This window comes from Mizuhopecten yessoensis, unplaced genomic scaffold, assembly GCF_002113885.1.
Source record: "Mizuhopecten yessoensis strain PY_sf001 unplaced genomic scaffold, ASM211388v2 scaffold10823, whole genome shotgun sequence".
In the NCBI taxonomy this organism is placed as follows: Eukaryota; Metazoa; Mollusca; class Bivalvia; order Pectinida; family Pectinidae; genus Mizuhopecten; species Mizuhopecten yessoensis.
In genome coordinates, this window is record NW_018408739.1 from 47,515 (window position 1) to 106,558 (window position 59,044).

The following is a 59,044-nucleotide window of genomic DNA, read 5'->3' on the forward strand; positions in this document are numbered from 1 at the left end:
ACCTGGTACCTGTCAAAGTATCAGAAGGGTTTGTTTATAACTGTGTTGAACCTGGTACCTGTCAAAGTGTCAGAAGGTTTTTTGTTTATGACTGTGTCATACCTGGTACCCGTCAAAGTATCAGAAGGGTTTGTTTATAACTGTGTTGAACCTGGTACCTGTCAAAGTATCAGAAGGGTTTGTTTATGACTGTGTCATACCTGGTACCTGTCAAAGTATCAGAAGGGTTTGTTTATGACTGTGTTGTATCTGGTACCTGTCAAAGTGTCAGAAGGGTTTGTTTATAACTGTGTTGTATCTGGTACCTGTCAAAGTATCAGAAGGGGTTTGTTTATAACTGTGTTGTATCTGGTACCTGTCAAAGTATCAGAAGGGTTTGTTTATAACTGTGTCATACCTGGTACCTGTCAAAGTGTCAGAAGGGTTTGTTTATAACAGTGCAATACATGTTTCTTGTCCTCGTCGTACTGTCTACACTAGATTCCATGAAATAAGTAGGTCACGAACGATCTAACGGGTAATTAGCAAGTCATTTAGTATTATTTGCCGTTAACCCTTTGGTTTATCGATTTTACGCTCTGTTGTTAATACAAACATGAAAGCAACTAAGCATTGCATGGCGTCTGAAAGAACAGTGTCTATCTGTTGTTCATTTAACCCAGGCTTCTTACCTACCTGGATCACGCCACTGTTCTCAACATACTCACACGCGCATGCTTACGATTCTGGCATGTAATATTTTGACTCTTTTGCTCTGCCTTGTTTTAATTGACGATGCAGCATGAGACGCGCTTAACATTTTTTAACATTCTCGCAAATTAAAAAACAAACATCATCCTTTTGGTTAAAGTTTGTTCGAGTTTTATCGATTTCGAGAGATCAAATTACATTTATATATTTTTTTTTTTTTTTTAAAGCATCAACCTTTATTCCTTTCTATTTGTCAAATTTAGATGAGACAATGGATCATTATGTAAAATCATAGATTGCAGTTCGTTCTTCAAGATATGAATACTATTAATAATAATTCAAGGTACCGGTTTATCACAACCTAGTTCGTAGGTCGTCTCAAAGAGGTTCACAAATTATTATCCATGGTTATAGGGCTTTGTCAACCAGCTTATACTGCTCAACTCCATAGGAAGCATATACAGCTGGTGCTGCCATTTCGGCGCTCACAACTAGCATTCAACCATTCTAGCACTGCCCAACCAAGTACTCATGTACAGCTTAGTCGACTTGAACAAGAGGAGTAAAGTTTATTGTTCAAATATACAAAACAGTGCCGTGCCGTGACTCGAAATCACAACCCTTCGGTCACGAGCACGGCGTCCTACCACGTCACTTACCGTGCCCCTGACTGGACGTACCTGACTTGATTAACATTGCAAATTTCTACAATCTCGGGGGATTAAGCACATAAATTGTATTCAAATCTGTTTACACAAGATATTGTCATATTTATTCTGTAAGCGTATATACTTTAGCGCACTCATATTTCAGCGCATCGTTGATTGGAGTAGAGCCGGAGTTCCCGGAGAAAAACCGACCTACGGCCAGTTCATGATGACTGCCCCACGTAGGCCTCGAACCCGCGACCCAGTGGTGGAGGGCTAGTGGTAGCAGAATGCCGGACGCCTTAATCACTTGGCCACCGCGGATCCTCTTTTTATGTTTACCCATTCAAATTTCGAACAATAATAATTTTGAAAATGCATCGGAAAATGTTATTTTCATGAAATATTTTTTTTTGAAATGACTTAACAGATGCATCATTATAGTGTCAAATATGTTTTAAACAAAACAAAAGCAAATTGTATTGTTTAACGTTATGGCTTTTGATTTTTGTTTTTGTTTTGTTTTAAACATAGTTTATTGTTATTTATGTACAATGGAGGTTGGGCACAAGTTTCAGTTTAACAACTGGTATTAAGTCCTTTCCCTACAATATGTTGATACAAATTTCCAAGATGGAAGTAACTTATATATTTACATCGACTTTAATTGAAAGAGATAGTTCCCTTTACTATGGTTATATAGATAGTCTTGCTTTTATGGTTTTAGCAAAGAGATATATGGTATATTTGTAATGTTCGGATTGAGTTAACTCCAAAGGAAGTTTCGTATTTTGTTGTCATGTTAATACCTCCAAAGGAAGATTTGTATTTTCCTCCGAAAAAAGGCTGTCACTCGTAGAAAAATCAATAAATTAAAAGCATTAAAATATTAACATTATCGTCTTTCAAATAACACTTAGAATATGTTAAACAGCAAAATAAAGGTTTTTTTTTATATTTTTTATTTGCTTTTTATTTTTTTCTAGCGCATCGATGAATACACTGCCAATGGAAGTTCTGTGTTTAATATCACGTTACGACATTTATTAGACAGACCGATCGATATTGATCTTGCAAGGGGTTTTCCATGATATATCGCGTGTCAGAGTTGCGAAAAATCATACAGGTATAAATTGGACTTTCATCAAGACAAATAGACTTCCGTTAAATCACTTGATTTAATAAAAAAAAAAATTTTTTAAATCGTTAAGAAAAAAACACATTTATTATACACGTGTTTCCGATTCAAGGGGCTACTTGGAGACAAAGGAGTTACACCATAATCAGGCAATAAAGGTCAACGAGAGGTCATAGCGGGGGTTGAATAAGGTGATATTACACATAGAGATGCTACAAACAGGTGATATAGTTCTCATAGGGGGGATTTACAAAGTGTTATAACACTTCGAGGATATTACAAACAGGTGATGTAGAGCTCATAGTGGGGATTTACAAAGTGTTATAACACTTCGAGGATATTACAAACAGGTGATGTAGAGCTCATAGCGGGGGTCGAATAAGGTGTTTTAAGATGTTACATATTAAGGAATATCTTTTTAGTGTTACAGCCAGTTATCAGGTCATGCAATTCTAGCTTCAGTCGTTAATATTATCACAGCATAGGATGGATAACACTATATTCAGAACTCCCTTCAGGCTAGGACTCGTTGTCTTGATTAACAGCTGATGAAATCGACAAATTTTAACAAAAGTTGGGTTTCATTTTTTTCCGGGCATGGAGACGTCGACCTGAACGTCGTTATCCCGTCCTCGACACGACGCCGTCTTTCTTTCGACGATTATTGTTGCTTCTCTAAATAAAATGAACGACTTACGGAATGAAAATGATAAACGTGAATAACACATTCATTGGTATAATTTGAACAAGTGGACATATACAAAACGATGTACGACACGTATGTGTTTGTTTTATGTCAAAGATAGCTCATTTGTTTTGCGCTAACAAGTACCACATTTCCACGAATGCGCGTAGCGCACTCGGGAATAGAATTTCCCAGACCAAAAATGCGAAAGTTATGACGTCATATGAATGAAATGGCTTAACTTTTGCATTTTTGCCAGTGGGTTATTGAATTTTATCAATTTATTATAACTGATTTATTTCACAATGTGACAGCTAAAAAAAGAAATATTTGTGAAAGTGTGATTTATGTCAGAATTTTGCTCCTGTAAAGTGGGTTTTACCGACATTTTCATCCGTGCTTCAAACTCGTGAAAAATATCAGTATTCCGTGAGACATGACTGGTTTGGTTTGGTTTTGGTTTGCTTGTGTTTTACGTCCTATTAACAGCTATGGTCACGTGCCAGGTTTTGATGGCGGAGGGAAGCCGGAGTTCCCAGAGTAAAACCACCGACCTACGGCCAGTAACTGGCGATCGCCCCAGGTAGGCCTCGAACCCGCGACCCAGTGGTGGAGGGCTAGTAGTAGCAGAATATAAGACGTAACCACTTGGCCACCGCGCCCCCCCCCNTGTGAAACCATAACCTATCCACTATCTATTGCACTAATGTTACAAGATGTGATAGTCCAGAAACTATACACCGGGTGATAGACGGCTTGTCCAAGCTTTTTTGGTGAGGTCTGAATACGCACATATAATATTTTCGCCGCGTTTCTGTGTTGACCATTGAATGACCTTACCTACATATATATAAAGTCGAGTAATTACCGTAATTACATATTCCCGGGTGTTATCTCACGCCATCTGGTGCATGACATTGACAGGTGTGGCGCATTTCACTCTGCAATCACCGCATAGAGAAAGCATTGGAATTAGGTGTATTTAGTATGGTATCAATTTCGTCCACTCGCATGGTAACCGAATGACATGTAATTACATATAATTCTACTGAAATAACCATCTGGTTCTCGCTATTTAATCAATATGTTGTCTATAGATGATTTTAATCCAACCACGTCCACTACCAAGGATCAACTGTCACAGGATAATTAGCTTAACCACTGTTTAACGACATTTCCCAACCTCTAATAATCTAATCATATACATAGTTAAAACAAGTAATGATGCATGCGGGTTTTACTGTACGAAAATATTTGCTATCTGGGAAGTTTTAACACAATAAATATTTGTAGTTTAAAGGTTAACATAAATCGATACATGTGCTAACCATTGATTAAAATGCCCTTTTGAAGAACTGGGTACAGGTGTTTTGGACTCGCTAAGTAGGTCATTTGGCATCTTCTACCAGGCGAGTCTCGATCCTAATGGGAAGGATCACAGCAGGGCATCAACACTTAAGTTTGTATAGGGTTTACCGTCCTCGCATACTCTATAAGGTCATATGATGACAGGGTCTCAGGGTTTACCGTCCTCGCATACTCTATAAGGTCATATGATGCTGGGTCTCAGGGTTTTAGATCAGTTTTGACTTTCGTGACCACAAACACGGTAGAGCTTCCATTCAAAGCTCGTTAACGTTCCTAAGGGTCAAATTTGTCTCGCAAGGTTTTATGTACGTTGAGTATCCCGTAGTATTTGAAACTGTTTTATCCAGCATGACTACAACTCTGATAAATCATTTCTGAAAAAATACTTTGCGTGACTTTTATGAGAAATAATTATGATGAAAAAAACACATCATAATCAACAATAATGTTTAGAGTGCTAGACCGGGATTCGTACCCTGAACTTCAGATTAAAATACCATAGCTCTAACTGATTTAACTATCGATCAACTAGTCTTGTTCAAACAGACGATTGATCATTTGTTATTGCGCAGACAACAAGAGTCTTGTTGAAAGAGTCTAGCGGTCAACGGAAGTGCACATACCCAACCGAGCTAACTTATATCCAAACGGAAGTTAAGGGGAGGTTACTGTATATAGAAAAAACACAATGCACGCGGACGGAGTCCTTATATACAAAAGTTGAGCTTTCACCAATTCATTAATTTCTTTACGATAAGTTGTAGCCATAATTGAATAATTTGTAAGATTACACAATTCTTTAGCATTATAAGTGGTTCATCATATCGTAGACATAACACCCATGATCATTACAATACTGATGACAAAATCGCCTGAAATACTTAAAATCTTTGTAACATAAATAATTAAAGATGCATTCGAATTCGGATATCTCTAAGCATTTTCTTCAGATTGCTGAGTGTAGATTTATTTTTCTGATTAATGTGACAGAGTATATATTGCAGAAGTCATTAAAACATCACACAATTCAATGGTTGTGATATATGAACCTATTTGCAAAAGATAATGTCCTCCTCAACATCAACATCGGTACTGGTATGCTGTAATTATGTCATTTCATTTTATAACAATGTAATCATTATTGTCAATGTAAGATATTGATATTAATGTAATAATATAACATATAACATTGATATACTGTCCTAAAACAATGTACAAAGTTACTATAATGCGTTTTACAACACATGAATAATAGTATTTCTACGATGTAAGGTATTGATATTGATGTAATGATATAACATATAACATTGACATACTGTCCTAAAACAATGTAAAAATTACTATAATGCGTTTTACAACACATGAATAATAGTATTTCTACGTTGTAAGATATTGATATTAATGTAATAATATAATATACAACATTGTTATACTGTCCTATAAAATGTACAAAATTATTTTTACTATAATGCGTTTTACAACACATGAATAATAGTATTTCTACGATGTAAGAGATTAATCTTTATGTTATAATATAATATACAATATTGATATACTGTCTTTTAAAATGTACAAAATTACTATAATGCGTTTTACAACACATGAATAATAGTATTTCTACGATGTAAGATATTGTTATTAATGTAGTAATGATAAACAACATTTATATATTGTCCTTTATGATTTCAAAAACAAACATTACTCTAAGGCGATTTATATAGCAGGTAACATTTAAATAATTGCCATGACACTTGTTTTTGTTTCCTTTTTTGTTCTATAAAATGGACAATATGTATGTTATGTGGTGTAATGCAACCTAATTTGGAATGAAATAAAGTTTATATTAATTTGGATTTCGATGTATTGTCATAAATTTGAATAATATAGTTTAAACCAATATAGTACAATGAAGATAAAAAAGGCACACATACAAATTAGCATTCTACATAAGGTACCAAATCAGGTACATATTGGTAGACCACTGTAGTTCTACTCTTTATCAATGTCACACAGCTTTGTAATAAGACCACCACTGTAGTTCTACTCTTTATCAATGTCACACAGCTTTGTAATAAGACCACCTCTGTAGTTCTACTCTTTATCAATGTCACAGAGTTTGTAATAAGACCCCCACTGTAGTTCTACTCTTTACCAATGTCACAGAGTTTGTAATAAGACCACCACTGTAGTTCTACTTTTTACCAATGTCACAGATTTTGTAATAAGACCACCACTGTAGTTCTACTCTTTATCAATGTCACAGAGTTTGTAATAAGACCTCCACTGTAGTTCTACTTTTTACCAATGTCACAGATTTTGTAATAAGACCACCACTGTAGTTCAACTCTTTATCAATGTCACAGAGCTTTGTAATAAGACCACCACTGTAGTTCTACTCTATATCAATGTCACAGAGCTTTGTAATAAGACCACCACTGTAGTTCAACTCTTTATCAATGTCACAGAGTTTGTAATAAGACCACCACTGTAGTTCTACTCTTTACCAATGTCACAGAGTTTGTAATAAGACCACCACTGTAGTTCTACTCTTTATCAATGTCACAGAGCTTTGTAATAAGACCACCACTGTTACCAACGTGTAGCAAATGTCAAAGTTTGTTAGGTAGGTGACCATGTTTGTCAAACTGTTAATAATATCAGGAGTTTGATCGTTTTGAAGACAGGAGTTGATTACATAAATTGAATATTTGTAACCAACGTCCGGTCAGATTAGAAATGCATTCCCGTTTTGGGTAATGTAATGCATTGTCTATATTTATGTTATCACACAAAGATTACTTTTCCTCGTCCAATCTTCCTAAAACCTGCATAAAGTGATTGTGTCCAAGTACGTACAATACATTCGAACACCTCAGACAGAGATATCCCACGCCATACCCCATTCTATATTTTTTATATCTCGTTCAATCTGTATGGAACCTTTTTATTACATTTCGCGGAATTTTTACTCTGTAATGTATTCATCCGCGCGTTAATGGCTTGGAATTGGCAATCTGCATTATAAATGCTCTGTTTTGCCGTTATGTGTATAGTTTTGATGTTGTAAGACATATGATGTTGTAGACAAAATATAATCTACACTTAATAATACGTTGTCTTCTTTGTAAGGACGGACTATATTTTACCCGGAGGCATTCAAATGCAACTTTAGTGGTGTAGAGTCCATGTTTAATTTGAGGCCCCAGACGGGATACTTGTACTCTTTAGCAATATCAATTTCTTTTTCCGAACTAAAAGGTGTGAGAAAAAAATGTTTTACCTGTAACTGAGCGAGATCGGGTTATCTCAATCTCGGGCTAAGATTCTGTAACATCCCAACCTCGGCTTACGCCTCGGTTTTGTTTATGTTACAGAATCTTAGCCCTCGACCGAGATAACCCGATCTCGCTCAGTTACAGGTAATATATTTTCAGTGTCAACACGAAAACAATATGACACCAATTCATTCATTCCTCAAGAAACCCAAATGTACACTGAAGTCAACACAAGACGTACAAATAAATTCTAACTAAACGAAGCTTTAGTCGCTTTCACTTTTGTGTTTTGTTCCCTTTCAATGGTTTCTGCATCCTCGATAATACAGGGGTCCTGGAAAATGTCATAGCAACAATGAAGGTCTAAGGTAAAAAAAAATCCTGACCAATCACTAGGCTGATACATATCCTTCGAAAGTAACAGAGGAGCGACATCCGACTTCAGCGTCAGTCATTTTTACCGTTTAGCGGCCGATAGATTCTTTTGATGTTCATCAACGGATCACACTAGTCTTCTTGACTCATCCACAATGTGGCTTACACTGGACTCGACATTGCTATGACATCTTCCAGGGGTGCAGAGAGCAAATATGAGCGTAGCCCCTTGAGCACGAGGATGTTGTTTTTGTTACATAAAAGAGGTCACATTACCGCTAAACACAAATTTTGTGTGAACGTGTTTGTGTAGAGGAGAAGCCTTAACACACACGTGATTGCAAGCGCATGCGCAGAAAAAATATAATAAAATATTACAACAAAACTTCAACCTATTCAGAAAAAAAATATAAAAAGAGAAAAAAATCTATTAAACTTACCCATGTGTCCACACCAAGCTTCCATGGCGTAAAATGCGCCGCGGTTATAAAACAGCCCCAAGTCCTTCCGTCCTCCGCCATTAGAATATAAACGCTGACAGTGAAACCGCACCAAATCAGTGAGGGATCCAACCTTACGCCATGCTTTAGAACCGGAAGTGATGTCATCTTCTGATGATATGTCCGGCACAGACACATGGACTTCTTGAAGGTCATCATACCCTCCAGATCGACCGCCAAATGTCTGACGTCGCTGCGGTATCGGATGACCTACGTGGATGATGTCTGTGTCGGATGCATGACAGGAATTTTGTGATCTGAACTGATTTCGTGTTTGGCATGGTTCCGTTATTCGCCGATATCTCAATGGCTCCGTTACATGACGAGTTACTGGAGACTCGGGGATGTCGCTTAATCCTACTGGCTCTGTTATTTGTATCGGAGAGTCAGACATATTGATTACAAATGATTTTTAAATTACTTGATAAAATATTCAAACACGTTTGTTTTTCTTTTCACTCAGAGTAAAGATGAGCACGTCTGATGGTAAATGGTCAGGAAGCAGAAAATCACTCCAGCTTGGACTGCGTGTACATATATCTTGATTTGTTAATTCCAGATGTCACAGAAGTTTACTGACGATTTACGACGCTGTGAGAGGAGGATGTGTATTAAAGACGCGATCTCATTTTGGTATTTCAAAGACACCTCCGTCTTGTTGGTAGTCATCAATTAGCATTCCACGAACAATAATCACACAGCGCCAATTTATGTCTTGGCAGATAAAGAGTCTATTTCGTATATTAGGTCATACGCTGAAATTGTTCGCTTGTTCCAATCTTCAGTTTTTTATATCTTTATTTCTATCTACTGGAGGGTGGATTTTCTTCTTTCCTGTTTCGAGACCTGACAACAAACAAAAATAAACATATTCAGTACAACAATACGACGCTACAGTAACTATCCGATCCGCTATTCTAGCTCAAACAGGACTGCAGTAACGTTATCCTTGATAACCTCGATACTCTAGGGGTCACGCTCAGAGTCGCTCTCTGCACTACTGTAACATGTCATAGGAAAATTGAAGGCCCGCGATTAGCTATTTTATTGGTCTCAGGTAAAAACAAACTCTGACCAATCATCGTTAGGCTGATACCTGTGCCTTTGCTGATTACAGAGGAGCGACACACGACTTCAAAGCAAGTCAATTTTACCGTTTCGCGGCCAAGATATTATTTTGGTGTACATCAAAATATCAAACTAGTTCTCTCGTCTCATCCACAAGATGACCCACGCTGAGCCTTCGATTTTGCTAGGACACATTCCAGGGGTGTAGAGAACAACAGTGAGGGTGAGCCCTGGAGTATTGAGGATGGACAATAGGGTGACACAGTCTCTATTTACTCCGTTAACGGGTAACTTTGAGTTAATTGTGTTTACCGTCATGAAAGTAGATAACATTAAACATTTCTGAAAAGAAACCATACTATGTAGAATTTAACAAAAGACTTTATACAATAAGGTAAGCTATACATAGGCTAATTTTATGAAGTTTTGATACATTTTAAGCCCCTACTTCAAAGTGCCCCATTTGCATGGTGCCCCATTTATATCCCTAGGCCACACTTGTATAAAACATCTCAACTCTTCAGATTTCCCTCAAGTCTGAGATTTCTTATAGACAATACATTGCTTGAGATTTCAGCAAGTCTAAGATTTCCAATAGACAATACATTGCTTGAGATTTCCTCAAGTCTAAGATTTCGCAAAGACAATACATTGAGATTTTCCTCAGCTTAGAAATGTTTTAAACAAGCGGTCCCTGGACATTGCTTTAATGCACTCAAGGATCGCTGCACTATTACCAAAAAGTGTAGCTTTGAATTGGAAACTGTTTTACCGTCATTAATGATAAATGATATCTGTCGAGAAAGCGATAATTTGTGGACTTTTTCCGAAATACAAGTTCTATCGGACACGGATTTAATGAGAGAAATATTTGTACGAGGGTCATTCACTAAATTTTGTCTCTAGTATCAGGAATCACATGTATTATGTATATAGTTTGATCTTTCTATTACATTCCTACAAAGTAAACCCCTCTAGCAGAAACGCACTTTTGCAATCGCGCTATCCATGACGTAAACGCTGTGTGGTAGTCTCCCCTTGGTGAACTAACAAGATACTGAGGCATACCGTTTCCCAGGGAACATTTTCTGTATTAAAAGAAAAAGGAAGAAGTCTTAGGGACCTAGATCTGGTGAAAGGGGTGGGTGGTCATTGCTGTAATAGCTTGTCTTGCTTCAAAAACGCCTGCACAATATTGCTTTTGTAGTATTAAGCATTGTCGTGAACAAGCCAGATGCCATTAAGCCCTTTCCTTGGACAATTTTTCATAGAATCTTTTGACAGGCCTCAGTGCTTTGTCTCTGCAATACTTTGCAGTAATAGTTTACCTTTCTTTGCGTGGTATCTGAACCGCAGGCCCTCTAGGATTGAAAAAAAGGCATTCAAAACTGTCCTGGTGATTTTCATACGTCTTGCAATCATGACCTCTGTTGATTTCTCGACAACCATTATTTGATTTTGATGCACCTCTAGAGGTCAAAGTAATCGACGCAGGTCTCATCCCCTCTTAAGTAACTCGTAGCAATAACCAAACCTTGTCAATATATCTTCAGCACATTTCAAATGTTCAGACATGAGCAAATAGGGGATCCATCGGTCACAAACCTTCTTTAATTTCAAGCACGTGGTCAGAATGTGATGTGAACTGCCTTCTGAAATGGCAGCCATATTAGATGTCTTAGAAACAGCATAACGACCATCATCATTTATTGTTGATTTCATAGCAGCAATGTACTTCTTTGATGCTACAACAACTGGCCAGCCTAGCCGTGTGTCCACTTTGATGCTACAACAACTGGCCTGCCTGGCCGTGTGTCCACTTAGATGCCACAACAACTGTCCTGCCTGGCCGTGTGTCCACTTAGATGCTACAACAACTGGCCTGCCTAGCCTTGTGTCCACTTAGATGCTACAACAACTGGCCTGCCTGGTCGTGTGTACCCTCTGTTGCTACAACAACTGGCCAGCCTGGCCGTGTGTCCACTTAGATGCTACAACAACTGGCCTGCCTGGCCGTGTGTCTACTTTGATGTTACAACAACTGGCCTGCCTGGCCGTGTGTCCACTTAGATGCTACAAAAACTGGCCTGTCTGGCCGTGTGTCCACTTTGATGCTACAACAACTGGCCTGCCTGGTCGTGTGTACCCTCTGTTGCTACAACAACTGGCCAGCCTGGCCGTGTGTCCACTTAGATGCTACAACAACTGGCCTGCCTGGCCGTGTGTCTACTTTGATGTTACAACAACTGGCCTGCCTGGCCGTGTGTCCACTTAGATGCTACAAAAACTGGCCTGTCTGGCCGTGTGTCCACTTTGATGCTACAACAACTGGCCTGCCTGGCCGTGTGTCCACTTTGATGCTACAACAACTGGCCTGCCTGGCCGTGTGTCCACTTAGATGCTACAACAACTGGCCTGCCTGGCCGTGTGTCCACTTTGATGCTACAACAACTGGCCAGCCTGGCCGTGTGTCCACTTAGATGCTACAACAACTGGCCTGCCTGGCCGTGTGTCTACTTAGATGCTACAACAACTGGCCTGCCTGGCCGTGTGTCCACTTTGATGCTACAACAACTGGCCTGCCTGGCCGTGTGTCCACTTAGATGCTACAACAACTGGCCTGCCTGGCCGTGTGTCCACTTTGATGCTACAACAACTGGCCTGCCTGGCCGTGTGTCCACTTAGATGCTACAACAACTGGCCTGCCTGGCCGTGTGTCCACTTTGATGCTACAACAACTGGCCTGCCTGGCCGTGTGTCCACTTAGATGCTACAACAACTGGCCTGCCTGGCCGTGTGTCCACTTTGATGCTACAACAACTGGCCTGCCTGGCCGTGTGTCCACTTAGATGCTACAACAACTGGCCTGCCTGGCCGTGTGTCCACTTTGATGCTACAACAACTGGCCTGCCTGGCCGTGTGTCCACTTAGATGCTACAACAACTGGCCTGCCTGGCCGTGTGTCCACTTTGATGCTACAACAACTGGCCTGCCTGGCCGTGTGTCCACTCTGATGCTACAACAACTGGCCAGCCTGGCCGTGTGTCCACTCTGATGCTACAACAACTGGCCAGCCTGGCCGTGTGTCCACTTAGATGCTACAACAACTGGCCTGCCTGGCCGTGTGTCTACTTTGATGCTACAACAACTGGCCTGCCTGGCCGTGTGTCCACTTTGATGCTACAACAACTGGCCTGCCTGGCCGTGTGTCCACTTTGATGCTACAACAACTGGCCTGCCTGGCCGTGTGTCCACTTTGATGCTACAACAACTGGCCTGCCTGGCCGTGTGTCCACTTTGATGCTACAACAACTGGCCTGCCTGGCCGTGTGTCCACTTTGATGCTACAACAACTGGCCTGCCTGGCCGTGTGTCCACTTTGATGCTACAACAACTGGCCTGCCTGGCCGTGTGTCCACTTTGATGCTACAACAACTGGCCTGCCTGGCCGTGTGTCCACTTTGATGCTACAACAACTGGCCTGCCTGGCCGTGTGTCCACTTTGATGCTACAACAACTGGCCTGCCTAGCCGTGTGTCCACTCTGATGCTACAACAACTGGCCTGCCTAGCCGTGTGTCCACTCTGATGCTACAACAACTGGCCAGCCTGGCCGTGTGTCCCCTCTGATGCTACAACAACTGGCCAGCCTGGCCGTGTGTCCACTTAGATGCTACAACAACTGGCCTGCCTGGCCGTGTGTCTACTTTGATGCTACAACAACTGGCCTGCCTAGCCGTGTGTCCACTCTGATGCTACAACAACTGGCCAGCCTGGCCGTGTGTCCACTCTGATGCTACAACAACTGGCCAGCCTGGCCGTGTGTCCAGTTAGATGCTACAACAACTGGCCTGCCTAGCCGTGTGTCCACTTAGATGCTACAACAACTGGCCAGCCACGCCGTGTGTCCACTAAGATGCTACAACAACTGGCCTACCTAGCCCTGTGGCCACTTAGATGCTACAACAACTGGCCTGCCTGGCCGTGTGTCCACTTAGATGCAACAACAACTGGCCAGCCTGGCCGTGTGTCTACTTAGATGCTACAACAACTGCCCTGCCTGGCCGTGTGTCAACTCTGATGCTCCACTTAGATGCTACAACAACCGGCCTGCCTAGCCGTGTGTCCACTCTGATGCTACAACAACTGGCCTGCCTAGCCGTGTGTCAACTCTGATGCTACAACAACTAGCCAGCCTGGCCGTGTGTCCACTCTGATGCTACAACAACTGGCCAGCCTGGCCGTGTGTCTACTTTGATGCTACAACAACTGGCCTGCGTGGCCGTGTGTCCACTTTGATGCTACAACACCTGGCCTGCCTAGCCGTGTGTCAACTCTGATTCTACAACAACTAGCCAGCCTGGCCGTGTGTCCACTTTGATGCTACAACAACTGGCCAGCCTGGCCGTGTGTCTACTTAGATGCTACAACAACTGTCCTGCCTGGCCGTTTGTCCACTTAGATGCTACAACAACTGGCCAGCCTGGCCGTGTGTCCACTTAGATGCTACAAAAACTGGCCTGTCTGGCCGTGTGTCCACTTTGATGCTACAACAACTGGCCAGCCTGGCCGGGTGTCCACTTAGATGCTACAACAACTGGCCTACCTAGCCCTGTGGCCACTTAGATGCTACAACAACTGGCCTGCCTAGCCGTGTGTCCACTGAGATGCTACAACAACTGGCCAGCCTGGCCGTGTGTCCACTTTGATGCTACAACACCTGGCCTGCCTAGCCGTGTGTCAACTCTGATGCTACAACAACTGGCCTGCCTGGCCGTGTGTCCACTTAGATGCTACAACAACTGGCCTGCCTTGTCGTGTGTCTACTTTGATGCTACAACAACTGGCCTGCCTGGCCGTGTGGCCACTTTGATGCTACAACAACTGGCCTGCCTTGCCGTGTGTCCACTTTGATGCTACAACAACTAGCCTGCCTGGCCGTGTGTCTGTACCTGCTTAGCCTGGCCGTGTGTCTACTTTGATGCTACAACAACTGGCCTTACTTAGATGCTACAACAACTGGCCTGCCTGGCCGGGTGTCCACTTTGATGCTACAACAACTGGCCTGCCTGGCCGTGTGTCTGTACCTGCTTTATGCTGTATGTGTTCTTATGTCTATGTCTATTCTATGCTTGTACCACTGTTTGTTACTGTGTTTGGAGAGGGCTTAAATAGGCTATGCCTGCTGCCCGATCCGTTTGTGTTTTGACAGTAAAATTAATTGGAACTAAATAGAATGCCGAGGTGTCAACGAGACCGTTTTTCGGACTAAAAATCGAGGGTAAGCGACGTCTGATTCGTCGACGGCATCCGCCATGTCAATCTAAGTCGAATCCAATTAATTGCACGTCTCCAAATCGAGAACTCGGGTATTGAAAACAAAACCACGAGGCTTACTAATGAGCCTATTCAAAAGCATCGACCCTCATATCATACAAAGACACGGCATACTTCCCTATGAGAGTATGATGGCAATAATAACACTTGTCCATATTTCTCATTAACCTGCATCTTTGGAAACCTGTACGTTTTACAAACGGTACGGAGAGTGTAACCAATAAGGTTAATTGGTTTCTTCTTACATTTGCCGCTTTTATATTTTTGGCCAAATTTACTAGTTATTTTTTTGTTATTTGCATTAAATAATTCTATCAATTTAAACATACTAACCTTTTCATATAGTATTTTTTTCAAATCTTAACACGCTAATCACAATAACATGGACATAAAAAGAAACTCATCTTAAACATCATTAAAAAATTAAAACAAACTTTGACTACATTTAATATTTTGATATTTGCCTTTTTTCTATATTCAATATATGAGCAGATATGTACATGTAAAAACCTGTGTTGCTTCTTAGTGAGGTTTATCATCTCTTACAATCCCCCCTTGTTCTAAAACAGGGCTTATGAATAGACAAGCCTTTGGGATTGATATATCTCGCCTGTGTCCCGATTAGACCACCAATGCAATCCATCGTGCAAGTTTGGTTGATGCAATCTATCGTGCAAGTTAGAAACTAACTTAAACGCATGGAGATGCTGACAAAATCAATGGACCATAAAAGGTAGGCCGCATCCAGCATGTAGGGTTAAGATAGACTACCTAAGATGCATATATAGTCCAAGTTTGGTTGGTGTAGCACTTGTACTTTTAAGTGAAACTAAGTTAAACACAAAAACTTGCCGTTGCCGGAAAAGCAACACCGGGGTACCTTAGTCTCGTCGCGGCGAGACAAAAATGAAACGGGATTTGGCGATTCATGTGAAGATTTGACGTAATTTAAGTCACGCAATCAAATCAATGTAGTCATCCCGCCAACATTTCTATTTCTTTTAATACCCATCCGAGTGGAAACACTCCCCAGGATGGGCGTTTTTAAGCTACATAAAAACATGCTAAGATTAGTTTTGATTAAGACATATAATTGAATGCCATTAAATTAGCAATAAATATCGATCTGTACAATACTTACTGGCTATATATATATATATTATCAAAAGCAGAAAAAATTTCCTTACGGACGAATACATATTATAAAAAGAAAAATTCTCAACAACGAGTTTCAAGTACTTTCATCTCTTCTAGGAAATTCTTCAGACTGTTTATTTGAACTATATGTTGTGGCGTCATAAATTATGACGTCACAATTATGACGTCATATATAGTTCTTTTTAGTATATTATATTTTGTCGTATTTTGGAATTTTGTGTATGTCGTTATTAATTTCTTTTCCTGTGAAGTAGGATTGTAAGATTTCACCCTGGTGAAACTCAATAATAAAAACATACGCCGCAGGTTCGTGTCATCTCTCCAGAGAATATGTTTTCTCTTCCACTTAATTTTATTCCATTGTAATCTCCATAAAATTGGAGTGTTGACACAGAAAGAGAGAGAGAGAGAGAGAGAGAGAGAGAGAGAGAGAGAGAGAGAGACAGAGACAGAGAGAGAGACAGAGAGACAGACACTTACCTTTTTCTAACTTGAACACAACCAAGCGTAGTTGCTCTGCTTATAACGTATCGGCTCGGTTCTCTATATTATTTTAAATATCTCCGCACTACTAATTGTCCTTATCTACACAGACTGTTGTGTTGAGATACAGGGATATGCGATTCCGGATAACCCGTCCGTCAAAATTATCATTATGTTCACTAAAATAATCGGCATATCAATGTCAAAAGCATATGTATAGTTAGATATACATCTGTCGACATATAAAGTACACTTCTTGCACTATCTTGATGACAAATCTGGTCGATACATCCAATATCGTCTGTTCATAGTCAAAGACAATTTCGAACGATATAAGATCGATTTCCCAGGCGAAAATTAGCTTGTAAACATCCTCCCTGTCTCGTCAGACACACGACAAGTTTTCTTCAGCCACCAACTCACACCTGTAGGCATGGTAACCAGTCAATGTAGGATATTTATGTACATATTGTGCTGACGGTGAATTCCGTTTCCATGACAACGGTAAACGGGTGCTGGCACATTTACATGCGTCGCGATACACTGTATATATGCTTGAATCAATATCGAAGATAATAGTGAGAGCGTCGTCGTTTAGGTTGCGTAGATCGTTGTTGTTACGACATTGAAATAAATTTTAATTGACTGATTGCAAACCGTGATAATGGTTCCGTTTTTATTATGCGTTAGTCTGGCCAACGCCCCCTACCAACGGAAGTAGCTCCGGACATCGTCGAGGGAACCATCTGATTGACGGCCCCAGTTTCCGGACGTGTTAGGATTCGAGTCCCTAGTCCACATTCTGTTTGAAAGAGGAAGTTACATGTATCTCCTTAGGACTTACAATAATTGCAATCGTAACCACTCGGCCATTTCCGGGACCGAAAAGTTTTTTTCGTAGAAAAGACCGAGGAGTTCCGATTGACAATAAATGGTGACGATATTGAAATGGGTTGCATATATTAAATGAGACATGATAGAGATTTACAAAATATTGTCCCGGAAATATGACTTTGAAGTGTCAGACAGGGAAAGTTCATATACACCGACACAACTTTAGAATCTACAAGTTGCTTTCAAGATTAAATGTTAGGAAACTTTCGTTTACACATAGAGCTGTTGAGTAATGGAAAAAATCTTGTGAATTCAAGTACAGTTAGACAATTTGAATTAAATTAGATAAACACTGGCAAAATCAAATATGAAGTATGTTTTTATGTGATTACTTTTTATTTCGAATATTCACAATTGTTCCTGAAAAGAACCACAGCAAAAACAAATTGTCATCACAAAGAATATTGTCAGAGGTTGAATGCTTAATTAATGATAATAAAAATGTACATTTGAAAAAAATGAATTAACAACAGACTGAGACGAAATGAACATATTAATCTTGGACTGGAGAAGGAGACAGTTCGCATGCGGTTTGGATATGTCTGGGAGGTAAATTGTAAAATAAATTTACTAGAAAATTAAAAGCATCTTTTTCTTTTAAACAAATTCGTTTTAAGTTTGATATTGTAGCGCTTAAGTATCAGTGAGTTTCATCACAGCAAGAAAATATACAATCATATTCGTCATTCCAAATCCACGTGATCCCTCGAAACACAACTTCGGCGACCAGGGCCAGTATTCATTGAACCGTTCTCCTGTTCATTTTTAAATAATATGGAAGAATTGTCGAGCCATACTAAAACCCTTGGACCATGTTACATGATTTTAGCGAGTAACTAAAAAATGTCTGGAGCACAGAATTCATGCCACTGTGTTATAACGGTCCGGTTTCAGGAAGCAGGTAGTTCCGGTACAGTACTTCCGGTACAGTATTTCCGGTACACTACTTATGATACAGTACTGCCGGTTCGTCGTACGAGTGCTAAAGTGGTCGTTAGGAGAAAATGCCGGTGTATACAATGCGCCAAGTATTTTTAGATACAGGATGGATAAGACCAATACAAAAAATGTATTTTTTTGGTACACCGACCGACCATAGAGTTTAACCTCCGACCGTAACAATTTTATTTCACCCGAATGCACCATTTTATGACCTGAAGTTGCCGAAAATCGAAAGCATGTTATGACACCTCTCTATTTCATAGGCAGGTATCAAACCATATTATCATTTAAAAGACATGCAAATTGAATACAATATGTCTGAATAACATAGTAACTATGGGGCTAATTGCCGTTCAACGGAATCTGAAGACTCATTCGTCATTGGGTATTCCGTCTTTGCGTATTGCAGAGTTATCTTCTCTTGTGAGCAGGTATTGATTGTTACGTCATTTGTTTGGGTGAGAAAATTACGTCNTGTCGTGTGTCTACTTAGATGCTACAACAACTGGCCTGCCTGGCCGTGTGTCCACTTTGATGCTACAACAACTGGCCTGCCTAGCCGTGTGTCCACTTAGATGCTACNTATCATAGTTTTATTTTCCAGGCCAGCTTGTGCATAACGGCCAAGGTAGGAAACCAGAGGTTTAATTGGCTTCCGCACAGTTGGTGTCCTCGCCTATAGGAGAGCTCATAGGGACCTGCGTATTTATTACAGCTTTATTTGGACCTAAACTAAGGTGTTCAGAGATAGGATCATTGGGGTGTCATTTTACCGCAAGTCGATCTAAACCCCTAAAACATGTAAAATTATTCTGAACACCTTAGTTTAGGTCCAAATATAGCTGTAATAAATTCACAGGTCCCTGTGGGACAGCTCTCAAGCACTCAACCACATCACAACATATACATGCACACGCTTCAGCGTTAATTAATTATAAAAGATAATCGATGAATCTTAGACAATAATATTTCATTTAGTTTCTGTCTGTTTGATACTGTTTTGATTTCCGAAATTAGATTGATGCACGCGCTAATGCACTCCGTTAGTATTCTCGAGCACAGCGTCGACTATCAGCTGATTGATACGGTCATGTCTAGACCTGCCCTGTGTAGGGAGCTGCGAGTACAAAATTACATGACACAGAATTGTGACTATGTAGTGAAGGTCTATACTGTAACAGATGTATTGATATCTTGGTAATTTCTATAAATATCCGTTTAAGTTGGGTAATAAATTAAGCTTGTGTATAGTGTTCTCAAGTATCAGGGACAACCATCACAAGGAATATCTTCTATAAACCTCAGTATTACAAGTATACATTGTAAGTATGTACGTTGTAAGAACGTATAGCGAGTTGTTAACGTGGACTGAGATGTTTTTGAGTTTTACTCAAAATTGAATAGTTTTAATTTACATTTATTCAATTTTCGCGATTCGGACATGTTGATCGAGTTAATTTTCGCGGATTTTATCTCCATAGTTATCATTTTGCCATCTGTGGTTGAAGGGAGATAACCTCTGTAAGTTGTACTAGCTATCGATCTTACTCCAAATACATCGTGTACTGCGGACAGATCGTCCACATGTTCTCCACAGTTCATACGATGTCTTAAGTACTTTCTGTTGTTGTCGTCAGCAAAACGTGTACACATTTCTCTCGCTGGTCCTTTGGTAGTTGTTGTCGGAGATGATAGTTTTTATTCAACCAGAAAACAGTTGCTCATTTTCTGTGTAGTTTACTCTAGATTTTAACTTAAAACAGTTCTTGAATGCCTCAAACCTAGTTCAAACATTTGACGTCCTTACTTGTATAAAACCGTGGACGATACGGATTTTAACAAGCTTTGTTATCTTCGGACAACTTGTCCACTTTTCCATAGGATTACCGGTTTTCATTCGTTGTGAACATACTAACATTATGTTTCGAAAACTCGCTTAAAACCAAACAAGAAAAGAAAGAAAAAAAATGTAATGTATAGTTAGCCCATGTCTGTCTCTTGATTGCAATGAAAAAGGAGCGGACTGCTCCGAAAAATGTGACTTTATTCGGTCCCAGCTGTAGGCATCCTTGAGTTAAAACACGTCAGAAAACGCGCGAGCTTCCCGCCTCTTTTACGGCTTTAATGAGTCAGCAGTTTCTTCTTTGCAGTAGGTTAGGCTTCTCTTAGCATGAAGAAAAGTTCGTAGAGGTTGTATCGACCTACATGTCAGGTACTTTTATTTTATTTTCCCCAAATGAACCAACACATTTATTAAAAATAATAAAATAAAGTGATTAAATTAATATGTCACAAATGCCATGTATCATAAAAAAAATAAACGTCACCACTCTGAATTAGAACGTCACATGTTAATTTATTGGCCCATTATTGTACATGCGTTTCTTTTGTGTTTTGTCTGATGAAGGCAACAGAGTATACGTCGTACTAGTCCTCGAGTGTCACACGTAAAACGCTCAATTTTGTTTTAGTTTAAACTTTATGTTATTGTCAATATTATATTGCAGTAATACAAATGATATACATAATACAAGGATTACAGAGTACTCATATGAATGTATATCCTTCATCTCTTTTGCTTCATGAACCTCTATACAATTCTTACTTACCATACTGAAGATTTTGTTTTAGATTGGCGATAATTTGTATTTAATAAATTCCACTTAATCACCCAATGAGGAGCGACGTACTAAATGTGTTATGGCTACTTCCCTTTGAAACAGGTCAATAATATAGTGTTGTCAGGAAAGGAATCTGGTCTTTTTTTGGTGGTTCGGGTTATATTCTTCCCAATACGCCATTTTCAGAGAACACCAATCGGCTAACCTCGGCTGTTTCCGGTATGCACGGAATCTCCCGAGTTGTGACCAGTATCAGAGAACAGTTTCCAAGGAAAGGACAATGAAAGAATAATTTGTTACGTCATGTCTATTTACCTAATTATGACGTCATAATCGTCTCTTGATCTGCTCAACACATCAAATTGAGAGAAGCTTTTTATTCATAATTACACTCTATCACACAATGTACTGTGTTATCCAGTAAATATACCCATGTCATATTTGTTTTTGCGTAATGACCCATGTAATATGACCTATCAACCCTGTGATTGGATGTAAATTTCAATTGTGACGTCACGCATAGAACAATATTACATGATGTCACAGACTTACGCACTGGAGTCAAAATGGCGGCTTTTTACATTTCAAGGTTGCATGAAAATTGTCGTTTTACACGAATTAATGCCACAAATCTTGATTATGTGATAAAAAGAATCTTATACTCGTTTTCTTTTTATATGAAATTTATGAAACTCATCACGAATTTTTTATTTTAGCTCGCCAGAGCTAGGCTCGCCCGCAGAGACTCGCTAAATTGAAAAAATCTCGTTTCATATATCTCATGTGAAATGAAAACTCATGTAGGATCTTATATATAATAGCGGTCAATTATTAAGATTCTATACGATATTATAGAAATATTTAGACCGTTGTAATACGTCACGGTTCTATCGTACCCACCCATTGTAATCCCACCAAGAATCAATACACACCTTAACGGGGTTTACATAATACATGCATCCATTTACAGAATTAAGTAAACCATTTAAATCCAGTCCGATTATGACTCATGCTCTGTGTAAAGCCTCGCTAATACAATATTCCGTCTGTTTAGTGTTAGCGGGCTATACCAGGTATAGTGTTGATATTGGGACGGGTACCTGTACACCTCTGTAAACACGTACACCACACTACAGCTTACCTGTATGGGTGCCCTACCCAGGGGGAACGGTATGGAGTTTAACATCTAGTCGTGTTTAAATTATAGGATATGAGCGATACGTGAGCATGGTCACCCTATAGTGTGTGTTATAGAATACAGATGAGTGGCAGGATACACAGAAGATAATGTGAGTATTTTAATATTTCAGTTTATTTTCCGATACAGGATCTGTAGGATCCCCTCACCGGACTAAAATAAAAAATAAAAATATAATATACACACATGTACACATAAATGAAAGTTCGGGTATGGACATCACATGTTTATACAGGTATGTAAGCTCTGTAATTATAAATTACTACTTATGTGTGATCACATTTAATGCTATTTTGATATATTTATTGTTTCAAAAGGGTCATATCCGGGGGCCATTGCAGGAAGGGGATTCCCAATCACTTAGAAACCTCGGATATGATACTTTCTTTTTCTCTGATATTTTTTACTGCTTTTTATTAATAGATATGCTTATCTCCCTTTTACTTGTAATATAATGTGTTATTATTATTTTGCGTATGTTTGTCGCAATAATAGCTCTCAAGAGCTAATGTTCCTTGTTTACCTGTATGCGACGTTAAATACAATTTCTTGTATCTTCAGTCTTACATGTAAGTTTAACATTATTAGTTTCTCCATTATGTTCTATTGTGTCCAATGTGGGATCAAGCCGGGATTCCTATTCAGCCAGCCAGACTTATTGGTACATTATTATATAGATACATATAATACCATTCTCTGGGAACATATTTAGAATGGACAGGAGAGTGACATAATAGTATACAACAATGTAAATATAACAATACTTGATTTAACACATTACAGTTATTAAACACCACAATACATTGACCTATAATATACGCCTCTTGGATGGTGAATATAAATACATTTTTCTAATTTTATAACTCTCTAACATTATACATTTTAAGGATTTGCATTAATTTGATAATGGAGAGGTTTTTTTTAATAGCATTGTTTGATTAATATGTGGCAAAAATTGCTATAAAATGATGGGAGCGAGCAATAGGTTTCTGTGCTACAGTTCCTCACCCACAAGCCTTCTTCAAGTGGATGATAAAAAAAACATCTAAGGGATATACATTTATCAATGGGAGGGGTTGGTAACCACGGACAGGTTAATTCAATATCGGCTCTACACTGCATGTCTGGCTAAGTTTCAGATATTTCAAAGTCAGAGTGAAAGGATCAACCTTACCAATTTTAAAAGTATTGGTAGAAAGGGGAGATAACTATTTGCAAATCCTGTTTATGCAAGGTTATAACTAATTCATGAATGCTGCTAAAAGAAGGACAATAAATAAATAAAAGAGGAGAAGATTACATCTACTTACCAGTTGCTCAATTTATAATTCAAAGTGTTTTCCTTTTTGTTACCAAACAAAGGGCAATAAAAAAGTCAAATAAATAAATTAACAGATAGATACATGGGGAAGGGGGTACTTACCGGTTTCTCAATTTCTATGCCAAAGTGCTATTTTTCCCTGTTGTTACCAGACCTAGGTTGTAAATAAATTAATAATTGAGGATAGGGTTTATTAACAGTTGATCAAGTTACATGCCGAAACGTTATAATAGGTAAGAGTGGTGAAGCTGTTTATCACAGACAACAAGGTTACGTTATACAACCAAGGATTACTATCGTAGCGGTTATCACACGGAACGTAAAGGCTGACAGCTACACTGTGACTTTATACATTATATACATACATATGTATATGGGGCAAAGAAGTAATTCCAACAGTGTGGACAAGTTTAGGTCGTCAAATTTTCGGAGCGATCCGCTCCTTTTTCAAGACACAATGAAACAGAACAGTTACATGTACATATACATCATATTACAAGAAGATAGAATTGATATACTATAATTGAAAATATAGCTATTATATAAAACCAATAGTCCCCTTGGCTAAAGACAGCCGAAGGCAGCAATTAAGCTGAGAGCATCGCGGACAAGGAACGCTGATGTAGAGGACCTATTCTTGCGCAAGATGCACTGTCATATAAAGTGAGTCAACGAGAGATATCAAAAACGTGGAACATGTGCATTTGAAAATCTGGCCCGGTAAATGTGAAAAATCTCCAATCTGCAACGGAATGTCTTATTAGTCGCCTCTCAATACTGCGATGGATCTTAGTCACAGCAGGGGGTCCTATTACTTCTTTGACCCATACATATGTATATATATATACATGTCTAAACGATCGATATTATTTACTGTTTTTGTTATTTTTTGTTGATGTTGTTGTCGCTTTTGTTTTTGAAATATTTCTCCCTGCATATACATTCGTACTTGACTTTGAACGTCTCTGTTGCATACATATTGGATCGTATCGTTGGAACTATATAATATAGATATACTGTCGAACAAAAATAGTGTACATGTAAGTAGTTACAGAACTAACGAAGCCCGTTTACATTTTGTATTTTTGTATTTATATATCCGACCTCCTATGAGACAGGTATAGCACAGGGAGATGCAAATTTGTAAAATCTATATATGGACCTAAACTAAACGTGTGCAGAGTAATTTTACACGTTTAGGGTTTTAGATATTATTTCGGTATATACATCACATTTGGGGTGGCATGTTTAGTGAAAGTCGAAATAAACCCCTAAAACGTATAAAAATTGCCCTGAACACCTTAGTTTAGGTCCGGATTCCCTGGTCCCTGTGACGTATACGTGTCGCGTGCGGAGTTACAATATAACCGTGAGGAACCTTAAGATCAGGTGATGCTATACCCGATGCAGTGTATAAAAGCTTTGACAAGACGTTTCCTCATTAGGGAAAACCAGTTCCATCAACAACTTCCTACCTTTATTGTTTGTCTCCAGTAGAAATCAACCGTAGCTGTAATGGTTGGTCTTGAACTAACGGTTCCAAAATCTCAGTTTTAGCAAGTTTAGTCAACTTGTCGAATTTTCAAAGACGCTTTTAAATTTCAGTATTTTGAATAATAAAAATAAATCCAAAAATGAAACATTCTTGTTTCGACATTTATAATATTTTCTATTTGAAAATGTAAACAACAGGACTTGTAGATCTGTGGAAACACTCCTGAAAATAAATATGATACATAAAATAACACTTATAAATGGGAGGGTAAGTTGAGGAAGCTTTGCACATCTGAGTCTACAGTTCGACGTTAATGCCGAGGCACGTGAATTCGTATAACATACTTTAAGTACGCTAATTACAGTAAACATCGTACGATTCCGTTATAAAATGTTTGTGGGGGTTGGCATTCATCGATAAGGCTATCCTGGGTACGACTATTGCGATTCGCGATACAGATCGTGTATTGAGTCTCAATTCTGTAAATTGTCGGGTATCGTCTCTGTATACCCAATATATGATTTTCTGACGAACGTGCCCGATACGGGCCACGAAGGCTGTATAATTCTTTAAACTCTAAACCTTCATTTTGTATTCCTTTATTTGTGTTGTTGATCAGCATGTCATTATACGATTTAAGTGAACCAGATTTTTTCCGAGTTTGGTGTTATTTTCTTTTTATTGCACTTGGTTCTTAATTTAGTTGGGCTAACTTTCACTGTTTGTGTTTTCTTTCTTTTTGTTAATATATTTATCCGTTTTGTGCTCTTCTGTTTGTCTCGAAAAATTCAAACGTGCTTAGAGTTTCGGTGTGTGTATCATTGCACTGATATCGACAGATTATCGCACGGAGTCCATTGAAAGTAACGCTATACAATTTCTACGAAATCATGTAGACACTTTCCGTTATACTTAGTGATACTTGATATCATAGTCCGTCATACTTAGTAATACTTGATATCAGAGTCCGTCATACTTAGAGATACTTGATATCAGAGTCCGTCATGCTTAGTGATACTTGATATCAGAGTCCGTCATCCTTAGTGATACTTGATATCAGAGTCCGTCATACTTATTTATACTTGATATCAGAGTCCGTCATACTTATTTATACTTGATATCAGAGTCCGTCATACTTAGAGATACTTGATATCAGAGTCCGCCATACTTAGTGATACTTGATATCAGAGTCCGCCATACTTAGTGATACTTGATATCAGACCCACGTCATACTTAGTGATACTTGCTATCAGAGTCCGTCATACTTAGTCATACTTGATATCTAACAGCTTATTTATGATTAACATTGTGTCCCGTCTCTCAAAAAAAATTCTCACAAATCCGTTAACGTAATTGCATTGCAATCTAATCCACCGTCATATACATATAACAAAACATTTAAAAGGAGGTGGGCTTTAATGTTTTGTCAGATATCATAGTCCGTCATACTTAGTAATACTTGATATCCGAGTCCGTCATACTTAGTAATACTTGATATCCGAGTCCGTCATACTTAGTAATACTTGATATCCGAGTCCGTCATACTTAGTAATACTTGATATCAGAGTCCGTCATACTTATTTATACTTGATATCAGAGTCCGTCATACTTAGTAATACTTGATATCCGAGTCCGTCATACTTAGTAATACTTGATATCAGAGTCCGTCATACTTAGTGGTACTTGATATCAGAGTCCGTCATACTTAGAGATACTTGATATCAGAGTCCGTCATGCTTAGTGATACTTGATATCAGAGTCCGTCACACTTAGTCATACTTGATATCAGAGTCCGTCATACTTATTTATACTTGATATCAGAGTCCGTCATACTTAGTGGTACTTGATATCAGAGTTCGTCATACTTAGTGATACTTGATATCAGAGTCCGACATACTTAGTGATACTTGATATCAGAGTCCGCCATACTTAGTGATACTTGATATCAGAGTTCGTCATACTTAGTGATACTTGATATCAGAGTCCGTAATACTTAGTGATACTTGATATCAGAGTCCGTAATACTTAGTGATACTTGATATCAGACCCCGTCATACTTAGTCATACTTGATATCAGAGTCCGTCATACTTAGTCATACTTGATATCTAACAGCTTATTTATGATTAACATTGTGTCCCGTCTCTCAAAAAAAATTCTCACAAATCCGTTAACGTAATTGCATTGCAATCTAATCCACCGTCATATACATATAACAAAACATTTAAAAGGAGGTGGGCTTTAATGTTTTGTCATGTTTAATTCAAACATTATTTCCATGTAAGTGATTACATTATGCACATTGTAACTACCAATTTTACCAGGCGTTAACCCTGATTTTATACACGTATACGGCAAGATAGGGATGTCATATGGAAGTCTATATCTATATTGGTGTTAGAATAAAGTACCACAAAAGTCTATATAGGATCTAAAGGATCCCGACCCCTTTGGACTGCCTTCTTTCATATGTGCAGTAACTTACACTTAATTAACTAACGTTGAACCGTAAACATTTGGGCTAGTAAACTTTCTTTGTCAGCGTAGCTCAATCACAGGTACTAGCCTCGTCTGTTAATACACTCATACTATGATTGTATTATTAAAATTGTATATCTATGTACTGTAAAGCGCTTTAGAGTGGCTAATAAATGTTAGCTAGAAAGGGCTCTATATTAAATGTTGTATATTTTATTTATTTATTTATTTTTTATTTATTTTTATTTTTATTTTTTTTATTTTTTATTTTCTTTCTTTCTTTCTTTCTTTCTTTCTTTCTTTCTTTCTTTTCTTTATTTCTTTATTTATCTATCTATTTATTCAAAGACGAGATTACACTGATGTAGTACTGGCTGTGTCTCCGTCGGTTACAGAGATAGTAACAACATGAAGTCCATGGTTTGAACCCCGGTCTAGCCCCGCATTAATTTCTACGCTGAAAAAACTCTTGCTGATTATATTTTTTGTTATTTCATTTTTATTATTTTCATAAAAGTAGTCCCGCAAAGGTCTCTTATGTGTGTGTCTGTCCATGAGCATGTGTGTGTCACTATGTAAGGGTGTGACCATGATTGTGAATGCATTTTCTTCTCATTCAATAGTGTTGAATTGTACGTGTATTGTTCGTTACTTCTGTAACTCTTCATTTATAGAGGAAATAAAGGAAATAATAATAATATTAATAATTCTTAAAAAAATGTACCGACGATAATTTTCGGCAGTGGAACGTGGACCATTACATGAATCTCCATTCTATATAAGGTTTATAAAAAGGGTCTTTTTCAATCGGTTCCATTTGAAATTAATTGTCTTTCAAATTGAAAAGTGAACTCCAGGAAGATCCTCATAAATATGTCCTTACCAAGGTTTTATGGGTATGTTAAAAGATAAATAGATACATAAATAAATAAAACAAAAATATCTCTGATAAACATCAAGTCTTCAACAGTACCGTCGATATCCTGACGTGTTCAATGTGATGTCACAATGCCATGACGTCATGTCGATTGACTTAATCCTGGGGTCATATTCCGTCTTTGCGTATTGCAGAGTTATCTTCTCTTGTGGGCCGGTATTGATTGTTACGTCATTGGTTTGTGTGAGAAAATTACGTCCTTTTCTCAAAAATTGATGACGTTACTCTCAAAAACAAATGACGTAACAATCAATACCTGCTCACAAGTGCAGATAACTCTGCAATACGCAAAGACGGAATAAGGTGCTGCACTGTATTATATATATGTAATACTAATTCCCCTCAACCTATACATCGTGTGCATTACACGTGATCAGCTCTCAAACGGCTGCTGTATACCGGTTATACCACACCCACAATATCCAATAATGGACCATTTTGTGTAAAATGTGTTGTTGAAGCATTAATTCACCAGTTAATGACATTTGTGATGGGATAAATGATGTGATATGAACCTGATCAAGTCTATTAACCTTTGCTTCGAGTCAATATCATCTTTTGAGGATCTCATTACATCATTTGAATGATTAATTAGGCTGGAAACTTTGGACCATGAAATTCGATGTCGAGGCATGATCATGTTATTGATATTTTACTGTAAATGCTATTCAGTTTGTATGCAGGATTACGTGTAGGTATCAACTAACATTGGTATGTAATAATACGAAAAGGCAAAGCCTTAAAAGAGCGTAGCTTTTGTTGATCTCTGATATTTACTGATTCAGAATACTGCTTTCAGAATGAGATAAGATTTTTTTTTTAAAGTCGGCAAGTCGAGGAATAACAATAAAACACAAGGTATAATGAGATTAAGACCGACATAACAATAGGGGAGACCGGGGCAAGTTCGGCCTCTATTCGGACAGGCATTCGGGTAAGTTCGGCCCCATTGAAATCAGCTTAATTATGACGTCGTAAAGCATGCTACGTCAGATTTTACCGCTAATTTCACGACTTTTTATGTATTACATGGGCCGAACTTGCCACGGTATCATTGGCCGAACCTGTTCGGACCCAAATTGATATTTCAATAAATTCTTATCGTACATCAATATGGTAGCGAGTGCTGGGCCTGGCTTTTATGTATTATCGTTTGAAGCTGTCAGTGTGTTACACGTTTGACCGACGATAAGAAAGTAGCCATTCCGTTTCAAAAAGTTTGCATAAATAGAAGCGAGATCATGATATTCTTTCTACCCTCTCAAAAGTCGTTTTCTCCTGTTTAGTAATTTTACATTGAAGCTAGTTTTCCTCGACAGTTTTTCACTAAACTGCTAAGATCCTTAAGATTGTAAATACTAGCTCAAAATCAAAAATATCAGGGGTGGTCGAACTTGCCCCGGTCTCCCGTATGTAGATTTTTTGTATCATTGATGATTGATAAAAATGTATTCACAATATAATGTTTGCATCAATGACGCCATTTTCTTCCAGTCAAAGCTTAAGTAGATATTTGTTCTTGTGCGTAACGCATGGTCGGGTGGCGCAGTGGATAGTGCGCTCGTCTTCACCAAGATGGCCGGTTTCAATTCCGGTCACCTGCCCGACCACGCGGGTTTTCTCCGAATATTCCAGCTTCCTCCCATATTAAGAATTAAATCCTTTGCGTGCTTCCGTCAGGACACAAAAATAATGATTGAGATAAGCTGGGGAAAAACTGTTGGGTAATTGCTATAGAAAAAAATGCATATTACATATTTGACGATTAGTCTAAGAAAATGTATAGAGATGCTAGTTGCAAAAATAAAATTTAAAAAAAGAAAACATTGTAATACTTTAATGTAACTGAGATTGTCGTTATATCGATATGTAGTCTCAATTACTGTTCCATCAGGAAACACCGGATTGAATTTCAAATTTTGTAACTGTCACCGAGGTTTGACAGGTAACGATGCCAAATCAAATCAAACAGTTTCTGTCTGTAACTAGTTATAAATCGGCACGCGTTGTGGAAAAAGTAATACGTTGCAGAAAAAGGGCGTTGCACTTGGGTTGGTTGTATGGAAAATTATTGTTGATTTCGACACGAATGCATTTTCCATTGTTTCTTTTATGAGTGGTGATGCATATATAAATAATGCAAATACTATAACCAGACTTTCAAAAATGTTAATTATTTCGTTCATATTCTCAACAAATGGAAATTAAAAGCTGATGAAATTTTAGATGATGACAAAAAAATGTACACGTTGACCGATTGGTTTAATCTCCCAGTAGAAATACTAACAGAACCGGATTGATAACAAAAAGGATCTTCAGGAAATATCCGCATTTTTACTTTTTGTGCCTGTGGCAAAAACTGAAATAAAAAAGACTTGAAGCACCGACAAAGAGATAATTGCAACGGACATCAGTTCCAGGATTTCCGGTTATTTTTCATCCGTCCGGAAATAACCGATGAAAGCCGATGGATTGTGACGTGCTTGTGACGTCAAAGTATGATAATCTCTGAACGAAGTTGCATGCTTGTAAGTATCACACTTTATGTGATAGACCTTTTTTCACTCAGAATGTATATTCGTTTTTATCTAAATAAACAAATAATAAAACATGAAGATTGTTTTCACTATATGAAGATATTCATGTATGGGTTGATACACAATTGTCTTTGCTTCAAAGATAAACTTCCTGTTTCCCCACCGGACGTCTCCTTCCGGACGAAAAAAAGGCAAGGTGTAGTAAGGGGAAGCAACTCTGCTTACGCAAGCATGTGTTACCATTAAAGAGCTTCGCTCAGGCGCCTTCGGCGCCCGAGAGCTACGCTCTCATTAAACTATATGTATATACTATTGATTTTGCAAATTCAAAAAACTCCTCCACCTCCTCCTCCTCCTCCACCTCCTCTTCGTCCTCCACCTCCTCATCCTCCACCTCCTCCTTTTTGTCCTCCACCTCCACCTTTCGTCCTCCAACTCCTCCTCTTCGTCCTCCAACTCCTCCTCTTCGTCCTCCTCCTCCTCTTCATCCTCCTTCACCTCCACGTCCGCGTCTTCCTTGTCCACCTCGTCTTCATCCTCCTCTTCATCCTCCTCGTCTTCATCCTCGTCTTCATCCTCCTCTTCATTCTCCTCTTCATCCTCCTCTTCTTCCTCCTCCTCATCCCCTTTCTCGTCTGCGTCCTCCTCGTCCTTCTTGTCCTCATCCTCCTCCTCTTCGTCCTCCTCCTCGTCCGTGTCCTCATCTTCCTCGTCCTCCCTCTTTTGTCCTCGTCCTCGTCCTCATCCCTGTCCATTCCTCCTCCTTCTCAAAGTCGCTTTGTTGTATATTGGTAATTCTGCAATGCATAGGGACACTCGAATTTGATACAATTGTTATATTTTGACTTTCCTGATACGTAGTAAGTGATAAAAGACGTGTTGAATGTTTAGATCAACACGGCCCTGTGTTGCAGTCAAGTGTCTCGCGTGGTATGCTTCTGTATTTTAGTATCCGGACTCCGAGTATGGAGAAAAGGGTGGGCGCGTTACTATACCCCAATTGCATAGATAACATATATATAAGTCAATATTAAATGACGCAAATGATTTGGTTGGATCATAATCACGTGGAGATCGGTGGTTTGTGATATTGACTCAGTCTTACGGAGGAGGCGCGGTAGTCTAGTGGTAGGACGCCGGCTCGTGACCAAAGGGTTGCGGGTTCGAGTCACGGCACTACATCGTATGTTGTATCTTTGAGCAAGATATTTTACTCCGCTTGTTCCAGTCTACACAGCTGTAAATAAGTACGTAGTTGGCCAGTGGTAGACTTGTTGAATGCTAGCTGTCAGCGCCGAAATGGCAGCACCGGCTATATACTCCCCAGGGAGTTGAGAAAAATATTGGCTGGTTGCAAAGGCCATATAACCACGGATACTAATTTGTGAATCGCTTTGAGACGACCTACGAACTAGGTTGCGATAAAGCGGTCTATTATTTTTTCATATTATTCCCGACAAGTGATTGGCCGGGAGTGAATCACGTGTTCACCGATAACAACCGATATTGACTTAGAGTGCGTAATTTTTGTTGAAGGACTGGGTGTTTCTAAAATAAAAATTATGACGTGTCTCCAAACAATGCACCGTCCCACTTCCGAATCTTTTTTTTTTTTTTTCAGATTGCTTACATTACTGTTTTGTAAAATGATAAAACAAGTGTAGCCAATACCTGGATGATATAAGAACCTCGATTTATTAATTATTATAATTATTACTATTTTAAGAAACAAAATGGCAATATTCACTTTATGATGTCATTTCAATTGTGACGTCATAATGCTCTCTACATTATATCTGTTTTAACGTTTAAAACATTATCTTGCATCATATATAACAATTAATGACTTTTGTTTCGGTGAAGGTGTGGTAACAAAGACCTGAGAAAGTGATATTAACTTCATCTCGGTTAATAACACTTTCTCATGTTCATACAACCACATATTTTCCTGAACAAAAGTCCGTAATTGATGAATAGTTGATCTTTAAACAAACGATTCCTAGCTTACAGTCCAAACTGTGAGTGTGTACCACTATGACGGTGTGTAATTTAGGCGAACCACAACTACGCAAAATCGATCGTTCACCTGCTGTCTGCAGACCCACGGGAAGAAAATCCCTTTTTAGATTAACCGATAAAGTAACGTTTGAATTAGGATTACTTCATTGGGTGTAAATTATTGACACGTGTTTGGCGTGAGAATGCCACTATGGGATATGGCGTCATACTCAATCATTGATTCAACATATGATGCGCTCATTATATTTTTTATCTAATGAATATTTATAGTGTGATCCGTTAGGGTTTAAATCTCAAAGGAATTTGAGCTAATTCAATTCCTGCTTTAAGATTAAAGCGCAAACAAACTTTAAATACGAGAATAAAAACATACAGTGATGATGGCGACTTAGACAGCGTACCGCTACAATATACATCTAACCATGGGCCCGTACCTTTGTTTTCAGGCAAAGGATATTGATTCCCTCATTTAAGTTCATTGAGCAAGTTTATAAATGAAAGGAAAAATGTAATTTATTTAAAAGAAAACATGATTAGATTTTGCGTAATCACAACACAATCAACAAATGGGTCTGGAATGACGTCAGAGACTTAGACGGAGTGTAATCAGGATTTTTGAGTGATATCATAACTTAGGGGAGGTAATCAATATGATGAAAGAGCCATCATCGAGTTTTTACAATGGAGGCGATTTGTCAAGCGGAACTAAAGTTGTGTACTTTGTAGATGGGTAAAGCCGATTACCCGTTTAAGGAGTTAATGTAGATCTACGTATATATAAGTAGTCTATGATAATCCTATTGAGAGTCTCGCCCCGCACATAATTAGGTAGATCTCCCGTCAACTAGCAGGATTACCTTCAACGTCAAAACAGAACACCGTCTGTCACCAAACTCATATCAAATTGAATTGGCCATACACACAACGTATGTAGACATAAAATAAACACCTAAAATCGAACAGCAATATTTATATTAATTGTACGATTTTTTTTGTGTATTTTCAATATTGTAATAGGAATACATGTTAAAACAAATACGTTCAATATGTATGTCTACATTCTTAGTTGACTGACATTCATGATGTAAGTATAAGAACACCAGAATAAAAATTGTCTCTATCGTTCCTGGAACAGACTAACGTCACCAATATGTTTGCTTCTCATGATGAACAAGCGTTATTTTTGGTAGTCTCGCTTAACCAGACTCTTTTTGTTTGCGAAAGCTTCACCGAAGCGTCTGGTTGAACGAGACTTTATTCTAGGCGGGAGAAGGAGCTTCAAATTGACACCGATACAATTGTCTTCATAGCCCTATGAACAGAAAAATGTCTTCCTTAAGTATTTATAAAAAGACATGCAGTGGGAAAGGTATATATACGTTTACCACATGACTACATTGTTGATACAGTAAATGGACCAATCTCAGCTTCTAGTATTATCTCGATAATGTTAATAACATCCGTGTAATCCATGTAATAGGACAGCTGACACGACCACGTGACACTGTGACGTTGCATATAAGACAGGAACCTTTTTTTTGTTTTTGGTTTTGCGATTATTTGGATTTTTTGCATACACTCTCGGTTATTTCACTGAACCCAAAGTGTCATAATACCTTCGTCCGATTTTTCTAATTTACATTTGGTAACTACATTTTGTATCTACTATGACACACCAGGGCGGTCAAGTAATTGGATAATTTTTTCTCCGTTCTGTTTTCGTATTTTGTTGTTTCGCCCTTGAAGATGACGCCGAATTCAACATGATTTGATATAATACAGAACAAAATATCTGTCAGGTGTTAGCAGTCTTTGAGAAGAACATTCATCAACCTTTACCTACACTCCACTACATACTTTACTGATAATACAGCGTTCGGTGTCATGACATGTGTTATATTTTGTCACGCCCACTGTACGCGATACCGGGTGCACGTGACCTATTTGCCATCCACATTCCAACAAAGGCCGTCACGTGATACATCTGTGACACATTAGTTATATATATATCCCCTTGACCTGTCGACATCTGCCATTCTGTATTTACGCCATTTACCCTAACCCAAGGGACAAAGTCATTAAGTCTGGATCAAAGACTGACTCTCGTTCTGAGTTTAGCCTGTACCAGACATGTACCCCAAGAGGCTCTGGTGCGGAGATCAATTTCTAATTTATTGTTCTATCATTTTAAAAGCTTTTACTTGAATCTTGCCGGCACTGTTCATCATTTTGTAATAAAGAAAAGCGTAGGCTATGTCAACAGTGATTTTTAAAACATTAAATTAATTATTTGTTTATCTAAGTAAAACCTGTCTTAGCGGCCACCTGTTACAAACGGTCACCGTCAACTGTCAACGGTTTTGGAACTTTCAGATAATGCGCGATATATTGGAGGTTTGTGACGGGTGGCTATAGTTTGGTTAATAAATGGCTTCAGGTGGCTGTTCAGGAACATCGGTTGAGATTGCGGTTGGTTTGGAACTTTGTGATAACACGCGACATCTCAGGAACTTTGTGATGACGCGCGATATCTCAGGAACTTTGTGATGACGCGCGATATCTCAGGAACCTTGTGATGACGCGCGATATCTCAGAAATTTTGTGATGACGCGCGATATCTCAGGAACATTGTGAAATAGGTAGGCTGCAGTTTTGGAACTTTTACATCGCCTATGGATTTTTTGGAACTTTGTGATGTCACGCGTCACTTTCGGGACTTAGTGACTTATTGCGCTAGTTAGGGAACTATGGAATAATCTTTTTTTCATTTTTTAAGCAGGCGGTGGTTTAGGATATTTTTTCATTGAACACAATAACTACATGAATGAACGTGATGATACTAAAAGAGATTTGTGATTACACGCGGTTTGAAAATCCTTTTGTTTTTTTCAAAATGAATTTACCTTCAGAAAACACCGAGACCATACCGGTATGACCAACTGTGCATTTGTGCGTTTTATGTACCTACCCGAGGGTATAATACTTCTACCCCGGGGTTCTTCATCGATTGTCTCCAGCTAAGTATCAATAGATGATACGGATATATTGATTAATTCAAACGTACCATATACACGCGCATCTACGGCGTCACGCACAGACACTGTGAGCCGTGAGTACACCTGGCTTAATCAGTAAAAACTAATCGGTAACATCCTCCGCATTAAGGCCATTTTGGTGTCTGTGGATTATAACATATAGATAGTGAGATATGCACTATCATGTTTCCTAGAGGTTTTTGTTTTATTTTTCAGAAACTTTCATTATTTTAAATTATATTTCAAGGTTAATTAATTATTAAATGGATATCTGTTGCAATTGGAGACTAAGCTAATCGATACACTTCATCAAGTCACGATGCTTCAGTATATGCCTCATATTTTTTTCCCTTTTTTTGTTGTTTTTAAATTAAAACAAATTTTCAATCACGTCACGTGTAGATTTGATGACGTAGCAAGAAAAATGGAAATATAGTTTGTTTAGTCGCGGTAATTTTAATTGAAGAACAAAGAGATCGATTGCAGTAATGGCCGACGTTTGTATCGTATACAGTAAAAACGTGTACTTGTCGTCCAGGTGCTCGTCTATCGACTGTTTACCCAGGCGTGACCACTGTGGTCCATTAAGGTACGGTGATGATGAATATACCTTAATGAATTATGTACAGACACTTGGGACGACACACAAACTCCGAGGCCCACGCAGGGAAAGATAAATAATTCAAACGCTTCAGTTAGATTTTGCTGATTTTCATTTTTTTTTGTTCACACCTTAAGTAAGGATCCCTATTTCCCAAAGATAAGCCCTTTAAAACGACACCGACATCCGTCTGATAAACACGCACATAGTTGAAATAAAAATGTCTTTCAGGTTTTTTTTAAACTTATCTGAAAATCCCTTTGGTACCCCAATTATTCAGTGCACTTGGGGAAATATATATAAATACATAGGCTTGTCGCGGATTTACGATTCAAGTGGTTTCTGTGATAGAGAGCTATGTAAAAGGTGCACATTGCTGTACACACGGTTCCTATTGGGTATATAGATCGATCAGTGTGTTGGATGATGGCGGGATATATACTACTGTGTTTACACATCCGACAGGGTTTTCTAGGAAACAGCATAGCCTAAGGAAGGTCTGTATACTATAATGATATACATGTATGGAAAGCTGATTTTTGTCCAGTTTTGGTGAATTTGAAACTAATTATTGATGTAATTTCATTTCGTATGGATTTCGTTGCCATCAGTTTTATTTTCTTGAAAAGCACCCGTAGCAGGAATGTTGGTTAGTATTAGTGATAGAAATTTCATCTTTTAATCTTTTTTTTTTCTTTCTCAATTCAGATATAGAAATTAATTAGTGAATTTTACAGGTGATTGTCATAATTAATAACTTGAACAGTTTGTTGGCTTTCGGAAAAAATAGATTCCATTTGATGATTATGACATACTTACTTTGAACTCAAACCACATGTATATGTAGCTGTTTCGTACATACTTGCTTAATGCTTTTTGCGTGAATGTTTAACGTAAGGATTTGCATTGTGTTTAAAATTACATCATACACCAGCATATCTCTACATGTACATGTAAATACCTTGTGTTTGAGTAAAAAAATATCAAATAAGGCAAAGCAAGTTTACATCAATCAATTTACATGTCACTAATGATTAAATCAAGTTGCAGTGTGTATACAATTACAATGCAGTGTTTTTATCGAATGTCCCGATGTCTCGTGCAATTGTTCTGTACTCTTCGCATGCGATCTACTGGCGTAGGAAAGACATACGGCGAACCACTCCAAACCCATCCTAGGTCCTCCAGGGGTCTGCAGAGAGCTTAAGTGAGCGAAACCCATAGAGCATGCAGAGAGCTTAAGTGTTACCCCTTGAGGGTGCAAAGAGCGTAAGTGAGTAAGTGAGCGTAGCGCCTGGGGGGTGCAGATAGTGTAAGTAAGCGTAACCCCTGGGGGTGCAGAGAGTGTAAGTGAGCGTAACCCCTGGGGGGTGCAGAGAGTGTAAGTGAGTGTATCGTCGAAATGGAAGCTTGTTTAACTTTTTGTCCAGTTACATCGACGAAATGCATACTTGGTTTCTATTTTCATCTCTGTACCGTGTTACCTATTGACCTAACTCGTTTTACTACTTTTCCTAATCAATCTTAGTAAAATATTTATGTCTCATTAATATAACACTCTTTACTACATACAGTTCACGTGTAGATATGTCTTCACACGTTATACCGCAATGCACGAGCCGAGACTCTGTGCATCAGGAAAAATCATGGAATTTGAGAGCAGTGGGCCATTTCAGCAGTTTTTAGTCAATATCAAAATTAAGTGGGCCATTCTTGTAAAATTAAAAGAAAATTGGAACATGGAGGGGGCAATTTCAGTTTTGAGGGGTCAATGGCCCACTGACCCCCTGGCCCGATGGCCCCCTGATCCCCTCCAGGATTATTCTTGTGCATATTGCACGAGCCCCATCATCATCTTCGGGGTACATAATTAAAAATCGTTAAGTACGGAAACCAATACGTGTCAATTGTTGTTGTTGTTGTTGTTTCTGTGGGTTTATTTGGTTGTTGTTGTTGTTGTTTTGTTGTTGTTTTACTGTTGTTGTTGTTGTTGTTGTTTCTGTTGTTGTGGCTGTTGTTGTTTCTGTTGTTTTTGTTTCTGTTGTTTTGTTTTTTCTGTTTTTGTTGTTGTTTCTGTTGTTGTTGTTGTCGTCGTTGTTGTTGTTTCTGTTGTTTTGTTGTTGTTTCTGTTGTCTTGTTTTTGTTGTTGTTTCTGTTGTTGTTGTTGTTGTCGTCGTCTTCGCGTCGTTGTTGTTGTTGTTTCTGTTGTTTTGTTGTTGTTTCTGTTGTTTTGTTATGTTTCTGTGATTTTGTTGTTGTTGTTGTTGTTGTTATTATGCAACTTAATTATCACTTGATAGCTATATACATTTTTTGTGTTTGAATGTTCAGGGTTACAGGTCCTTGCATTAGCTAGGGTCATAAGAAGACGGATGTCCAGGAGGAAACCACTAAAAGTAAAAAGTAAAAGTGAGAAAAGAGCAGATATAGACCCTTAGTGTTGCAATGGGGCAGCATATCAATTTGGTTTATTTCAATGCCGATGAAACTGACGAAAGTCACCGCTCTGTCGGGTGTCCGACAATAGAGGCATCATACGTATGTGCTTATCACATATCCATATGATGAAGTATATTGCAAAATTGATCCCGAAAATGTACTCAGTAATGCATTAAGTTACAAAGAATTGAGGAAAATATTATATAGACGCCATATTTTCACCTAAATTTTATCAAATGTTCCATGTTAAGAAATATGATGTAAAGATACTATAATCCCGTTCTGTGTCACAAAATCTCTAACTGTGATCTACGAAAACAGATGCTTTGGGAGGGTTTCGGCTACGTTGTGGAATAGCTTATCATATGCTATTAGAAAGTCAAATACCCCGGCCAAGTTCAAAAGGGACATCAAAACTCACCTCTTCACGTCTGCATTTTAGAATCTTTGCAAAGACGTCATGTAAATACCACCCTTTTAATTGTTCAATTATGTGCACATTGCTTGCTTAAATGTATAAAAGTGATTGCAAGCCTTTGTTGTTTGTTTTCACAATTATAACCATTACTATTATCCATATGTTGTAAAGCGCTTTAGAGTAATTTTACAAATTATATAGGGAGCTATATGAATGTTGTATATTATTATTATTATTATCCCATAGACGTGGGGAACTTAAGATTGCCCATCTATCTATCAATCTATCTGTCTACAGTTGGATACAGGTAGCTAGATTGTATAAGAAAAGGATGATACGGATAGACTTGCGTAGTTAATAGGGATACAGGATCTAAAAGGTTCACATTTTAATTTTGATGGCATGATCTTGCTAATTAAACCATTCTTTTAAATTTTCCTTGTCGTTTTAACGTCTATTTGTGGCAAAATATGAGGGAACAACATTCCCTTATATTTGAATGAAACAAACTGTCTCATTCAAAAGAACTCTATCCATAACATTCAAAATTTGAAAAGAGAAACCGATTTTCGCTGTCCTTAGCAACATTATGGAACAAACTATTTGAGAGTGTAGAAACTCGATAAACTCTGAACTGATCAGATACTGAGTTACAACTGTATATTCCGTCTTTGCGTATTGCAGAGTTATCTTCTCTTCGGAGCAGGTATTGATTGTTACGTCACTTGTTTGTGAGAGTAACGTCATCAATTTTTGAGAAATCGACGTAATTTTCTCACACAAACCAATGACGTAACAATCAATACCTGCTCACAAGAGAAGATAACTCTGCAATACGCAAAGACGGAATATATATATATATATATATATATCCTGTTACATGTGAAGTGTATTAAAAACATATATCTGTGTGTGGGTGTAATCTTTGGGAAAATGCTTAAGAGGTTAAGGGAAGCACTCATTTGCATTTGAAAAACAAGTTTAAAAATTCAGCAACAAAGTTAACGTTTTGCTACACCAAATTCACCATCTGGCCATTTCGTCCATTTAAGTCTCAACATAAGTACTAAAACAAAGTAAACAAAACCACGCTTAAGTGTTCCGAATCATATCCATAATGCATCGGAAATATAAAGGTGTATGCAAACCCCTTTAAAGCTTACATTTCTACAACATGGGGCTACGTGTAACTCTGTGCATACACAAACAAAACCACACAAACAACACCACTGTGCAGTGTGGCAGTGTTATTGTCAACTGTCTTATCTTATTGTGTGGATGTTGTTTGAATACCGTTTATTTGAGATTATGCTCATATCTATCATGAATTTGATTTTGAAAACAATATAAATAAGCACGAAACAATCTCATTAGAGTTTAGAAACAGGAAACTCTCTCCTTAAATATTCATTATTACCGGTTATTGGAAATTCTGAGCTAGCTTCATCAGATAATTAGAAACGTGAATAATTAACGAGAGCCACTCATCAACTTTACGGCATCTGCACAGAGAAGACAATTGAATAGGTATGTCTCTCCGGATATATAATTTATATCAGATGTATTCAAAGAAATGATACAATTACAATCACATATACTGTATATCTCTGAACACCGGAAGCATATTATCATATATTGCTAGCTGACTATACTGCCATCAAAATCAATAACTAAAATATCGTAATTGAAAATATAACATGTATATCCAAAAGGATGTGGAACACACCTCCTAAGTGGGATATTTTTCGTCCCTATATCAACATTTCTGTAAGTATTTCATTCCAATTGGCACTATTTTAGAATACAAGAGTTCATGCAGCGATGCAATTACTTTTTCGAGATTTCTGTAGTCACTTTACTGTAGATTGTGAGGTATGTGTTGTTACTATACTAAGGTATTGCATTGTGTGTCCTGTTACTTTATGGTAGATTGCTGGGTATGTAGTGTATGTAGTGACTAGATATTGTGTTACTTGACTTGGTTTTGCTGTGGTGAAACCTGGCTCAATATTTCTAGGTTTGTAGTATTACTTGTTTATACATTGTTGGCAATGTGATAAAACCTGACCTTATATTTTACTGTAGTATTACTTGACTTGAGATTGTTGGCTATAATGCTATGAAACCTGATAAAAAAACTGCTAGATCTGTAGTAATACTTTATTAGAGATTGCTTGGTATACAGTTTGTATGACTAGAGATTGCTTGGTATACAGTTTGTATGACTAGAGATTGCTTCGTATAGTTTGTATGACTAGAGATTGCTTGGTATACAGTTTGTATGACTAGAGGTTGCTTGGTATACAGTTTGTATGACTAGAGGTTGCTTGGTATACAGTTTGTATGACTAGATGTTGCTTGGTATACAGTTTGTATGACTAGACATTGCTTGGTATACAGTTTGTATGACTAGAGGTTGCTTGGTATACAGTTTGTATGACTAGAAATTGCTTGATATACAGTTTGTAAGACTAAAGGTTGCTTGGTATACAGTTTGTATGACTAGAAATTGCTTGGTATACAGTTTGTATGACTAGAGATAGCTTGGTATACAGTTTGTATGACTAGAGATTGCTTGGTATACAGTTTGTATGACTAGAAATGGTTGGCTATGTTGAGCACCCTGACTCAATACTTGAGATTTTTGGGCCTGCAATGATAGAGGTCCACCACTTTCGAACTAAGCTGTATTCGTTTCCTCTTTCCGTATAACGAGTTTTAGAGGAAGAGTATACTGACACCGTTCCTGCTGACATTTGAAAACTAACTTAAAACCTTATAAAATTATTGACGATGTGAATCAAATTTCGACACGTTAAGCCTGTTCGTAAGGCTAGTCACGGTCTTCCGGCAACTCGATATTTTATTTAAGTTTTATTTGCCGACTAAAGATTAGATGCAGTTAATATCAGAAATATCAAACAGTATTTTTACAATCAATCGAAGCTTACATAAAATCGTACCAACAAATCCTACACTAAAAACTCTATTCGTTCTAGCATAAGACCGTACTACAAAAGGACCCCATTTATTCTAAACCCACTGCTTCTTATACTTTCAACTACAGACGACCGCGTTAACAGCTGAATTAGGATACTGATGACATTGGACAACGTCTTTTGTTTCGTCCTGTTCTACCTTTTCACACAAATACAACCCGGCTGGACTCGAAGTAACTTGCGATCTAAATATTATCAATATTGTATGTCAGCATGGCCAGCATACCAGCTAATCACCATTGAATCCTTGTGTGGGTTTTAACTCTGAAATCATTAATTTTCGTTCAGTTTTTAATTTCCTTGATTTTGTGGGTGCTCTTCACCACGAATTTGTATATCCACTAAGTAATTACTTCTTAGACATGAAGTTTTGTTTGTTATGAGTAGAATACTTCTCTATTTCTAACTTTCGTGTGTGCTGGTTATCCACGGATCCATGTACCCACAAAGCTCTCATCAACTGTATATTGATGAGTGCTTCACCAGGAGGTTCTACAGCAATGAGAACCCCCCACCAGTTACTGGTGAATTGACGTCTCTTCGGAGTGGGGCTATATTAGTCTATATCCTGCCCATTACTGTACAAATAGAATAAGAAACATGGAATACATAAATGTCAACCAACCGCAAGTCCATATGTGTTGGCTCCATCTGGATGTTCACTTTAAGACACATGTGTCATCCTGGTAAAATACTAGCTGCTGCCTACCGACTCGGCCAGGGATAATTTTCTCTTTATCTCTTATGGAAAGACGATTTCTCCACGAGAGAAGACTTATACAGGCTATGCCTGTTGTCTAATTCCTTTGATTTGAAATAAGAAAATATCTTGAATTGAACTCTCTCGTTAAAGCGTCAGACTAGTAAGCCAGAAGTTCGTGGTTTGACACCTAGCGGAGGCATTGAAAAAATAATGACCTCTGTTATATGTAGAAGTGCTTTGTTGGGTATTAAATCCATAATCTTACATCTGTTCCCATTTTTCTGCACTTTACGTAACGAGCTTTAAAGTCCTTTGTGATGGAAACTTGTCCTAAATCCTCTGTATATTTATAGTGCGTCAGCAAATGAGACTTACTGTGAAATCAGATATTTGCGTGTGGCCAAATTTCGTGCACCCACCCCCAAAAAAACAAGAAAACAAGATAGCAACAACAAAAATGTTTGTTGCTTCATTGATTCGTTGATTACAACATATAGTACCCAGGGAAGATGGCAGAATAATACTCGTACGAACAATACTTTCATGCGAAAAAGGCGTAATTACTTTGTGGACACACACATTCGAGGATGAAGAACATCCAAGGAATCAACGAAATTAGAAACCCAACGAAAAAGTAAAATCCACAAAGTGATTTATTGTTGATAAGCTTGTATTCTGTCTTTGCGTATTGCGAGTTATCTTCTCTTATGAGCAGGTATTGATTACGTGATTGGTTTGTGTGAGAAAATAACGTTGTTTTCTCAAAAGTTGATGACGTTACTCTTACAAACCAATGACGTAACAATCAATACCTGCTCACAAGAGAAGATAACTCTGCAATAATGTCATAACCACTATGCTGACACATCAATGAATAATCGATTGCTACGGTGAATGAACATGTACAGATTAAACTATAAAGCTTGTAATTCAAATAGAATAGATGTCCCGTCTGAAAGTGTGGAGAGATTGAGTCACCCTAAACAAACAATGGCGTCCCATTGTTAATGTAGTAGCGTCAGCGTCTACCACTGCGGGGGTCCGGTAGCACCATTGTGCTTTTAAAACAGTGTTCTTTCAGTCGATCATTTTTATCAAAAATATTGTTTGCTTAATTCTCAATATCAACGTAGCGATCATTGTCCTCGAAAACAAAGAGTATATACACATATCTGTATCAAATCTATCGCCTGTATGATATATGAAAATCATTGACATTTTTCTAAACTCACAATTATCAGCTTGAAGAGTCGTAACAGTAAAATGTGTTCTCTTATATTGTCTCAAACATACGGTGGCCGACAAGAGCCTGTCAAAAAGACATGAATTTTCATATCTTTGTGTACCATGGTACACATTTACATGGTACACAAATATTTGAATTTTAATATCTTTGTGTACCATATAAAAGTGTACCATGGTACAAAAAGATATGAAAATTCATATCTTTTTGTCAGCCTCTTGTCGGCCATCGTACACACATGTTAAATTGAAACTTAATGATATGTATTCTCCGATTCCTAATGACCACGTTATTAATTAAAAATTGGGTTTCGTTAAAAATAAAAATTAGGTTTTTTTTATCAATATTGGTGCAAGTGGGAAGGTAAGGCAGAATGGTGCTGGCTCTTTGGAAACTCTTTCTGAAGGATTTGGTGTGGATTCTGAAGCCCTCCTTGATATCATATAATTACTATGCATGTGCTTACACAGATAAGGAACATATTTGTTCAGAAAATGATAAGATATTATATGAAAGAAGTTGATATCTATTAGTTTTCTTAAAATGTATTAATAATTTCCTATTGCATTTCTTAAAATTTTAATTTTATGTAGTAATGATCACATGTTGAATTCATCAATCGACAGAGGCAACTTGATGGGTTTTTCTTCAAAATTAATTATATTGGTGAAATAAACTATTTTTTGATTAGCATTGTACACGTTATCTATTCACTAAATATGCCACGAATATATTGCTGATTGTGATTCAAAATATAGAAAGCTAACACGTCGTTTTGTTATCCAATCATTGTCCCGATACATGTACGTTTTATTGACAGATCACTGAAAATCTCCTGCCGTTGTGGGAAACGAGACAAACAGAAAACCCAATGTTTTTATGCTGAATATCACAAACACTGAATTTGTATGTCGGATATTTTTTATGGTCACATTATTAATTATTCTCTATTTATTTTTTCGCAGATGTGAATTCTTGCAACCAGTCCACAACTAAGTGACCATGTCAAAGAAAACCAAACCGGAAGTACTTCACAGAAATCTGGAGAAAGCCATTCAACAAAACAACACAGAGAAAATTTTAAGTTTAGTTGTTAACGAGAATGTGGACGTGAATTCACGAGACATCAGTCATGACCTGTTAACGATCCTCATGAAAGTATGCTATCTAGAAATTCCTGATCGTGATATCGTTGATATTATAAACGAGGTTCTGGAACGAGAACCTGACGTCAATATGCAAGATTCCCTGGGAAGGACTGCAATAATGCATGCATGTATTTCCGGTAAAGGTGACGTAGTGGACTGTCTAGTCAGTGACCCGGATAGTCGTATCGATATATTTGACTTTGACGGAAATTCTGCCCTTATGTACGCTGTGAAAACCGGAAGTTTACCGATCGTTAAGAGGATTCTTGACCATCCGGGCGGTTTGGCATTATTGGATGTATATGATACCAATGGTGAGTAGAGAAGGGTGACATGATGTGTGCTGTTGATGTCATTTTATAGAGCGATATACTAACGTAGAGAAGTTACCACTGACTATTAAGTGACAGATCATAGTCATGTGATGTTTAAATTGTTTCAGGCAGTTCTTTGCTTCTTCAATGACCTTCATTGCCATTTGTCTGATGAAGGTGACAGTGTACATACCGTTCTAGTCATCGAAACGTCACATAGAAACTCTTAATTGATTGTGTAAAAAAGAACTTTTCATAATAAAAAACTAGTTCTGTTTCCTCTGGGATATTTTAGACTTCACAGAAATAGGTTGTAGTCTGAAACGAAATAATTCCTATGAAATTATATCTGTCAAATCATATAAAACAATAAGGGTAGATGGATTTAACCCATTCACCCCTAAAGTCACGTTTGAACCTTTACCAAATCAAAGACTGGGCAAGTCCAGTTTAAATATGTAGGTGTGAACGAGTAAATACTTACCTTCTGCTAAAATGGACATGGACATTGTTTGAGACCCTTATTAATCTGACAGCAAAATGCTCAATACAAATAGGATATCGTCTTATATAGAATGAATGGGCTTTATCTCGGCCTATTAAGTGATATATAACACCGAGGAACGTGAATGACAAATATTGAAATATTGGTTGGAAAACAATTAATGGTGGGGAGAGCATGTGACAGGTGTTCCTACCTTATAATTAGTTGTCAATTATTTAAGTGTAGTGTCACTTATTATAATAATAATAGCAATAATAAATATTCCTACGTCATTTCTGTATATTTCGCAATCTCCATAAATTAATATCACCGTACTATAATGCTGTGATATTGTACCAATACAACGTATATAGAGGATGTTTCCAGTGGATACCATATCTATTTCAGGAGTTTTACAGAATGCTATTATTTTTTCAGGAGTGAATAGCATAATGTTTGACGCCAGGTTATAATGACGTCACGCCTTTTTGAATGCGCTACTCAATGCAATTCTACAGCTTTCTGCTATTTTTTTAGGCAGGATTTGCTAACAAAAATATATTATCAATTGTGTATGCAGGCCTATGTTAATAACTTCGTGTACGTACCAAAGATATACAAAAGTAATCCCTTATTCTATCGTCGCTTCATCTGCAGCTGAACAGAAAGTCCACGGCAGCAAATAGAAAATATCATTTTGATTGGTCAATATAAAATCGATACTGACCCCAATATCATCACATGTGAAGATAGAAAGTGTTTCGAAAATCTCTTCATCGCAGTAAGTTTTAATCGCACTTTTTACCGATATTGCAAATGTAATCTATTATATTAGTCCTTACTGTATCAATGTATTTTTTTTAAACTATATGCAAAAATATGATTATTTATAATGTTATCTGAGGGAGGGATCATTTTGAATGCCATGACATGCTTATATCTGTCTAATGTTTATAATTCTTAAAATATTAGTGAATGAAATTATACCGAAATGCCCTTTTCAGCTTTTGAATCGTAGTTCCAGGGTATCTAAGAGTTGTTCAAAGTATGCTTAAATAAATGACCACATAACACAAAGAAATTTGTCAAAACAAATGAAATCCCAAACTAAAATTGTGCGTATACGGTTTTATAATTATCATCATTTATATACCAAGCACAAAAAAACAATATTTGAAATTTTTAGATATTTCTCAGAAATCTCATTTGGAAGTGATCAGACGTATATCAACCATGTCTTGTTCGCCGTCCTTCATCATTTCCCCCTTTGTCAACCACAGGCGTTGAACTTAATCTTCGTTTGTTCTTTTTCCGTTGATGGATCGTTTAGACGTTTCAATCAATTAATCCATTTGACATTTATATCACCTAAATGCCAAATGAATGAAGCGAATTTCGTAAATGAACTTCTATACCCCTGGTTTAAAGACCCTGAACACTTGAACTCGGTATTATGATGTATTTCAATAAGATTTGGCATAATTGCAAAATAAAATCGTGTGTGTGTTTGGCATTTACATGTCACGTGACAAAGCCCAACCTTTCCTTTTCCTAAGACCGGATGTAGGTCAGAGACTGTCTAGAGTTATTAGAACTAATTGAATAATACGTCACACAGCCGGGATTGTCCCACATACGTATGTATTGGGAGACCCTCAGTATAAAATACCGATCAGGGATTAGAGAATTATGGTCTTAAATCCAGATTTAATTCCGTGTTAACTTATTCACCCCTGAAAACACATTTGAACTCTTCCATTTCAAAGGTTTGAATAGATCATTATGAAATTTTAGGGGTGAATGAGTTAACATACTGTATAGTGAAGTCCACCATAGGAATGACTGTCGAGTGTTTTTAACTATATTTGTCATTTTTATTAGTACACATTTTGTGTTTTCATTGTGGTGGTATTTGCTATTTCAAGAATTAAAGAAACTACTTGAATATTGAAATTTGAAAAAGGTCGAAAGAAAATGTCAAGTCAGAAATATAAAAACAAAATTAGAAAATGGATTGTTTAGAAGAAGAAAAAAGACGACAACCGGTGGCAAAGTCCTAGCATCGAAATACGGAAAGAAACTCTTTATGCTAAACATACAGAAACCAAATGATAATTTCTACGTATGCAGACAAAATTAGTAAAAAAAGGATGGACTTATCAATAAACAAAACCAATCCCATTATGACAGTGAGTTATTCAAAGTGCTATGAATAGACAGTATGCGGGTATCTCAGTCGTGGCAAGTTAGAGTACACCTATCACCAACACCAATACAAATGGTAGTTTCTACGCCTGCTTAACGCTCAGCTATTTAGGAGTGGGACGACTGGTTCGCCCGTTGCCAGTTCAATGTGACCGGGTGGATTGTCCTGCTGAGTGTCTTCGGCAGTATGTTTCAGTGAGGTAACACTATAAAGTCGGCATAAGTTCCGCGCTATCACAAAGAGACAAACACAAACATTTCGCAGCCTCCCAAAACGCACACATATACACTACACGCATGCATCTTGCACACAGGGGAGGCCGTCCTTAAATGACCATGGCCCACTTGTATAAAACATCTCAACTCTTGAGATTTCCTCAAGTCTAAGATTACCCATAGACAATACATTGCTTGAGATTTTCCTTAACTTTGAGATGTTTTATACAAGTGGGCCCATAGCGGTTGTTAGGACGTTAAACAATACTAAACCAAACCAACTTTGCTATCACCTTATGGGAATGAAGCCAGGAGACAATGGTGCACTGTGTTTGCTATAAATAAGTGTTTATATCATACTAGCTACAGCTTCTAAAATAAGTTCGTACTAACCCTTTAACACTGTGGACCATAATGGACTCATCCATATCAATGCATGGTAGAATCTACTTAAGTAACATAGGGGTGAAAGGGCTAAACTCGAGTTTGATGTAAACAATTTCAATATAAACAAAATCACTGTATACATTTTCGTTGTATACGTATCCATTGCTAAATTTTCAACTTATTGCATTTCACCTTAAGACATGCTAACTGTATACAGTTTTACTATACATGTATGCGTTTCGATTTACATACAATGTCGCTATAAATGTTTTCATTGTATACATATTAGCCGTGCATGATTCAAGTTTATTAAAAATATTTGTACTATAAACATTTGTATTATAAACGTTTTCATTATAAAAGATTTCACAATATATATTTATAACATTTGTACTATAAACAATTTCACAATATATATTTATAACATTTGAACCATAAACAATTTCACAATATATATTCATAACATTTGAACCATAAACAATTTCAAACCATAAACAATTCCACAATATATATTCGTAACATTTGAACCATAAACAGTTTTACAATATATATTCATAACATTTGAACCATAAACAATTTCACAATATATATTCATAACATTTGAACCATAAACAATTTCACAATATATATTCATAACATTTGAACCATAAACAATTTCACAATAAATATTTATAACATTTGTACTATAAGCAATTTCACAATATATATTCATAACATTTGTACTATAAAGAATTTCACATTATATATTTATAACATTTGAACCAAAAACAATTCACAATATATATTCATAACATTTGAACCATAAACAATTTCACAATATATATTCATAACATTTGTACTGTAAACAATTTCACAATATATATTTATAACATTTGAACCATAAACAATTTCACAATATATATTCATAACATTTGAACCATAAAAAATTCCACAATATATATATTCGTAACATTTGAACCATAAAAAATTTCACAATATATATTCATAACATTTGTACTAAAAGCAATTTCACAATATATATTCATAACATTTGTACTATAAGCAATTTCGCCACTAATGCTAGCTACATATCTACTCTCTGTGTATACATGTATAGGCCTATATTAGACATTTTATGTTCGCTATTCCGTCTTTGCATATTGCAGAGTTATCTTCTCTTGGGAGGAGGTATTGATTGTTACGTCACTTGTTTGTGAGAGTAACGTCATCAATTTTTGAGAAAACGACGTAATTTTCTCACACAAACCAATGACGTAACAATCAATACCTGCTCCCAAGAGAAGATAACTCTGCAATACGCAAAGACAGAATATACATATTTGACGTATAATCTTTGTATTTTCAGAACACGTATGAGCCTTTACAGTGCTGCATCATTGTAGTATCTAAACCTTCGTATACAGCAGTTTCTGTGTTGCATATTATTCGATAGTTCTATAACGTGCTGTATTATTATAATCTCTAAACTGAGTAAGAATTAATAATTAATCTTTCCTTTTCTTTTCTCAGGATTGTCTCCCCTGACGTACACGAAGGATAAGGGAGAACCACGATTGTACAAGTTGTTGACTTCGTATCAGAAAAATTTCCCTCAGAATAATGAGCGTCAAGCTAAGAAAACGAGGAGTCCTCATTTACCGCCGCCATATTCTCCACGGCTGGAGCGATTAAGGAAACAAGGGCAAACACCTCCCGATGCTTTGAATAGGTCATTTGAACGAACCTCGCCTAAATCTATTTATATCGATGACGAAACACGTCATTCCCTATCTCTCAGTACACCTAAACTAAAGCGCAGGAATTTCAGGAGTTCTGACGCAATTAAGTGTGGACGGGAAGTCAATCTTCCTATCATTCGCAGGACAGACAGCTCAGAAAATTGTACGGATTATCACCAGAGTCCATTAGTGTCAAGACTTAAAGAGCGCCGGAATTCACTTTCACTTCCGGACCTGCGTGATATGTCTGGATGTCTAGTAGCTTCCGGTGAAAGTACTCCCGTTTATCCCAGTAGTTCTGAGGGGTACTCCAGCGAAGAAGAGGAAGATGATTCTATATTCGGTCCTTACAAGTCTCCGAGAAAACAAGTTAATAAACAAGTTAAAAAGTGTTTGTCAGAAAATCAAATTACATTTCCACAAATCAAGACTCCCCCTAAGAACAAACAGCTACAGCGGACGATGACAGACACATGTGTTTTTGGAATCGGCAAAAAGGATGGCGGTCGAAACAACAAAAAGATTCATATACCTTCTGGACTCTTATAGCACTGCATACCTTGTAGAAGGACTTTACTACAAACCTAACCTCATAAGAGAAACACAAGATACAGCAGTGCATAGTATTGAAGAATGATATAGAAAAAAATAAACAACTGCGAAAAAAATGAAATAACAGCTAAAACAAAAAAAAAACGACATGAAATCAGAGTTAAGATTTGGTATAGCAGTGGACGGTATTTCACGATAATGCAAATCATGAAATGTCAGTTCAAAGCATTAAACAACTGTGCAAACACTAAAACCTCTAAAAATGCAAAACACTGAAAAAAATAATTCATGTAAATATGGAACTGTCCAACACCTTAAATAATCTGATGATTTCCGTGTTTAGGACGGCATCTCGTACACTCAGTACTGTTCTATAGTGTGACAATTATGGCGTTACACCTCACCAAACATTGTTTTACTGCAAATGGCGTACAAGCAATGGCGTATCAGTAAAACCCATTCTCATAACAATGGTTATGTTTGCATTAGATAAATATCGCAATCTCAGGACAACTATCGGTACCGAGTCGCTATTAAGCGATTGTACATTGTATCTCATTCACAGTGTCATATTTCCCTTGTGGTATTGTACTGTTGATAAAAAAACTCACATCACAAAATCAAATTAAAGGTTATATACGGGCAAATAAAATTGTGTGAATCTGTCAAAATCAATATTTGATATTTTTCCGCGTTTTAACCCTTTCACCCCTAGGTAACTTTAGTAGACTTTACCATGCATTTATCGGGACGAGTCCATTATGATCTACAATGGTGAAAGGTTTAATGTTAATACTCGTGTTTCCCGATTTCAACGTCTTGAAAATAAAACGATAACTTCTATATAGGAAACATACCGAAAACTGCCTCCCTTCAGATCATTAAGGTACGTTTACAATTGCAAAGTTTATTATTAATTAGTAGACTTTAATATACATTTATCGGGACGAGTCCATTATGGTCTAAAGTGATGAAAGGGGTAATGCGGTAATGCTAATACTCGTGTTATAATAAAATTGCAGGGAATTCCCGGTATTAATAAAAGATTCACATTCAATTTTTTCTCACTTTCATCGGCTAGCGAATAGAGCGACAAGTTATATATAGGAAACATACCGGATGTAACCTCCATTCAGATCATCCAGAAAAAATAGGAAAGGATTGCTGGTGATTTTTATCTAAGGTAGCATTGCTATAACTATTTACTCGTAGTTTTCATGTTTTCTTTTCCTATTATTTACGTAATCAGAGTCCGTATTTATGAAACCATTTTCATGCTAAAGCATGATTTTTGTGCTCACACCCACTCTCTTGTAACTCGCTTAAATCTTGTCATACAGTCAAAAAGTCAAGTGTAAGCAATGAAAACTTGTTCGGCTTAAAGCCTTTCCAAATATCTTACATATCATTGAAAAGAATATAATCAATTGATAAATGTATCACTGGCATGTGAAAAAGGGCTGAAGTACAGAATATTGAATTGCGCAAGAGAACAGTAGCATGAATACGAGCCCTGGTGTCGATTGGTGGTGTGCTTTACCATAACAATGGGATTCTTCGTACCTATTTCTACACTTACTCAAATGTGAATGTACCTTGAGGTTTACCGGCAACACAGGAGGACAAGCGGGTATTATCTTCATAAAATTAAAATTTATGTTTAATTGACAGAACAGGTCAAATATATTCCACTACAATGCTATCATCAGTCAAGTTGTGAGATCACTGGTATTTCAGAGAGAGACTATAACATCTCTTATATTAAAAACTACACTTGGAAATAGTTTATATATCTCCTTCTTCGATATTCAAGGGTTGCGCTCTGAACAATTGTTAAAGCAAACAAGCTAGCACATCACACCACAGTAATACTACCGGGAGGGTGGGAGCTATGAGCATGCGGCCATTCGTGTGGCTGTTACTGAAAGAATGGCCGAGCGCATTGTGATGAAAATGAGGCGGTTTCAACAATTTTCGGAATTAGTCAAAACGAGGCTAAAAAATACGGATTGGCTTAGTATGCATACTTACCCTGTACCCTTGGAATGCACCATGATAAAATCGAAGGCTGACGTTTGTCTACTGTATACCGGGAAACTTTCAAACTGTCAAATATTAGCCTTTCAACAGTAAACGTCATGTTCGCCCATCGTTATTTTTGCCCTGCACATGTAATTACTAGAAAGGGTATATTCGTATTCGTTGTCATGATAATTTTACCCTCATTGCGGAGGGCGAAAAAGGCGAAATTTTAATTGCGGCGACAATTATCATTCAATGGTGATAGCTTAGTTCCAAACCTTGAAATATTATCATTCGAGATCAAAGTCCGTCAATTTAACAATTACGCTGCCGTGTGAATCACTTATATATTTAATCAAAGCTTTACTCTGAGATCACAGCTCTACCGTCAATTCCTTCACGACCAGTAAGACGTGTTCAGGGATTTGGGTTCTTTGATGACAAATTCATGGGTTGAAGAGTTGTTTCTGGGATGAAAAGATCCTCAGTTCTAGAGTTGACTCTGTGATGACATAATCCTGGGTTTATGAGCTCAATCCGTGATGACAAAATCCTCGGTTCCAGATTTGATTCTGTGATAACAAAATCCAAGGTTAAAGAGCTGATTCTGTGATGACAAAATCCTGGGTTTATGAGTTTAATCCGTGTTGACAAATGCCTCAGTTCAAAAGATGATTCTTTGTTGAAGAGTAAATGGAAGGTATGAAGGGTACAACTGAAGTTCGAAGATATATTTTTCAAAAATAACATATGCAAGAAATCAGGTAATACGATCACATGCATATTTTGAATTTTATTATTAGAGATGTGTGTTTGTGTATTGTTGTTTGTATTTAAATGTGTTATTTCCCGTTATTTATTACTATACAGTTCTGTGTCTGCATTGTTGATATTACTAATGTCATTTTAATTTCTTTTTACATATGTGACACCTCAGAATCTATCTGCAATAATACTGACTATATAAATCTATATATTTTTGTACAATATGAATCTGTTTTAGATATTATCTATAATACATGTTTGCATGCTATATCGAATAAAAATTATGAAATACTTTGTTAAGTTCCAACTATGTTTTATGTTAAAATCCTGTCATATAAGTAATACATGCGAAATATATAAAATGGAGTGTAAATCAAGCTTACAAGGTGGTAGACATGGTTGATAACTCTCCTAGTTGACAAGACAAGGAATGCTCCTGACGACAAAGGGTGGACTCTGTTGTTGAACTCTGCAAGTGGTTTATTTTGCTAGTTGACAAGGCAAGGAACTGTAGGGCGACAAGGTAGTGGACGCCACCCGAAACTCCACGGTAGATTCGTTCATCGAACACTGCAGCAGAGTCATTAGAGGTCTGCCGATTGAGGTTAACTCTGCCGGCGGACAAGGTGGACAATTGGTAACTTGCAATTTGTTTCTGGTACGCTTGATACGAAACACATTCATTGCTCCTTTTTTAGCCAAACGTTTCAAAAGTGTAACGTTATAAAGGTTGTTAATGTACCTTACCAATTTGATGTATTTCTTCACATTTTTTCGAGCACTAGACCTTTGATAGAGCTAATGAACGGCTATAAATGGCAATAAAGTAGCTTCTCTCATTTCCGTGCGTGCAAGATAGAGCTGTCCATGGCAAGGAATGGGTGTAAGAAAATCTCGCTGACAGATTCGTTTTCGTGAACAAAGCTAAGGGGGAAAATTGGTATTTTCAAAATGGTAGCTAGTCCAAACGCATTTTCAGGGTTTCTGAGCTTTTCTGGTAGTTGGAACGAGAGAAAAATACTCTTTACTGCCGAGGGGAGTAGCATAGGGAAATTCCACCTCGCATAGCCTCGGGTTTTACCAAATTTGAAAACCCCTTGGGTGAAATTTCCCTATCCTACACCCTTTGGCATGAAAGAGTCTATTATCACACAACTGACCATTTTACTATGTCATACGTCCAAGTCATAAATATGGTAATACACGCGTGTAATAAAACCGAAAGTTACTGCGATTTGTCAAAACTACGCCACTACATGTGTTACTTTCATTTCCTACTGTTGACTATTTATTTCTATGAATTGAAAATGTTTATTAGGTCTTTATTTTTTCCGTTGCATTAAAAACTGTTCAGGGTTTTTTTTAATCTGGAAAAAAATTGTAGTGCGCGGAACGGCAGTGCTGTGATCAGAGTACTTTGGTTTTGGCCTTTATAGAGTCAGCTGATTGTACATGACTTGTTTTGTTCAAGTTATGCAAGCTATGGGATAAATAGAATCTTACATTCGTGTCCATGTGTTATATATGTTATTAAACTCTTGCCTTAAAGGCGCGTGTCATATCACATTATTGAATTCGTGTAATAAATTCAACATGACATGGACACTCATGAAATCCTCTATGCATTGTTCAGACTTTTGTATACGTAAATCAGTATCTATATATCTTCTTTATAACTTCGTATTCTTCGTCTCTATTACTGGAGATAAAGAGATATGTTACAGCTAACTTCAACTCTAGATCTATAAATGAATGTTGAGTGGGAATTATAATTTCAATATTTTCAGAAACGATGAGCTGGACAATTATCTTTAATATAAAAGGTAGACTTCGTTTGTAATTAGGATTTGAGAATAAAATATCTTAAGCCAATGTATACTTTTTGTTCATGAATGATAAACGACTCTTTTCTACAATATAGTGATTGTATACACAAGAACGCCCATAAAATGAAAAAAACAAACAAATGGAAACTACTTCTTTCAAGTATTGTGTTAATGATTTGTTTGGTACCATAAGAAGGTTTACTAAAGATGGTCCCTGGATTACATGTTATATGGGTTACGCGCAGTATACCAGAAAGATGCTACATATTGACATAAGTACATTTGTATTTGTTGCAAAACTAACAGATAAGATATGCTCATCGATCACAGTTGTTAAGTTCTTATAATTGTTTCGCTCATGAAACACTCCGCAATATTTTGCTGCTTTTTATTAAATTACGCACACCTGTATCATACATGCAGATCCATTTTTCTTCTTACCTGATAAATGACTCACCTGTAATCAATATGGTTGTCAACAGGACAGGTAAACGTGGTCGGATTACCCGATTTTTTCCCCTTTTGTTCTTTTTAACAACTGATTACCATATATACCAACAGGTTACATCGTATACACAAAAGTAAGAAAAAAAATTGATGAGTGTTCGTTAAACATTTTCATTATTTTAAAAACCAAGAGACCCAATGGGCCTGCATCGCTCACCTGGCTAAATCTCACACTGGTAACCTTAAAAGTGATCTAAAATAAAGCTACAGGCAAAATATCAGTATTTATGACTATAAGTCTTTCAAAAGAACCTGTTAAAAGATTTAAAAAAACATTTCATCCCTGTGATCTTAAAAGTCCAATAAGGTCATTATGTTGAACAAATTTTACAGCCCTTCATCTCACGATGCAACTTGCAAAATATCACCACCCTATCCTTTTGTTTATTAAGATAAGGTCATTTAAATGTTTACACATACTTTACCAAATGTGACCTTGAAAGTGGGTCAAGGTTATTCAAATTAGAATGCTTGAAAACCCTTTATCCAAGCATGCTATTTGCTAAATATTAACACCCTGCACGTTTTGGTTATTCAGAAGAAGTTGTTTAAAAGTTTCAAACCTATTTGACCCCTGTGACCTTGAATATAATTCAGGGTTATTCATTTGAACAAATTTGGTATTGCATCATGTTAGCATGCTGCTAGCCAAATATCATCATCTCAAGGTTTTTGGTTATTCAGAAGAAGTCTTTTAAAGATTTTGAACATGTTTGATCTATGTGACCTTGAATAAATGTCAAGGTCAATCATTTGGACAAACTTAGTAGCCCTTCATCCCATCATGTTATGGGCCAAATATCATCATCCTTCGCTTTTGGTTTTTCAGAAGAAATTGTTTAAAGGTTTCATACATATTTTCAAACATATTTGACCCCTGTGACTTTCAATATAAGTTAAGGTCATTCATCTAAACAAAGTAAGTAGCCCTTCATCCCAGTATGCTACTGACTAAATATCATCTAACTAGGCATTTCAATTATTCAGAAGAAGTTGTTTGAAGTTTTTAACATATTTGACCCCTGTGACCTTGAAAACCGGTAAAGGTCATTCATCCAAACATGCCTCTGGCCAAATATCACCATATTGGTCATTTTGGTTATTCAGATGAAGTTGTTTAAAAAACTGTTAAGACAATTGAACCCTGTGACCTTGAATATAATTCAAGGCCATTCATTTGAACAAACTTGGTAGCCCTTTATCCCATCATGTGATGGGTCAAATATCATCATCCTGCACCTTTTGGTTATTCAGAAGAAGTTGTTTAAAAGTTTCATATTTGACCCCTGTGACCTTGCATATTAGTGAAGGTCATTTATTTTAATAAACTTGATTGCCCTTCATCCCAGTTTGCTTCTGACCAAACATCAGAAGAAGTTTTTTAAAGTAAAATATTGACGCCGGACGCCGGACGACAGACGACGGACGGACGACGGACGACGGACGCCTCACCATGACATTAGCTCACTTGGCCCTTTGGGCCAGGTGAGCTAAAAATCTGGAACGATTGTTCACTGCGCGGAACGACAATACTATGCTAGTTTAGTTAGACCTCGAAGTCTTGATACTAGTTAACCATATAATACACTAAAATAAATAGACATATATTGTGTTCCTAATCCTAGACAATCATATAATACACTAAAATAAATAGACATATCTGGTGTCCCTAATTCTAGACAATCATATAATACACTAAAATATATAGACAGACAATCATATAAAACACCAAAACAAACAGACATATCTCGTGTTCCTGATACGTGACAATCATATAATACACTAAAATAAACAAACATATCTGGTGTTCCTGATGCTGAACAAATATATAAAATTCTAGAATAACTGACATTTCCTGTGTTCCTGATACTGGACAATCATATAATACACTAGAATAACTGACATATTCTGTGTTCCTGATACTGGACAGTCATGTGACGCTCTATAATCAATATATTTTGCTTTGTTTCACTCCTTGATTAATTAGTCGATACCCATTAACATAGAAAACCGATACATGGCTGAACGATACTTCAAAAAGATTTGCATCAAATCAACAAATCCGTAATAAACGTCTAATGTATTGACAATTTCATAAAAACAGTATTCATTATTTTAGTACAATAAGACTTCCCTTAGGAGCCTTGTGTTTAAGGGAGGGATCACTTTGACAGAATATCAATATATCATGAATACCACACGCATACAGACATTCTGGCATCGCATGTTCAGCTCAGGTTTTCTTAATTGAATCTCGGGATACCGATATATCTCATGTTATGACACGAACAGAGACAGA

The 59,044-nt window shown here is 37.3% G+C and overlaps 1 protein-coding gene across 2 annotated transcripts; it reads left to right on the forward strand.

The window, feature by feature from the left end:
- Nucleotides 1-22,256: 22,256 nt before the first annotated feature.
- On the forward strand, nt 22,257-54,703 carry LOC110462710. 2 transcript variants are annotated; one of them, XM_021516815.1, is made up of 3 exons: nt 22,257-22,469; nt 45,567-46,063; nt 50,865-54,703. In XM_021516815.1, exons 2-3 carry the CDS (start codon nt 45,604-45,606, stop codon nt 51,620-51,622), a joined length of 1,218 nt encoding a protein of 405 aa, XP_021372490.1. In that variant the 5' UTR covers nt 22,257-22,469; nt 45,567-45,603; the 3' UTR covers nt 51,623-54,703. The 2 variants fall into 2 exon arrangements, with proteins under 2 accessions (XP_021372490.1, XP_021372491.1); XM_021516816.1 differs by lacking the exon at nt 22,257-22,469 and adding an exon at nt 37,228-37,296.
- The last annotated feature ends 4,341 nt before the right edge of the window (nt 54,704-59,044 follow it).

Coding starts and splice junctions, on each gene's coding strand:
- LOC110462710 (XM_021516815.1), top strand. CDS start 45,604: ATGTCAAAGAAAACCAAACCGGAAGTACTTCACAGAAATCTGGAGAAA. Junction 46,064..50,864: donor GGATGTATATGATACCAATG/GTGAGTAGAGAA, acceptor TTCTTTTCTCAG/GATTGTCTCCCCTGACGTAC.